This window comes from Hibiscus syriacus, unplaced genomic scaffold (assembly GCF_006381635.1).
Source record: "Hibiscus syriacus cultivar Baekdansim isolate YM2019G1 unplaced genomic scaffold, ASM638163v2 tig00113124_pilon, whole genome shotgun sequence".
Taxonomy (NCBI): domain Eukaryota; kingdom Viridiplantae; phylum Streptophyta; class Magnoliopsida; order Malvales; family Malvaceae; genus Hibiscus; species Hibiscus syriacus.
In genome coordinates, this window is record NW_024063444.1 from 1,843,153 (window position 1) to 1,915,241 (window position 72,089).

Consider the following 72,089-nt stretch of genomic DNA (forward strand, 5'->3'; position numbering starts at 1 on the left):
CCGCTAAGTGGTATGGAAGGTAGCCAATCCTCTGGAGTGACTTTTTCGAATCATAGCATACTGTCCAGGCGAGCAAATCAATAACCTAACAAAATTAATTACACAATAAGAACATATTCAATAGGTTTTAACATTTTGTACTTTCTACTTACTACACCACCAACCCATTTCGTAGGCTTCAACGTTGCAACGTCAGATATATTAGTGAATTGATTTCCCATTGAGATTACAAAATATCTGTAATATCTTGTCATGAAATATTTAAATATCACTCACAAAGCAATATATTTCACTTACCCCGATTCTAACCCACTATTTCATAAATAATCACAAATTGTAGCTTCGATGTTATCAATTCTGCTTGGAATATCCGCTTTTTCAACCTACAATTTTACATAAAAAATTTTGTCACAACAACATGATAAAGATCAAATTAAGTTTTCTTTTATTCAACTTACCTTCTGTTTCTTCTTCTGGGGTGCATGACATTCCGAATCCAAATCTGCATCTATAACACTCTCCGGTGTATATATCACATCGACACCCTTCCTCCTCATTTCCTCCATCTTTTCTTCTTCATCCCTCTTTTCTTCTTCCTCCCTCTTTTCTTCTTCATATTTTTCAGTTTATCGTATTTTTGCTCTACATAGCTCTTCATCTCTTTTATTTCACCCTTCAATTTTCCCCCTTCATCAAAGTATTCATCAACCACCCCCTTCACCCCCGTAAGTTCACTCCTCAATTCCACAATCTCTTTCACCACTCCATCAATTTTTTCACCCCTCACCATCTTAAGCTCACCCCTCAACACCTCAACTTCTTTCACCACTTCACCCTTAAACACCTCAACTTCTTTCACCACTCCATATATTTTTCCTTCAAATTCCCCCTTATGTCTCTCAAGTGTCTCTTCAACTCTCTCAAGTTTCTCTTCGACTCTTGATTGTCTTTGCATGATATCAAATTGGATTTTTTTGATATCAGCCAATTCAGACATCAAAATGTCAAATTTACTCTGTTTTCCCTCAATGTCATCCCCCAATACAACCATCTCTTCTTCCTTCTCCTCTGCCTCCACTACATCCTTGCCAATAACCTTCAAAATTAAATTACAATATTAAGACATTGATTATTGTTGACTTATGTTTCGATATAACAAATTTAAGGCAAAATGTTTTTGGACTTGAATTGAATTTATTCAAAGTTTTAAAAAGGTTTCAAAAATAATTCAAAGTCCATTAAATTCGGATTTGAGCAAAAATGATAAAGGGTGTCAAAGTGCATCCATGCACCCCTGCAGTGCATCCATGCACTCTATTTCGAATGCACTTAGTGCATCCTGATGTGTATCGATGCATCGATGCACCATGTTATGGGCAGTCTTTTTTAGTAGAAAAATCAACCCCAAACGGCTCCAAAATATCCCCAACGGCTATATACAACATCAAACACATTCCAAGCTATAAATACAAGCTAAGGACACTTGAAGAAGAAAGAGAACAACTATCCAAGCAATTAAACACAAGAGAAGAGTTTTTCATTCTTATTTCATCTTTCTCTTGTAAATATTTTGTTCTTGTGAGCTCAATCTTGTAAACACCTACCTTAGAGAGGTTTTCTTGTTTACTTATTTTATCCTTTTATAAAGGGGAAATGTTCTAGCTTATCCCGTGTAAAAGCTAGGGAAAGGTTCTAGTTTAGCCCAAAAAACTAGGGAGTTGTAAGGTTATCTTTTTGTCTTCAAAAGAAAAAACAAATTAGTGAATTTGTTGGAAAATCCTTGGTGAGGAACTAAGGTAGTGGACGTAGACTTTGGTTGAGAAAGTCGAACCACTATAAATTGCTGTGCAATTCTCTATCTTTCAATCTCCTTACTCCCTAAACATAAAATCGTTCCGATCCCTCTTTACAAACCGTTCCGGTTGTCGATTCGAGCTTCCGAAAATCCCAACAATTATATTCTTAATATTATTTAATTAAATTTATTACTCTTTCTTGCTTCCTTGGTCTATCCAATTTCAACTTCGCCATCACTCTAACCACCTCTTCCTTCCTCCATGCACGAATGCATGTCACTCCGGTTCTTTCATAAACCGGCACTGCCTCACAGCCCGACCAAAAATCGAACAGTGCAACATGCATTTATAATAAAATTTATAATTTTATATAATAACTATATTATCATTTTATATAAAAAAAACAAATATGTTCTTCAACTCATTTACCTCTAAGATTGCTATGCACCCTTTGAGGTATCTCTAGCTGTCATTTTTAGGTGATTATTGATTCAATCAATCTCGAATGGACATATTCAGCCCAATTGAATTCACCCTTCAAGCCTTCATCGCAAATGAGCTTCATATAGTCCTTGTTCGGTGACGTAACCCGTTGGACAAAGAAAGATCCCGACAAGGTACAATAGAACTCAGGCCTTCAGCTCATCCCCCTCGTAAGATCCACTTTTGATTTCCTCTTCAAGTTCATCATATGTCACCTTCTGCTTTAAACCATATTTGGAGGCAAGTGCTTTCCAGTCCTTACTCTTAGAGACTTCTACAACACTTTTGCATTCACTTCCTACCCCCAAGACGGCTGCAGCACATGGGATTCCGAGAGGAAATGAAAAATCACCATATTTAGCAATACATTGTTTGACATCAAATTGCACCATCGAGGATCAACAAAATTCCCTCCGAATAGGTTGATCCCTTACTCCTACCAACGATCCAAATCCCATTTCTCCCACCACATTCAACTGACCCTTCTCCTTAAGGTGTATAATTAATGAATTCCCCCTTTTAATAATACACATTGTCGACACTTCCTACATTTTTTAACAATATATAATGTTATAGTTCTTATATATTTTGTATCAATGTATTTACAAGTTTAATGAATACCTTCTTTTCATTTGTTTTCCTCCATTCTTTGCATTCTTCACTATCCATCTTTGACTGTGCGATGTAAGGTTCCTTCTCAACATCACTCATCGAATTCCATTTCTCCAACACATCATTTCTCACATAATATTAAGCATAAATGTTTTTTAATCAATACATTAACGCTAAATAATTCTCAATGTCAATTTCAATTTACATACCGAACCGATGTGTTCGCCATCTTTCTTCATCCTTTTGCATTCGGTCATACTGTCAACATTTAAAATTTGTCATCAATTTAAAGTTCTTAAATACTTTAATCCAATTATCATTTCAAAAAGACATACACCCTTTGGTTGCTTTCGAGTCTCGACCTCAATTTTAAAGTCATCTGCGCCACCAACAATATTTACACCCATTGACTCCATTTTTCATCCATATATTAGTTTACGCAAATTAAATCAAATACTTGTTACATACACTTTATTCAATATACAAATATAGATAACTACTCTTGTGGTAAAACAGTTTTCTTCAAAAGAATTTGAATGGCCACTACAAAATGTGTCAGCACATTTATACAACCTAAAATATCATTTTCTACCTATAATATTATATACAAGTATCCATATTTATTTTCTACCTATAATATTATATAATCAGTCTCAAATCCTTCTTGGCTTCAATTTGAAATCCCCAAACCAAACCCAAAAACCTTAATCCCTATTTCTTTCAAATGAATGAGAACACTCAATACTTCAAGTATCGACACATTTATACAACCTATAATATCATTTTCTACCTATAATATTTAATAAAAGTATCGATATTTATATTTTACATAGAATATCACTTTCTACCTGTAATCGGTCTCAAATGCTTCTTTACTTAGAAAACCCCAAACAACACATAAAAATCCTATTTTCGATTACTGTAATAATAAAAAACTAGGGTTTCGACAACGTACTTTTCGATTCGACTGCAGCAACAAATAAGCAAACTTCGTTTTAGAAACGCCTTCTGAAATACAACAATAATTACGCTTCGATTTCAAAAACTCGTCCGTTCTATTTATTTTTCAGAGGATACTTAACTATGCCCTTTATATTTTCACCGGATATGTAATTTCTATTTAATCGATACAACTACAAAAGTGTCGATACTTTTATATCATGTGTCGATACTTTCGATAGTATAATTTCCTATTTCTTTGAAAGTATCGATACTTTATTGCGCGTACCTATTAAAGTATCGACACTTTCAATATATCCGGTAGCACTTTATCAGTTTTGTCACTTAGAGACCAGTTTTATCATATTTTTACCTTTTATATCGTTATGGATCGATACATTTTTATAAAGTATCGACACTTTATAGGCGCTAAAACTGTTTCTCTTTTAAATTCACAAAGTGTCAATACTTATATTAAATTATCGACACTTTCAATATATCCGGTAGCGTTTTACCGATTTTGTCTTTTCGAGACCGATTTTATCATATTTTAACCTGTTATATCGTTGTGGATCGATACATATTTATAAAGAATCGACACTTTATAGGCGCTAAAACTGCTTCTCCTTTAAATTCACAATGTGTCGATACTTATATTAAAGTATCGACACTTTCAATATATTCGGTTTCTCTTTACTGGTTTTGTCTTCTCCTGATCGGTTTTGTCATATTTTTACCTGTTATATCGTTGTGGATCGATACATATTTATAAAGAATCGACACTTTATAGGCGCTAAAACTGCTTCTCCTTTAAATTTACTATGTGTCGATACTTATATTCAAGTATCGACACTTACAATATATCCGGTAGCGCTTTACCGGTTTTGTCTTTTCGTGACTGGTTTTGTCATATTTTTTCCTATTATATTGATGTGGATCGATACATTTCTATAAAGTATCGACATAAACCGACAAGCTAAGTTTGTCGGTTGTCAAATTTTTTAATATTTCTTCATGATTTAGACCTATTACATTATTATTACTCAACATTTCCGGTAACGCTAAACCGAATTTATTAAATATCTTTTAATGTATCCAGTAATATCGTATATTAATCATATATTAGCTTATCTTTCATGAGACATCCCTAATAAAAGGGGCATCGTTTCCAAAAGCACCTTTTTTTTTTCTTTTTTACAAAGAAGCATTGTCAATCAATTATTTTTTAACTGGGTAAATCGAAATTAAGAAGAAAAAAAACGATCGGTGATGATTTGACTAAGTGATTAGTAATGTTAATGATATAAATATGGAGATAATATTGTAAAAGGAATGCTCTAAAGTGAAAGAGGAAGTGTTGTTCTTTTTCCTGGGTGTCAATATACTTGTTTTCTATGTATGTTTGTGTTAGGATTATGAATGTTAGCGAATAGATTAAATTCATTGTTTTGTAGAAACTAAAAGTCAGATTCATGAATGAGTCAAAGTTTGTGTTTTGTAATTTGTGTTTATTATACTCTAACTATATTATTTGTATCGAATTATCTTTTAAAATAATTTTAAGATATTTTATCTTCTCAACTATAAATCGTTATTTTATTTATCTCATTACATCAACTCCGTTAAAAATAAATTTCACAAATTAATCAGAACACACCAAATCACCTTTTAATATATATTTTTTTTATCTGAATAAATAAATTTATATTAAATAAAATAAAACATATGGTATACCAAAACTACCCTTTTCCCCCTCCCCTCCCCTCCCCCACCTCCACCTCCACCGTAACCCCTCCCCCAAACACACCTTGTTTTCTCTATTTTCCTTCATCTCTCTCCAGCGCCAATCTAAATACACCAAAAATGATTTGACCACTACTACATCTAAATACACACGGCCGCTCAGCCTCAGGCGGTGGAGGTGAACCGGCCGGCCGTGAATGGGAGCTTAGACCCGGAAGCATGTTGGTTCAGAAGCGAAGCCCGGATTCCGATCGAATCTCAATCCCACCACCGACTATTAGAGTTAGAGTCAAATATGGTTCCATCTACCACGAAATCCACATCAATTCGCAAGCTACATACGGTAAAATATATATATTTTCCCCAAAAAAATCAGTTTAATTCCAGTGACTTAAATAAAATCAAATTGGGTTTTTCTTGCAAGGGAATTGAAGAAGATGTTGACCGGACCAACCGGATTACACCATCAAGATCAAAAGCTGTTATACAAAGACAGAGAGGGATTCCAAGGTGTTTCTGGATATGGCGGGTGTGAAGGACAAATCCAAGATTGTTCTAATCAAAGACCCGATTAGTCAAGAAAAACGATTATTGGAGATGAGGAAGAATGCTAAGATGGAGAAGGCTTCAAAATCCATCTCCGAAATCAGCTTGGAAATACGTTCAAATTCTCGTATGATCATGCAGTCTTTATTCTGGGTTTTGGTTAAGGTTTGAATTACAATTTTTGTCTCGTTATCTTAGGTTTCAGCGTTTGAATCAATCATTTCAAAGGGTGGGAGAGTAGGTGAGAAAGATGTGGTCAATTTGATTGAGCTTTTGATGAACCAGTTGCTCAAATTAGATGGGATTATGGTTGATGAACCAGTTGCTCAACTTCTTGATGGCCTTGCCATTGTTATCACCTTCAAAGTTTGTCGTGAGTTCGAATATCGTCTATTCACAGTCGTATTCGGAAATCGTCGGCCGGTGACCGGGTGTCAATGGCAAACAAGTCTTCTTCTTGCTCGATGGGGGGAGGGTGGACAGTGGATGAGAGGGGGGTATTTTTGACATTTTTTATAATTTTTTTAAAATTAATTTTATTTAATAAGATAAAGAAAATTAAAACTAAAATGTGATATAGTGAATTATGATTGATCTGTGAAATTTATTTTTAACAGAGATGATAGAATGGGACAAATGAAATAACGATTTATAAAAGAGGGTAAAACCAAACGTGGATAAGTTATTAGAGTTTTGTGAGTTTTTTTTTTCGATTAAATTAAAGTGATTATAAAATAATATTTATTTTAAATATTCTCAAAACAATAATTATATATCCCATGTTCATATACCCTCTAGGTGGTAGTGAAGCATTTTAGTCCACATCATCTCCCTAATCATCAGCTCTCCCATGTTCTCGTCTATCTCGAGACCTGAGCAGGTGGATTGCACCTCGGATTATATAGCCCTGACAGGTAAGGATGTAGGAGTGCTTCTGTGACAGTAATAAATATGGGTTTGCGACCAAGAATCTCTGCAAAGATGCATCCTACAGACCAAACATCAATGGATGTTCCGTAATTGTCACAACAGAGGAGCTCAGGTGCCCGGTACCAGCGGGGTGACAGCATACTGTCATGAATTGTTCTTTGCCTCTGTTGGTTCGAGCCAGCCCGAAATCACATATCTTTAAGTCACAGTTAGCATTGACAAGGAGGTTCCCAGGCTTCAAATCTCGGTGATGTTTGCTGAGTGGAGGTACTTTAACCCTCCTGGTAACTAAAAACATATTACTAAGGTTAGTCACAACCAGACTAATATCTAACAGAAGTTTAAAAAATGTTTACAACTTTATATGGAACTAAGTTTTCTTCGGTGTAGCAACGGAAGAGAGATTCACTATTACTCGAGATTCAACATGAAACAGTCTCAGAAAGTTTCGGTATCTCTAGGTGTGTTGCTGATAAGCAGGCATCGTATTTTCAGACTTTTCTTTTAAGATATACATATCCTATCCTGAAAACCAAATAGAATGAGTCTGCATCTGATCAAGCAGTTGAGTGAAGCAATTATGATGAGAAAACGGTGAGGGAGGACTAACCGTACTCTATTCTTTACCATTTTACAAGGAAACACTGACCGAGTGACCCGTTGTTTAGTGGACAAAATGGAAGAAAGGGAAGCTAAAAGGAAATGGATGCAGATGCAGAAAAATCAGAAAAGACCCTAAGTATATGAATCGATGAACATCACATAATATAGCCTATGAGATCCTGAACAACAATGAACTGAATAACTCTCCTTCATCGAATATGCATCTGTATTCCTTGAACTCCAGCTCGACTGCCATCATCTTGTGTCGACATGAATCTATTAACGAGTTTCCACTGGTAAAGTAAAAATTGTTGTAATAAGCCAAAGAACTAGTAGCCTTTTCTTTTTTCTACAACTAGTAGCAACCAGATGACGGAACAGAACTCATCAAAGCCTAAAGCTAAAATTGCACAGTAATGCAGTATAAATGAGCGGGCTATTAATGCTTCAAAAATGGGGAAATCATGGTAATTACTAACAAGCCTAATGAACCATTTCAAGCACTTAAAATCCATAATGCAAACTCCTATATAATAATCTAAATCCAGAATTACCGTTAAAGCTGATACAGTTTATAAGACCCAAATTACTGCATTTAACTTCAAAAAACTTACCTGAAAAATAAAATACTTGCAATGGTCATTAGAAAGAGGCTGAGGGGACTTGATAATCTGATGATCGATGTCCATAAGGTCATAGACCAAATAAACATCCTTGAAACTCGTTATCTAAGTGGGCATCATAACATCTTTCAAGGCTATCACGTTCTCATGTCGAATGTGTCCGAGGGGTTTCAACTCCCTCAAAGTTCTCAACGCATCAACACAATTCTCAAACACATTGTTGATCTTCTTTATAGCCACTTTCTCATTGGTTTCCCTGTTGATTGATGAGCAAACGACGCCGTACCCTCCCCTCCCTATAGGCTTGATTGGGACATACTTGGTGTCAATCTCAAAAAGGGTCTGCCACATTGAGTAGTAATGTTTCCCTTCTCGCTTCACTCCATTTGGTGCCTCCACAAGCGTCGCCATTTCCCTGAAATTCCCAGGAAAAAATTAACATTAAAATCCACTTTTTAACCCCAAAGAAAGAGAAAAGCATAAAGGGGTCTAGAATAATCTTACTTCCTGCTTTGATCTTTTTAAATCAGCTCAAAAAGGGTCTGCCACATTGAGTAGTAATGTTTCCCTTCTCGCTTCACTCCATTTGGTGCCTCCACAAGCGTCGCCATTTCCCTGAAATTCCCAGGAAAAAATTAACATTAAAATCCCCACTTTTTAACCCCAAAAGAAAGAAGAAAAGCATATAAAGGGGTCTAGAATAATCTTACTTCCTGCTTTGATCTTTTTAAATCAGCTTCTTCACTTTTTTTCCTTAGAAATTCAAATTATTACTCGGTAAAATTCCAAACTTTGGCCTTCGTTTCTTCCCCAAAACCCCACTTTTTGCCAACCCTTTTCCTCAAACTCTATTACCAGCTTCAAATTCACAACTTTGAGATCATTCCTCCATAAAAAGGAGAAAAAAAACTCCTTTCATTTGTCTTCCCAAGAAAGTTGCATAACTCTTATTTAAAGTAGGTCAATCAAAACTCGAATTAATTTAAAAAATTAAATTTTTTGATTTGATTTAACTCAAAAAAATTAGATTTGATTTGAGTTTTAATTGTAATTTTATAAATTAAATTCGAAAAAATTTTAAATTCAAATCGAGTTATGAAAGACAACTCAAATGACTCAAAATTTTTAGTAATTAGTAGATTTATTTTTAAGTTTGACTAGAGTTCTTGGAATTTATATGATATATGTATATTACATATGAAAAAAAATGAAAAAATATATTTGTATTTTATATATGGTTAAAGAAAGTCACTTAAATTGGAATTAAATATTATTATAATATTTATAATTAAATTTAAACAGAAACTCAAAAAATTAACTTGACTTAACTCAAATTTTATAAACTCGACTTGACTCAAAAAAAAATTTAAATTAAATTTTAATTATAAAATATGATTCATCAATTTGAATAACTTAAACTTTTTAACTGGACTCGATCGAATACTTATCTCTAATCCAAATTATCTGATCTGATCAGATTCTGGATTTACAGGTCAGGGACAACGACGTGATGCTCACATGGAATTTTCCCTTGAGGCATAAACGACAGATATGTACTGTTTTGGTTTGCGGGTTTTAGGAAAGATTTAAATATATAAAAATTGTTTAACGTATGTTGGTTTTTTTAGTTTATTACTTAATATTTTTTTTTATTTTAATTTAGTGTTTAATGTTTTATTTCGTAACTTAAAATGGATTACGTCGTGACGGATCATTAAATTTGAATGAACCAGAACCCCCTTCTCCTCCTCCCTCGATTTTCTGTGTGTATCCCCAAAAGCTCCTCGCCCTTCGATCAGGCATCTCTGACCATCATGGAGGTGCCCGTCGCTGCTAACGACCTCAACAACGACTGACGACCAAACCCGACACTCAAATCGCCTGAATTGCCTTTTGTGAACTAGGCATACCTCAACATTGCTCTCTACATTCTTTAGCAAATCTAGAATAAACTTGGCAGATTTTACTGGCCAGCGACATTGTCCGTTAGAATGTTTGTTATTTGCATGAGTAGATCGACCAACACCACGACAAAAACGTCGTGGAAAAAAGCTGAAAAAAATTATTTCTTTATTCCATCCCAATGTCGAACACAGCTAAAAGAATACAGAAATTGAAAATTTAGCTTAAATACATACAACTCAACTCCATCTGAATCAAAACTCTAAATCCAACATAAACAAAAGAGTGGCATTGTAAGAAACCAAAAAGAAAACAGAGAAACAAAATTCAATACCTTCGAAGCCAATTGAGAAAAACTTCCAACAAATCAATTTTGAAATTCAAAAGCGAATCAGAAGCAAGGATGCCAAGCTAAAAATTCAAAAAACTTTTTAGTCAATTATCAAAAAGATAAAAAGAGTCGATTGAGAAAAACTCCCAACAAATCCATTTTGAAATTCAAAAGCAAAAAGCAAGAGCTAAAAATTCAAAGAGCTTTTTAATTAATTATTAGAGAGATAAAAAGAGCCCCGATATCTCTCTCTCAATCAATGCCTTTTGAATGGGTTAACGGTTAAACTTAACGGTTTGTCACGACATGATCTATTTTGAGTTACGAAATGAAACGTTAGACACTAAATTAAAAAAAATATTAAATTTTGAACTAAAAAAACGAACATACATTAAACACATTTTATATATTTAAACTTTAGGAAATATCACCCTAACATTTCCTTTTTTTCTCTCTCCATTTTTTTAATAATTTGCCGTTTGATTTTGCTTAAACGTTGCCATGCGTACACTTGAAATTTCTTTGTTTTTCTCTCTACTTTCCACCATTTTGTTTTGAGGGAAGTGAACAGAAAAGAATTCTTTTTCTTCATGGTTAGATAATTTGGTAATACCAACAGTGGAAAAGTACTGATTCCCAAAGATTTGTGGGGTGTATAACCAATTAATTAACAAAATGACAGCAACTATATACTGCAAACACGTGTTCCAGTTTTATCTATTAATGACACTTTATTACCTCATCTCCCCAGTGGCTACAAAGGGTTGGCTTTGCATTGATAAAAGTGTGGAAAAGATGTCTTCTTCCTTTGAATACATTCTCGCCAATCTCCATTGCCTTTTGACTTTGCTTTTCCTTCGATCATCAAAGTGAATTCTTCAATCACACCTTCCATCTCCTTCACCTCCTTTTTTTTCCAAGTAAACACGGCGTTTAGACCGTCTTCATCTGCCTTCTCATTTGTAAAATTGATGTCAACATTTACGGTAGTTTATGCTGTGCGAGGTTAACTTAAAAGTTAATTTGTGACTTATTTTAATTTATAATATTATTTGTTTAAACTTAATAATTCTAGTTACAATAAGAATGTTATGTTGCAATCGGTTTTAATCTAAAAAAAAATACTTTTTTACTCTAAAAAATTATACAATTTATAATAATTTCGGTTAAAAAAAACGTATCGACGATATCTTTTGGTAACTAAAATAGTTTTTCAATTTACATTAATTTTGTACTTCAATAAAAGAATGGAATTTATATTAAGACTGACAAAAATTAAACTCCCCTGCATGTTTCTAGGGGAATTCATGTCCTTGCTTTGAAAGCCCTGGTTTCTAAACCAGGCAGATAAAAATAACAATAGAAGAAGGTCGGACTCATGCATGGACACAGGTATAATATGTATGTACATTGGTCCTTGCAGGCCAATTTCATGATCAAATTAAAACTTTTAGATGACCAGAGTGCATTGGGAGAGTGTGGGTGGCTTGGCCTTGTTAAGAAACAAATTGGTCCACCGCCTATTTCCTCGGCATTGGGCAGGCTACGGCGTCTCATCCGTCACCAAAACTGGAACACGGGCAAATGGAGGTGTCCAAAATGAGACAAGTTCATAAGCAAATGATAAAGGGGGGGGGGGATATTATGATCTTAATAGCTTACCAATAAAGTCCTCTTCTTCTTCTTCCTTTTTTCGATATATTCCACGAGCTCCTGCTGCTGAGCAACTGAGTCCTCTGGAGCCTGAAAGTGAAAGGAAATGACAATCACCTTTTAAGTCCATGAAACATTGAGGCACTAAAGATTGAGCTTTGTAGTTTCTTATCCCTCTTTTGTATATGACTCACACTCAGGTACGAGTGTTTGACATAAGTGATAAAATTTTCAAGATTTCCATGCATATATATATTTTTTTTACTAGTTAGATTTCCATGTATTTGAATGGTCCTTGAAGGACTAAATCCCAAACCCATGTCCAAATATGTGTTGAATTATAGTACTTCAAGAGAAAAGAAGAGTCGAAGCAATATAGATACGTGTCATTTTAGCCTGTGCTAATATGATAGTCAATTGTATGACTGGTAAATAATTTCATCAAAAAATAGCAACAGTTACCTTCTTGGTTTCCATAAGCTCTTGTTCCAAGTCATCAGCCCGGCTTAGTGCAGAAATCAACATTTCTTCCTTCTCTGGGGGCATTGTTGTAGATTGCATGTTGATAGCAGCTAGTCTTGCTTCCAACTCGGCCATGCGTTTCATGACCGCTTCCAACTCATTAGGACTGATGCTTGGTTGGGGTGCCTGGACTGGAATTTCCTTGATCTTAACCCCTGTGTTAGGAACCAGAAGTGGAGGCTTGTCGCTGGTCTTTATCGGCATGTTGCGTGTCACTTTCACCATGGTGGCGACTCCCATAACAAAGGTCATCACACCATTGAAAAGAGGAGAGCTAACCACGTCAAGGTTCTTGTGACTTTCTTGCTTGGTAAAAGAATCTGTAATTTCCACAACAAACCTTAGCACCTGCTATAGTTTAGAATCCTAATACGTTACCTTAGACACTTATGACACAAAGAAAATAACAAACGCGACATTGACGCACGATCAAGGAACATGCAGAGTAAATCACAATATTAGTAAGCCATGTACCTTTCGGTAGAGGAACAAAATTTTCATTTAGTTCTCTTTTCTGCAAAGCCAAATCTATAGGTTCTTTAACCACTGGAACAATTTCCATTGATGCCTTTGGGACCTGGGAATTTCAGAAGAAACTATGTTGATAGACATTGCATCCTATAAGGCTTCTATAGTTTTCACAACTTATATCACATTTTAGGTCCTGAAATCTCCTAATAATTAACAGTATTCAGAAAGAAGGCAGCTAAACTTACAATATCCAGTACAGGAGCGGATTCCGGATGCTCAACTTGATTCTTTGATTGTTTATCTGTAGCATCTGCAACTGGCTCAGCATCGGCGGGATCACTAGCCTGTGTCGCCTGTGAAACAAACTACTTCGTTGAAAAATGAAGTGCCAGAGTAACATAGGTCATCGATATAGAGGGAATAAGAGCGAGCTAGGTGCATGTTGATAGAGAAAGTAGAACCTCCATGATCACAATTTTATCCTCCGAAGTTGTTTTCTCGTCAGTGCTTTCAGCCTGCGATTGCTTTGAGCCTTTATGAGCACCACTTTGAACCATCTGCTAGACGAAAAAATTGTTTAGGAGTGCCTAGAATCCTGATTACAAACCATACTAGATAATCAATATGACTGCAACTGATAAAAAAGAAATAAAAACGACTGGCTCACCTTCATGATCTCTGGGTCCTTCCATGGACTCTTGTCGGAAAGCATGCAACCTCCTTGATCGGCAAAGTGCAAGTGCCTCCCAAAAATTCGGGCAATTCACTGATATAGAGCACCAACAAGAAAAAAATATATATGTAGATATATATATGAGAAGAAAAGAAGTAACACCAGTGATTTGTTTCAACATCATGAAAAATAAACAAAATTTAGATAATCTCACGGGAATATACCCTTCATCAATTATTTCAAGCAACTTGCTCTGAAATTTGTTGCCAATAACCTGGTATGTAATCGGTTTCACCAATTAGTTTCTTATCGGTTAAATTTTGCAAATTCAAGTGTGAGGAAGCCAATGTAATATGTATCCTTACATTGATCTTGGCTGTGGTCTTAGGATCAAGGAAAGACTTGACAGAGTTCCACAACATTCTAAATCCGGAACCTGCATTGATGATGAACATGCGGTTCAACTTCTGCAGAAAAGCAACAACATTGCACATCACCAATTCCATCATTTAATGTATAAAAGTCTCTACTAAATCGAAACCTTGGCTATTATGCATGAATAATGTTAAGGAAATCAGTACCTCTGGATAATTATCACCGTCAATCTTCTGAAGACTACCTACAAGGTCCCTTGCAGCTTTGGTGAAGCTCTTAAGACCCTGTGTCATTAACTCGAAACTAAGACAGAAGGCATTCTTACGCATGATTAAATTTTTCCTTCTGTCTTTGTGAAAATAACTGAGTTGGACGATTAGAGTTTGAAATGAGATTTCCTTTTCGTACAAAGAAGGTCAAAGAGGATGACTAGAAGAACCAGCAGGATTAAGTCCGGAATTGTTAAACCGAGTATTGAATTTGTTGTATCGTAGATATAGTGATTATTGAATCTCACTTACCACTCCATTCACATCCAAGATGGTTGTGCTTTGATCAATATGCTTCTTGGCTGCAATTGAGCAAGCTGGAAACTTCATTTGGAAGGTCTTTTCAAACTCCCTTACATGGTATTTGAGATAGTGGTCCATTGTCGTCACTTGCATGAGCTTGCCAACATCTACCATGCCTAGTCTTTCTATATAAACTGGTAGTCCATCCATATCGACCCCATGGTACCCTTGGGGATAATATTTCAACACTTCTGAATGCTCCTTGAAGTCGAAGTCCTAAAGGGAATGGGAGACTGGGAGTCATCTTCCTGAGCTTTTTTAGAAATGCCATATTTGACAGGAACGTTCATAGAAGAATCTTATGTTTTGTCAGAAGAATACCTCAATAATTGTGTTGGTACCAAATTCCTGCCTCCATTGGAGCATGTTAATCCACATTTCCTTTGATTTCTCGAGGTCAAATCATCTGGCCTTCAAGAACCTGCATTATAGAGAGGTCGGTATTGAAACTTAAATATAATATAGTTGGACATCTTATTATCTGAAATCTTGCGGATAAATGGCCACATAAATCAGACTGTGCATTGCTTCTCAAATCCTTCTTGAACTTACATTCTACAATTGGATTCACATGCAAACCCATTAATCATCCTGCTAACACCCGAATACACAATGAAACTTAAAGTCTTATAACATATGAGTGTATTTCTGTACAACAAAATAGATGAGCCTATGTTGTACAAACTTTGTACGAAAGGGTATGCTCGATTTTCAAATAAAAAAAATCATATATTTAGAAGATTATACCTTCGTATTCATTTCCCAATATGTCAGACATGAGTACTTCTAATGGAAATGAAGAGACCGGATAGATAGTAACCTGAGCATCGTATGATAATCGTCATGTCTTGCAGGTAGCTTGTCCTCCGATAAAAGTGCCTGGCGAAAGGCATCAACAGACTCCACCTCCTCCGGACTACGCTCATCATCAATTTCAATAGACATTGCTTTACTGCTCCTCCTACCTCTCTTTGACATCGAATTCCTGAGTTTATTGGATGCACTCCTTGTCGTCTTCTTTGCTGACCCGTCCGCATCTGATACAATGGACTAATTATTGACATTGAAATAAATATATACTAACAGAAACCAGTCCAAGCATTCTCATCTACTAGTATTAAGTTTTGGCTTCCGAGTGATCATCATTAACAAAACAACAACTAAATAATTTATCACCAGAATACCATTATTGTTACGCCACAACAAACGACCATAATCAACATTCAACAGCAGATAAGGGTACCAAATCAATACAGAAAAAGGAAAAAAGAAATGTACAATGAGATTAACAAGACAGATAAAAAGGGCTCTCATTTATGTCCTACTCCCATACGGCCATACCTATAAACATGTTAATAGACAATCTAAGCGTGCATGAAAATCAAACAAAGAGAAAAGGTTTAGAATAAGAAAACCTTGGGTCTCAGCCATGATTTGAAGCTAATAAGGAATTTTTGCAGACAGAGAAACAGTAAAGGGGAGAAGAATCAAGCAGTCGTCGACCTCCCCTGGACTCAAATCTCTGCAAATACGATATTAAATATCACTAACCAACAGCATTAAAACATGTAAGAAACTTAAAACCCAAATCTCTAGCTTTCGTGTTCGAATTGGTTTTTTTAACTTTTGAAACACATGCATAATCTTTTTTTTTTCATTACAGATTTGAAATCTGAGCTAAATGCAAGGCCTCTCCATTCAAAAAATGTTGGGAGTCGGGGAATTCATCTCGGACCAAACGGTCTTTTCGTCTTTTCGTGGGCAAATTCATACTACATTGCCTTTGAATTCGTTGGGTTGGAGATGTGCAAGGAGATTGCCTTGCTCCAGAAAAACACTCAACTTTCTTGTCCGAACTCGACCAGTACCTCGTTCCACTGCTGAAAAATAGGTACAATGACGGTTTGCGTCTTCTATTCTTGACTCTTGTTTTTCTAGCTAAATTTTATCATCAACCATTCTTGTTTTAATCAAATTGATGTGATCTTAGTGCAAATGATCATTAAGGTATTAAGTTTTTCATAGAATTTGTATAACAATTTATATGTTTTGAATTACTGATGTAATACAGTGTTACGTTAATAAATTATTTTAAAATATTTTGAAAATTTAATTTATGGGTGAACTACTGAGTTGGTCAATTTTCTTTCATATTTGTATACTTTTACTCACTAAATTTAAAAAATTTAATCTGACACCATTAGCCATCATGATAAATTTCATAATCTTTTGTAATCAAAAAAATTTAAGTTTTGATTACTTACATTATTGATAAACTTTGGTTACTTATGCTATCGATTATTTCCTTTTAATCACATAGTCATTAAATCTAATTAGTTTGATGATATGACACATTAATTAAAATTGATTAATTTTTAATTTTACCCCTAAACATTAGATAGAATACTAGTTAAACCTTAAACTTTAGATAAAATATCATTTTGATCATTAAATTTTGGATAAACTACAGAGTTTGCCACTTTTGTTTCTGTTTTATGGTCACTAGATTCAAAGAACTTAATTCGTAGTCACTTTCATTTCGTTTTAATTAAGATGTGGTCAATTTCATTTTAATTAAGATGTGGTCAATTTCGTTTTATTTTAATTAAGATTTGGTCACTTCCCTTAAACGGTCGTTGAAAGTTCAATGATTTCATGACGTGACATGTTAATAAAATACTTTAACTTTTGTTTTAACTCCTGAACTTTAGATAAAATTTAACGTAGACTTTTTTGTAAATCTAATATGGTTTAGGGACAAATTTTCAATTTACCATTTTTAATAGTTTAGTTGAAGAAATTTTTCCAAAGGATCATGATGCATCATCTCCAGTTCCAAATGGATTTGAAAAGTCCCCTGATGCAAAGGGGGATTCTGCGCCTTCAGAGGGATTCTGCGCCTTCAGAGGCCGAGTTACAATTTTACTTAACAGACGAAAAGGGAATAAAGGAATCCCCGATACTTATGTGTGAAGCGATACCAGTTGCGGGAGTGTCCCAGAGATTACATGTGGGCGCATCCTGGCAAGAAAAATACGTTAAAATGTCTTAAACACAGCTTTTTAGCACTTCACCGCAGATCATTAAGTCCTGCGCTTTTTTTTTTTTTTGAGAAAATCGCCTCAGTGACCAAAAATGCCTTATAATATACGATTTTAACCAATTTTTTTTGGATTTGCCAAAATGACCAACAAAATCGCAACGCGAAATAAAAATCGCAACGCGATCCCCAGAATCGCAAATCAGTTTCCAAAATCGCAACGCGATTCTTAAAAATCGCAATGCGATAGTACAAATTCGCATTGCGATTTTCCAAAATCGCAACGCGAATATGAAAATCGCAACGCGAACACATAAATCGCAACGCGTATCCGTAAATCGCAACGTGTATCCGTAAATCGCAACGCGTATGGGTAAATCGCAATGTGTATCCGTATATCGCAACGCGTATCCGTAAATCGCAACGATAATCCGTAAATCGCAACGAGAATCTGTAAATCGCAACGATAATCCGTAAATCGCAACGAGAATCTGTAAATCACAACACTGAAATTTTGGGTATATAACACTGAAATCATAAACTAAATCCCTAAATCGCAACTCATTCCATCTCCATCTATCACTCTCTCCGGCGACATCCGTTCCTATATCCAACGACATCCTTTCCAATCCGGCAACATGTTTTAGTTTCGCAGCTCGTCTGTTTAGTAAATTAATTTACAACCATGAAATCATCTAATGTTGATCATGTTTGGATAGATTTGTGTTTTGGAGGGTCATGGGATAATGTTCATGGTGTTTTACAATATGCCTTTACCCATGAATCTTCAACTAAAATTGTCTTTACAAAAGTTAACTTATGAAACTCTAATGCTACGTGTTTCAAATAAATTGAATTTAGAGCCCCTAAGTGGATTTAGGCTATCTTATCAGAGAAATGGTAAAGTTTATTTGTTAACCGACAATGAAGATGTTGAACGATTCATTGCTTACATTAGTGTTTCACAAGATGATGTTACATTGTATGTTGTTGAACCTAGAAGTAGTATTGTTGGGTCAGTAGCGGGTAGTAATCAACTAAGTTTTTCTCAAAACCCACAACCTTTCTCTAATCCAAATCCCAATCAACTTTCAGCAAAATTCCGGTTTTCGTATTGACCAGTTAGACGATGATGAGCCAACAGAAAAAATTGTGAGTACTAGTCAGTATTCGAAATTTGGTCTTGGTCAATATCCGGACTTTGATATTGGTCAATACACGGATTTTGATGATGTTTCAGAAGAAGAAACAGACCCTGCGTGTAATGATTTTGATATTGGTCAATACCCGAATTTTGATGATGAAACAGCCGTTGCCGAAGAATGTATTGTTGATGATAATGAGGAGGAAGTTACGACTGTGAATGAACATGTTGAACATCCATTCTGTAATTCATATAATCCTGAAGAAGAAAAAGAAGAAGAAAAAGTCCCCGAAGAAAAGAAAATGCCACGGGCGTATAACTGGAATATGCCAGAATTACTTCAGATACCGGAAGAAGAGTTGATAAAGAAAGCAGTTGATTGTTACACAAAAGTTATTCGTATCAAGAAAGATGATTGTTTTGATACAAAGGAAGACTTGAAGATAGCTTTGTATACGAAATGTGTGGAAGATGGCTATCAACTAAAAGTTAACAAATCAAGCAAAGATCGTTTCGAAACAAGGTGTATGATTGACAAAAACTGTACGTGGCGTATGATTGCAAAGAGAATAAAAGATTGCAAAATGTTTCAAGTTAGGACTTTTATTGATAAACATACATGTTCAAGAACCCAAGTTTTTCCTCACCATAGACAGGCAAACAAAAAGGTGTTGGGTGGTTTTCTGGCTGAGTTAATGTTTTTGAATGGCAGGGTATATCGGGGACATGAAATTATGACTGACATGAATGCTCGGTTCAAGATTAGTATATCATATTCTCAAGCTTGGAGAGCCAAATGTTATGCCTTGGAATTGTTGAGGGGGTCGCCAGAAGCATCGTTTGCCCAACTGCCGGCTTATTGTCACAATTTAAAGCTGAAAAATCCTGGGTCGGTAACTCATATCAAAACAGATAGAGATGGACGCTTTGAGTTGCTGTTTATCGCCATTGGTGCTACGGTTAGTAAATCAATATAATTTTGTTGACTCATTTTTGTTAGTTACATGCATTTCACATTTAAATGATTATATTTCTTGTGTATATTATTTTGTAGATTCGTTCGTTTATTACTTGCATGCGCCCAGTTATTATAGTTGACGGAGCACATTTGAAAGGTCGATACCTTGGAGTAACTTATTAGCAGTAGCCATGGATGCTAACAATGGGATATTGCCAATAGCTTACGGGGTTGGCAAATCTGAAACCTCTGATTCATGGACATGGTTTATGGGGCATCTTAGGGATTGCATAGGTCCTATTAGCAATCTGACAATCATATCCGATAGGGCAAACTCAATTGACAACGCTGTTAGAAGGTGTTTCCCAGATGCTTTTCATGGACTTTGTGGTGTTCATTTGTATAGAAATCTAAAATCAAGGTCTGCTGGTATAAAAAAGCACAAATGGACATACTGGAAGGCTGTAAAAGCTTATCGGGAAGTGGATTTCAATAAGCATAAATTGTTTAAGACGTGTTTTGCCTCAGTGTGCTCAAACAGTAGAAGATGTCGGGCTTGAAAGATGGTCAAGAGTACATCAACTTGGAGCAAGATATGGTTTCATGACGTCTAATAGTGCAGAATCAATCAACGCATTAAGTCGTCATTCCCGGAAATTACCCATTACTATGTTAATGGAGTTTTTTCGAGCCTCTATTCAACAGTGGTACTACAAAAAGAAACCATGCAGGTATTATTTCTTTGAATTCGTAACTTATCATATTTATATATTTTACTAAGTATTGTTTATTTAAATTTACAGGAACATTGGAACATCGTGTTACACCATGGACTGAAAAAAAGATAACGAAACGTGTTGTGAAGTCAACGTCATGGAGAGTTGAACCATGTTCAAACACTTTGTTTCAAGTACTGGATAATAACTTAAATGGGCTAGTCGATCTAAATGCAAAGACGTGTAGTTGTATGAAATGGCAAACATCTGGTTATCCGTGTGGCCATGTTATAAAAGTTGCTCTTCATTTAAACCAAGATGATTCAAGCGCATACGCTATGGATTGCTACACTACAGAAGTTTATCGACAGACTTATGCCGAGATTGTCTACCCTATTCCACATCCTTCTGAGTGGGACATACCAGATGACTTACAAACAGTTTTGCCACCAGCCATGGACAGAAGGCTACCTGGCCGACCAAAAAGTCACGATCGTATACCGTCTAAGGGTGAAGAGAAGAAGAGATCGACATGTAGTCGGTGCAAGGAAAGTGGTCATACAAGGTTGACATGTGGATCACCAGTGCCATCAAAATCATCTTTTCCTCTACCAAAATATGGATCCTCATCAAAATCCAAAGCTCATATGGTGTCAAGCAAAAGGCAATCATCTTTAAAATCCCAATCACAATTGGCTTCACCTTTTGGGACTGTTAACTAGGTGATTTTTAAATGCAAACGTTGTATTATGTGGATTTTATGTGTGAACTTTTAACATTTTCAGTTGAATTAATGACTCAGGCCAACCATTTTGACTTAACCAACTCTTGTTATTCAGTTGTTATCACTATTAGGCATGCATTTGACTATCGCAACACGGAAATTACAATCGCAACGAGAGAATCGCAATGCGAAATGAAAATCCCAACATGAAAATCGCAATGCGGAAATGAAAATCGCAACGAGAGAATCGCAATGCGAAATGAAAATCGCAACGAGAGAATCGCAATGCGAAATGAAATCGCAATGCGAAATGAAAATCGCAACGAGAGAATCGCAATGCGATTTTAATTTCGCATTGCGATTCTCTCGTTGCGATTTTCATTTCCGCATTGCGATTTTCATTTCGCATTGCGATTCTCTCGTTGCGATTTTCATTTCGCATTGCGATAGTCATTTTGCCTTCAACATAATGCAGATTGAAATCAACAAAATCAACCATTACATTTCAATCAATTAAACAAGCACAAATAAGAATTATGTTCGCATCAATTACACAATCAACTTTTAGAAATCATCTTTTAGAAATCAATTAAACAATCAAAAATAAGCAATAATTCTTATTTCCGATCATCTACTATTGAATCAACTTTTACAAATCAATTAAACAATCAAAAAAACAATCAATTAAACTATTGAATCAACTTTTGCAGCCATACATCATTTTCACGCAGTTCACTTCTGAGATTAACCTGCAGAAACCAAACATTTGCTCAAACAACACTTTCTACACATCTAAAACCTACAAACAGCAAATTATTGAATTCTAGGTACTTAACCAAACATTTTCAAACCAAAAGTATATAAACTTACCAATTGTTTATGGACATTTTTATAACGCGGATGCAGGTAGGCAGCGTCTCGTATATATCGATTTAGCCATATAATGCCGAAACCACAAGCCTACTGCAGCTCTATCTCTATCGGTGGGAGGTAGATACTTGATGCTTCCCGTCGTCAAACGCTCCAACGCCAAGCATACGAGAGGACCACAATCTCCTCTGGCTCCGCTCGTTTGTTGTGGCGCGGTCTCGTCTCTAATAACTGTAATATTGAGCTTCTTTGGCTTCTTGTTTCCAGAACGAGTCCAATAATTGATCGCATCCAAGAATTTAGCCAAATGAGAGCTCCATCCCTTAATAACATCTCTTAAATCAGCCAATGATATGTAATTTATCATGCTGTCATACACTATTGTCTTAAGGGATGGGAGCTGAAGCTCGACGAGAATCCAATGTTTACGTTCCAAAACAGGGATAAACACCTGCAATCATAAGTAATAATTCATTCATTTGCGCACTTATTTCATAAAACCTTTAAACTCAATCTAAAATACTAATCTTATCGACCTCCCACCATGCAGGATAAAGTTTAGCTTGTCCATTGCCAAATCAAATGATTCATCTCGTGCATTCTTCAAGTGAACGGCGTTAAAAGACGTCGGCATAATTGTATATCGTATATTTTATTTTTCTTAAGTTTTCTTATTATTAGAAGACGTGTCACCCACGCATCGATATGCTGTTTTACAAAAAAAGACATATATTAGTGACTTACATAAATTTAAAAAAAATTAATCAAATTGAAATATAAGAAAAATATAAGACTTACCCCCCATCGAATAGCCATTATCTTCGACCCCTAATAATACGCCCCACCAAGACCGATCAAGCAACAAATAGATATCATCGGTGAGCTTGCATATGTCAGTGAAACACCCCTGGCTCCGCTCATGTAGATAAAAATCAACAGCGGTCTTAGCCCAAAGGGTGTTATCCAGAATTGTGTCCGGTAGTTGTTCCCTCTCCTCTTCAGATACCGGTATGGTACTGGCCGGTAACTCATACGAGAGCCAACTTGAATCCATCATGTCCGGCACGTCAGAGGGTTTCTCAAGAAGCCTACATATGACGCCATGTGAATCGGGCTCTTGAATGGTGGGAGGGACCTCTTCAATGATGACAGTGGCCTCTTGAACGGTGGGAGGGGACTCTCGAGGAATGATAGGGGGGCCTCTTCAACGATAGGAGTGGACTCTTGAGGGATGACAGGCGAGTCGGGCTTCTTCTTGCGGTGTCTTCGCACTATTGGGGTGTACGGAGACTTAATAGCACGTGCACGCTGTCTGATGCGTGAACTCCGTCGTGCAAGCATAACCCGACGTAAAGCATCCACTCTATCGGGCCGCTAAATAATTAAATACAAAAATCAGTAAATAAACATACATGATATTTAAACAGTGAAAACAAAGACAAATATGTTTCAAACTTGCATTGTATTCACCCAAGTCATTATTCTATCATAGTTCACAAATGCATCAGATAACAAAGAAAATATGTTTCAAACTAATACCCTGAAGTTAGTATTTGTCTTTGTTTTGTCTATTGGTTGAAGTAATGCAATCCATTCAAGTTTCAATTTGCAGAAGAAGATATAGTTTACTTTCGCAACACGAAACTTAAAATCGCAACGCGAAATGATAATCGCAACGAGAAACCAAAATCGCAACGTGAAACCAAAATCGCAACGCGAAATGAAAATCGCAACGACAGAATCGCAATGCGAAATGAAAATCGCAACGAAAGAATCGCAACGCGAAATGAAAATCGCAATGCGATTTTGGTTTCGCGTTGCGATCTTGTCGTTGCGATTTGGTTTCGCGTTGCGATTCTGTCGTTGCGATTTTCATTTCGCGTTGCGATTTTGGTTTCGCGTTGCGATTTTAAGTTTCGTGTTGCGAAAGTAAACTATTTCTTCTTCTGCAAATTGAAACTTGAATGGATTGCATTACTTCAACCAAAAGACAAAACAAAGACAAATACTATTTCACAGTGTTAAAGAATACACAGTTTAGCAGAATTGGCAGTAACCGAACAAATTTACTTTCAACCAAAAGACAAAACAAAGACAAATACTATTTCACAGTGTTAAAGAATACACAGTTTAGCAGAATTGGCAGCAACCGAACAAATTTACTTTCAACCAAAAGACAAACAAAGACAAATACTATTTCACAGTGTTAAAGAATACACAGTTTAGCAGAATTGGCAGCAACCGAACAAATTTACTTTCAACCAAAAGACAAAACAAAGACAAATACTATTTCACAGTGTTAAAGAATACACAGTTTAGCAGAATTGGCAGCAACCGAACAAATTTACTTTCAACCAAAAGACAAAACAAAGACAAATACTATTTCACAGTGTTAAGAATACACAGTTTAGCAGAATTGGCAGCAACCGAACAAATTTACTTTCAACCAAAAGACAAACAAAGACAAATACTATTTCACAGTGTTAAAGAATACACAGTTTAGCAGAATTGGCAGCAACCGAACAAATTTACTTTCAACCAAAAGACAAAACAAAGACAAATACTATTTCACAGTGTTAAAGAATACACAGTTTAGCAGAATTGGCAGCAACCGAACAAATTTACTTTCAACCAAAAGACAAAACAAAGACAAATACTATTTCACAGTGTTAAAGAATACACAGTTTAGCAGAATTGGCAGCAACCGAATAAATTTACTAAGCAATCTAAGTGAAATGGCTAATCTAAGTGAAATTACGAGTAAATTTATCATTAAGTTAAATATGGAAAATCTTAAACTTACCTCGTTGCGTAGAGTATGAACCTCATTCTGCAACGATACTATCATCTCACGTAGAGCGGCAACCTCACCACGTAAAGTTGACACCTCCACACGCCATGCACCATCGTTATCGCGTAGAGTACCGATCTCCTCACGCAAGGCATTGACCTCATCACGTAACTCCCTTGACTCATCCCGTGGAGGTGGAGGTGGAGAACAGGGAGATAGGAGTCGTGGCATCTTTTCCGGTCGCCTATCATGAGGTGATGGTGGAGAAGAGGCTCGATGATGTGACGGATAGGTGATGGCTCTCGTTCTAGAGGTGTATAGTCGGGTCGATCGGGTGATGGCTCTAGGTGAGGTGATGGCTCTCGAATTGGAGGAAGTGGATGCTGCTCATCATCCGTGCCATCAAAAAACTCTGACTAGCTTGCCACCAATCAGTGGCAAGCTCTTCCTCCGTGGGTGTCAGTCTTTGTAATGGAATGTTGGCCTCCTAAAATATAAAAACTCAAACAAAGTTAAACGTCTACTATTAATAACTTGTTTATATATTATATGAAAGTATTTGTGTTAACTTACATTATTTATTGTCGCATATGGTATTAAGTCTTCCCAATCCAACAGAGTTTTCCTCTTCCAGGAAATAGCCCTGGGAATATCATTTGACATTTTTATTGCATATGTACGCATGCTGGGGAAAGCCTCGAATATCCAAATCTACAAACAATATAATAACAAAATTAGTAATTGTTAAATAATTAATTATAATTTTAGAAACATTATATAGAAATTCTTACCTTAAAGGCCCAAACAAAGCCTGACAAAGTGTATTTCGACCCATCGCCACGCAAACTTTTGCGGTCATCAAAGGCAGTAGACAACTTAGTCCAGGTAGCTTTCCATATATACGAACCCCACGGAAACAGATTCCATGCATTCAGGTCCTCTACCAATATTATTAGCACCCGAGGAATAGGTTGTCTGGCCTCTCTGCCTAAAAAGCCGGCATACACAAGTAGTAGAAGGCATACTCGGACAACATCGACGTCATCCATCCGAGTGAAACCATCTTTCTTATTAAACAATTTCTTCAGGTCGTCGACGTGTAGGTTCGGCTTCTCCATTGACTCATTCGGAAAAACCCGGGATAACCATGATGGGCGGGCGATATGACGAGTGTATCGGCCTACATCATCGTGTCCGAATCGTAGACCAGTGATTAAGCAGAACTCCTTCCGCCCAAAACAAGTATACGCTGGTGGAAAATGAAACCATATCTCTTCCTTACCACGTTGTATACTGTCGGGTAGATTTGATGTCATGGTCTGAAGCCACAAATGGGTCAAATTAGCATCTCCACCCGGATGCTGTACTCTCAGCCATGGCCCGAAGCAGGTTTCCTCAAACAATTGTCTTTGTGCAGGTGAAAGCTTCGAAGCAATTGTAGTGGCTAGGCTAACTTTATTCCTTAATGTCAATGCAGCCGAAAAAAATTTCTACAAAAACAATAAACATACCAAGTTAGATATACCAAAAACTACACTGTGAAGATATACCAAAAACAATAAACATAAAAAGTAGTAGTTTATTCTTGAAACTAAAATTTGCAACACTGTTTTGTCTTTTGGTTGAAATGAAAATCGCAACGAGAGAATGACTGTCGCAACGAGAGAAATGAAAATCGCAACGCGAAATGAAAATCGCAATGCGATTTTGGTTTCGCGTTGCGATTCTCTCGTTGCGATTTTCATTTCGCGTTGCGATTCTCTCGTTGCGATTTTCATTTCTCTCGTTGCGACAGTCATTCTCTCGTTGCGATTTTCATTTATCTCGTTGCGACTCTTCTGCAAATTGAAACTTGAATGGATTGCATTACTTCAACCAAAAGACAGAACAAAGACAAAGACAAATACTAACTTGAAAATCGCAACGAGAGAATAGCAACGCGAAATGAAAATCGCAACGACAGAATCGTAACGCTAAATGAAATCTAAGTGAAATGGTTAATCTATTATTGAAATGACCAGTAAACTTATCATCAGTTTCAATATGAAAAACCTACAATAATGCAAAAATTTCAAAATAAAAATAATTAAAAAAACTAACCCTCGGAGGTTGATTTTCCATTTCTGAATATTGTGAGGGATTTCTGACCGTGAATGGTTGTGAGGGATTTCGCCGGAGATGGGGACGGAAATCTTCGGAGATGGGGACGGATTTCTTCGCCGTAGAGAGTGAGAGATGGAGATGGGACTGAGTTGTGATTTTAGGTTTTAGGTTATGAGTTGCGATTACGGGATTTTGTCTTAATATTCGTTTTTGTAATTTGAAAATAAAATACGCGTAGCGATTATAATGGCGCTTTAAATATCGCGTTGCGATTTACGGATACGCGTTGCGATTTTATGTATTATCGTTGCGATTTACGGATACGCGTTGCGATATACGGATACGCATTGCGATTTACCCATACGCATTGCGATTTACGGATATACGTTGCGATTTACGGATACGCGTTGCGATTTATGTGTTCGCGTTGCGATTTTCATATTCGCGTTGCGATTTTGGAAAATCGCAATGCGAATTTGTACTATCGCATTGCGATTTTCAAGAATCGCGTTGCGATTTTGGAAACTGATTTGCGATTCTGGGGATCGCGTTGCGATTTTTATTTCGCGTTGCGATTTTGTTGGTCATTTTGGCAAATCCAAAAAAAGTTGGTTAAAATCGTATATTATAAGGCATTTTTGGTCACTGAGGCGATTTTCTCTTCTTTTTTTTTTTAAGAAACCTCAGGAATTTGTTTCTCAGTATAAATGTCTTCAAGCATTCTTAATGGAGGAGCCGCTTTGGACCAAGTTGAACCATATTTTTCAGATCACTTTGATGCTTGCAATGTTTCCTTGACTTTGTTTCACCTTGTGATAGAAAACCATGTTTGCAGATGTTACTGGAAGATGATAAGACCATTGATATGACTCTAAGTCACTGCATTTCTTTACAGATTAAAAGAAAAAAGGATACTTCAAATTTATGATGAATGGTGATTGATTTATTAAAAAAAATTCATCAAATTGTATATATTTTTTAAAATTCTTCCATATATATATTTTAAAAATTATGTAAAGTATATATTTTTAAAATTTCATCAAATATATATATATATATATATATATATATATTATAAAATTTCACTAAACATAATTATTTTTAAAGATTTCACTAAAACACCAACCCTTGTTGGTATTTTTTAAAAATAAAGATAATGAGAAAATATCAAACAGTGACAGGCCACGTGGTGACATGACCCTGCATGGGTTTCAAAATTATTGCTTCCTGTAAACTTAAGTCACACTATGCGGTTCACGTCTTAATGTTTAGGATACTGTACATGTGGTTTTGTTCTTATCAGGATCGAATGCATATCGATCACAAAAGGAAATGGCATGTCTAGCATCCACTTTACAACGATGATTTCTAGTTTCAGCAGAAGGAATTAAGCAGTTAAAAAGGGTTTCTTGATGCAGTAGCTCCAGTAGAAGAAGATCAGGTTATTGGTAGTGTAACAATGGAGATTCCTATTGGGAAATACTAATACTATGACCATGTGACTTTCAAGCAGTGTTTTGAAAATTGGATCGGATCGGCTGGTTCAATCGGGAATCGTTATCTAGTCTGGTTCAATCGGGAATCGTTGTATAGTCCGATTCAATCTACACCGGTTGAACCGTTACTAATTAACCGGTCGGAACCGCTGAACCGTTCAAATCGAACCGGCTGAAAACCGAAAAAAACCATCAATTTTATTTTATTTTTTTTAAATTAAACCAAACGACGTCGTTTGTTAAACAAGCCAAGTCGAACTCGAGTATTGCTGAGCTCGACTCGAACTTGAAAACTTTAAAAGTAAGTTCAACTCGACTCAAACTCACGAGCTAAAAATTATCAAGTTTAACTCGAACTCGAAATATAATATTAAAACTTAAACTCGAAAAGACTTGAACTCAAAAAAAAATTAGAAGCTCAATTGAAGACTAAAATTCGAGCTTACTTGAAGTGAAAGAATAGTTCACTCAATGCTCACCAAAAGGCTCTATGATTTTGAATGTCAAATTATCTCTATTATTTATAGAAGTTAGTTAGGATGTTCTTCTATGTTTCTTAGCCATGTGAGATTGTTTTGTTCTCATATTTTTACTCTTTAGACTTTTGGGATGCTCTTCTATGTTTCTTAGCCATGTGAGATTGTTTTTTTTTAAAAAAAATTAAACCAAACAATATCATTTTGTTATGATTTTTTTAGCCCCAAATTTATTTTTTAATTATAGTTATATAATTATATTTAATATTTAATATGTTTTACCTTAAATATTATGTTGGAGTTAATTTGAATCATTTTTGTTTCACTTGATTTTATAGTTTTTAACTTAAATATGTTATGACTTGCTTTGAATATGACTTGTTATATAAAAAAAATATTTTTATTAAATATTTTTGGTATTTTTATTTAATTTTTTAAATAATTATGACGTCGTCCGGTTCTTCCGACCGATCGAACCGATTTAACCGGTTGAACCAATGAACTGATAGCATGACTGATTCGCTAACCGGTCCGATTCTAAAAACCATGCTTTCAAGGGAAGGAAAATAAAGAATCTACGCGAAGGTTGACCTGGAAGAACCCTAAAATGCTTACCTGTAGCCGTAGTCATAGGTATATCTGGGGAAAAAAAGGTTTTGCGAGTATTTGTTTCTCTTTTGAACTTCTGAAACCCACTTGGGCAGGCCTCTTCTGCTTGTTGATAAAGGATCAAGTTTTTGAGGTGTTTCTAAATTATAAAATTCCCAGCTATCTTGTGCTTGTTTTAGTCAAAACCAGGCTAAAATTCCTCATAAAATATGAGATGAGAATGAGAATTTTGAGCTAATTTCCAAGTTAAATCCACAAAATCTCATGATCCATGATAGATAAAGTTAAGTTTGTTTTTAGTTTTCCACAAATACAAAAAAAATTAAAAATGATAAATTACAAACTTATCCTTAAACTGCTTTAGATTTATAAAAAAAGTCTTTTAATAAATTTTATCTAAAGTTCAAGGGTTAAAACAAAAATTAAATCATTTTATTAATGTGTCATGTCATCAAATTACTAAACCTTTAACGACCTGTTAGGGTAAATAACTACATCTTAATTAAAACGAAACGAAAGTTATTACGAATTAAGTTTATTTTGAATCAAGTGACTATATATTTATAAAGTTGAAATAAAAGTGACCAACTGTATAGTTAACTCTTAAATTTTAGATAAAATATCAGTTTCAATTATAATAAATCTATTAAAACTCTTGACAAGCCCACATATCAAGAAAGTCAAAAGTATGATTATTCATGCCCCGAAACATGAAAAAAGAAAAGAAGAAGAAGAAGGTTGAGTTGCATCTGCAACACAGTTTTGCAAAGACCATAAATTTTGGCAATGCGTGGACAAAGGCAATTTTCCCGATATATCACTCTTGAACAATATATTTCTCGATCAGGCACCGTTCAGATTATATTTCTCGATCTAACACCCTTTGTAGAAAGGCGCGCTCCTTGCAACGTGTTTTACGTTGATTTGGTGTCACGTGGGGTAGCGCGCCTTATGCTGACATAGTATACACGCGTGTAAAGGAGGTATAACACAGTGCAGGGGCCGCGCCTTACCTCAAAATCTGCCACGCGTCACAAAGGCGCGCCCCTTGTGGCGCGCCTTAGCTATAATTACCCACCTACCCCGACGTTTCACACCCCAATCCCTCCTTATAAATACCCCCATCCTCAATCACTTTCATCACATCAAATTCTCTCAACTTCTCTCAACTTCGCTTGGATGAAAATCATATATATCGACACTTTGCTGATATGGTAACATTTTAACGTTTTAATTTAATTAAAATTATTAGTAATAATTTATTGATTTATTTAATGCATGATTATTAGATTAAGAATTAATTTTTGTAATTATTTAATTTTAGGAGAAGGATCATGTATTAGATCTTTTTATTAGGAACCTTAAGTTAGTGATACATAGCCGTGTCTTGCCGTATTTAGTAGAGGCTGAATTCGGTTACATAGGTAGATATCAGTGTCACTATAAGATAGAACCATACCTTATTTCTGCCTTAGTAGAGCGATAGAGGCCGGAGACCCATACATTTCATCTTTCGTGCGGAGAGTGCACGATTAAACTTGAGGATGTTTCTATGCACCTGGGGCTTCCGGTGGATGGAGATGTGATATCGGGGATCACGCAGGGTTCCTGGACTGATTTGTGTCGGGATAATCTAGGACGTGTCCCGAAAAGTTTTAACAGTGGTCGGATACTGTTAAATTGGTTAGATGCCAATTTTCGGGAGTTGAGTGAGGACGCGTCAGATGATGAAGTTAAAATATATGAATGTGCACGCATACTACAACTAATAGGAGGGTTGTTGATGCCAGACAAATCGCGCAACCATGTTCACTGTATGTGGTTGCAACATCTTGTCGACTTTCGTCTGGCCGGATCACTCAATTGGGGCTCGGCAGTTTTGGCTTTCCTGTACAGGGTGATGTGTCGAGCCACTGACTACATGAGTAATGCTATCGGTGGATGCCTCCTGCTGCTGCAGTCTTGGGCATGGTATCGATTGCCCTTTTTATGTCCTGTTATGAAGAATCCATTTGTATTTCTGCTACTCTTGAGGTAATTATAAAACTGATTTCGTATATTAATCATTTTATACAGTGTATAATAATTTTTTTTCGTTGAATAGGTGGTCTACTGACAGGAAAAATCATCAGGAGCTACCTGATAATTTAGAAAAAATTAGGGTGTTAATCGATCAGAATGCTGACACACATGTATGAATTTTAATGTTCAAAAATCGATTTTAGATTATAGTTATATAATTAGATTATTATTTTGATAAAAATTATATATATTTGATTTAATTTGAATGTGTGTCATATTCTAATGATGATGTGAGGACGGTGATCCCACCTGAGTTGAGGGGCCCATCAGATGTTTGGATGGTGACCCCGCTTTCACCTGGTTTTATGACCCCGCCCCCGCCACCTTCATAGAGTTTTATGACCCCTCATGGAGGCTATTATGGGTCTATGTTTGCAGATCTGACTTGGGGTTCATATACTGGATATTTGGCGGGTTCAACCTCATCACTCATGGCCGCAACATAGACACCTCCTGTACAGTTTTCACACTCAGCGATGTCTGGGTTTTATGAGTTTTCTCAGTTTTCGCAGGCCGGTGGGATAGTCAGTCATACACCTCCAGGGTCCTTATTCTATGGAGGTGCTTCATCGTCATCAGCTCCTCATCAACAAAATTTAGTTGCTCAGGACAACGACGACGACAAGGACGAGGACGAGGATGATGATGATGATGGTGATGATGATGACATCGAGGAGTCACAACCAGTGATACGAATAAATCCTCCTCGAGACCGACAGCCACCGCCCTACGGAACATATTCGCGTCGCAGGCATCAATAGATTTTTTTTTATTATATTTGTATTTAGTACTTTTTATTGTAATTGTTTATTGGACTTTTTTATTGTAATTTTATTATTATTTATCATTTAATACTTACTTTAATTCGTTAATATGGTTTGATTTATTTTAATTTATTTTGTTAAATTTGTTGGACTTTTTGTTAATTTATTTTGCCTAATTTTATTTATTACCATTTAATATTAGTTATTGTAATTTGGTTATCATTTATCATTTAATACTTATTGTATCATTAATATAAGTTATTCGTTAATATAACATCACGTCCAATCTCGTATAATTGTATCGTTTTTTTAATCTTCATTAGCGGTTATCAAATAACATTAACTTGAAGTAAATGTAAATTAAAGTACAATTAGTATAATATTTTTTCAAATAATCATAATAAACAACAAGTATAATAAAAAAATTTATCACAAAATTACCTTATAACGAAAAATCGCACGAACTTCTGAATTAAATATGAGAAGATTATCGGATTGTTGTATTGATTTTTTTCTAATCGAGAGGATATGTAAGGAGTTACCGGGGGGAAAGGGTATTTATAGCCGGGAAAAGCTACAAGACGCAGTACCTACACCGCGCCTTACATAATTATATCAGATAAAGCTAAGACGCGACCTCTGTTCTGCGTCTAATATAATTGTTGTAAAGGTAAGACGTGACCTCTGCCCTACGCTATACTCTTAGGTGGTCTAAGGCGCGTTTCAGGGGTCGCGCTTTACACACGTATATACCATGTCAGTATAAGACGAGCTTCAGGGGGCGCCTTACCTCACGTGACATCAAATCAACATAAAGTACGCTGCAGGGGGCGCTCCTTTCTGCAAAAGGTGTTAGATCAAAAAATATAATCTGAACAATATCTAATCGAAAAATATATTATTAAACGGTGACATATCAGAAAAATCGCCGTGGACAATGGCTAGTTCCGTGAAGGAAGCAAAAAAAGAAGGAAATAAGTTTGTGCTTGGACATGACTGCGTCCTAACTCATTAATGTATTGCATATGGAGGATATTAATTAAAAAAGAAAAGGAAGCACAGCTAAAGTGAGAATGACATGGGAAATCATCCTAATGGTTCAATTGTGCTCCTCTGTGTGCGGTGCATATGCCCCCTACTGGTTTTAATGGACCGTCCTGACCCACTCCTTTGAATCTTTGGCAACACCATCAGTTTAACACTCCATAATTCCTATATTTTTATTCCTTTTATTTGATAATGAATTTTAATACGGTCGTTCATTTGTCTGATTCGCATGTTCAACCAAGCTTATGGGTTGCTGGGTGATTGGCTGCCATTTGCACGACTCTTGCCTACGCCTGACCCAAGTTTAACGCACGCTGTGATTTGATGAACTCTGTAATTGGACACTCAAAAGACAAAGACATGACAAGACAACACAGAACCAAAGACATGTGTCGTCGTCAAGGCTTCAAATGGTGCACAAACTCATCCCAACCGATTGCTTCCAAGTAAAATTAAACACAGCTCAGTATGCCGGACATTAAACCCGTATTTCAATAAAGAAAAGGCACCCGATTAGGGATGGACACAGAGCAAATAAGGACAGAGGTCTCTTAAAAAGTTTTAAATTACTATATACTTTTGATTTTTTTTATTTAACGTTATATTTTTTATTTGTAATTTATTTTTATTTTTTTAAAATTTTATAAATTCGATTCTTCTTATAATTTTATATGCTCACCTTCTTAATATAAAATTGTTTACCTTCTTAATATAAAATTATTCACCTATCCATAGGCCTAATTTTTTTTCTTTCAAAAATTCATTTAATATTTTTCATTATTTTTTCTTTTTTTACTATCTTAATCTTTACTACGTCAATTTAATTATATATTATTCTTTTAAATGTTATGAAATGATTATAAGGTAGTATTTGTTTAATATAACATACACTCTATAGACACCATTATCTAAACTCGACACCTATAAAGAGAAAAAAATACTATTTTTTATATAAAAAAAATTAATTATTTATTTAGAAATTTGATTGTAGCTTATATAAAGCACATCTAATTGCAATAACTAATTGAACTTGGTGGGTAAGACTCATTATTGTCTCTAGAGGTCACGAATTTAAGTATTGACATGATTAATAACGTTCATTGTTAATTAATTAAGAGAATATTTAAACATATATTATCTTATATTTACCATAAATTTATCCTAAAAACCATCTAATCATTTTTTTTCACCCTATAATTTCAGCCAAAGAATTAGACCCTAGGAATTCATGGGGCATGGAAAGTTGAGTATAACTTTGTTGGTTTGTTCATGACCGTGCAAATTAAAGCTTTAATTTGTACATGAAAGGACTTTGAATGGATGTCCCATCATAAACCAATAGAAGCACTTACAGAATCTGAGATAAGGTTTGCTTTCTCAGCAGCCATAGGGTATATTAGACATATGCGAGGTTCCAATTATTTTAAAAATTACTATATTTTATTGTATATTTATTGTTTCTTAAGGTAAATGGTCTTAAATTTATTTTGTATTTAATGTACTTTTTAAATTGAAAAGTAAATTATTATAGTGTTTTGGTTAATAGAAATTGCTGTTGACTATTTGTTATTAATATAATAATTTACATTGTTGATATGATAAATTACTATATTGATGTGATAATTTGTACGTAAATAATAATATAACAAAACAGACTTAATTGATGTGGTAGTTTACTCAATAAATGGATACTCACCCACCATCTCACGAGGGAAAAAAGGGCAAGCTTTTACCATTAAAATTTGGCTTTAAAAAGGGACTAAATCAAGAACCTTCACCGGTAAGAGATCTAACTTTTCCAGCATGGATATAGAGAAAGTGTTTCATATGAATGGAGGAGCAGGCAAAACTAGCTATGCCCAGAACTCTTCTCTCCAGGTTTGGCCTCCCCTTCCATTTTCCTCACTATTTTCTTTCGTGTTGAAAGGATTTAAATAGCAGTCTGTCATCGTAATAATAATATTGGTCACTATACAACGACAACGATACCATCTAAATTGTAATACTCATAATAAATATAATAATATTCGTAATAATTACAAGCAACTGCAACTGAAATTTAAATCCGTGTGTCTTGACTGGTTTTGCTTTATTTTCTGTACCAGAAAAAAGCTTCGAATATGGTGAAACACATAACCGTGGAAGCGATTCAACAGCTTTACAACGAAGTGACTCCAAAGAGTCTGGGAATAGCAGATTTGGGCTGCTCCTCAGGATCCAACTCTTTGTCACTCATCAAAGACGTCGTTGAAGCTGTGGAAGGAGGTGATAGCCACAAAATGTTTCACCCCTTGCCGGAGTTTCGAGTTTTCCTTAATGATCTTCCGACCAATGACTTCAATTCGGTGTTTAAGTCACTGCCTGATTTCTATAGGGACCTTAAGAAAGACAGAAATGAAAGGTGTCCGGATATTTTCATAGCAGGTTATCCTGGTTCGTTTTATGGAAGACTGTTCCCCAATAATTGCTTGCACTTCATCTACTCTTCTTACAGCTTGCACTGGCTCTCCAAGGTCTGGTTCATTTTAGCATAATATCAAAACTCACCTTAATGTTAATGTTTAGTCCATTTTTTTTATAAGTGTTTTGATATGTGTCAGATTTATTCCATTTTAGCTCATTTAGACGAAAATTATATGTATCACGTTATCACTTATTTACGCTAACGATAAGTGTTAATAGTTAATCAATTAAGGATTTTCATCCAATCATATGGGATATTTTATTCTAAAATAAAACATTAGGAGAAAAAGTACTTAAAACATAACAAATCTATTTTATCAAATATTAAAGATAATTTTTTTTACATTATACTTTCTTTTATAGAATTATATGAAAGTAACATGATATGAAATTTAAATATTATCAATATTAGCCCTGATTGATGTGACTTAAATTGCATTTTTCCTAGTAATCATTTATTTGCATGTTATGCAGGTACCTCCAGGTCTTTACGATGAGCATGGCAAGTCTATCAACAAAGGAAACGTTTATATATCAGACTCGAGCCCGGCAAGTGTGTCCCGAGCATATTGGAATCAATTCCAGGATGATTTCTCATTGTTCCTGAAATCACGATCGGAAGAGCTTGTCACGAACGGGAGAATGGTGCTCATTACATTGGGAAGAATAGACCACGAGCATGTCGATCGAGGCAACTCTTTCTTTTGGGAAATTCTCTCAAGATGTCTGGCCATATCAGTTTCACAGGTCCCGGATTTCCAACATCTCGATCATGTTAATCTCGTTTTGATTATATTTCCGCTAACAAATTCTTAATGAATATGTATATTCCTTGTTGACTTGTTCTGTTTTTTTTTTGGTAGGGAGAAATTGAGAAGGAGAAGGTCGATTGTTACGATGTACACTTTTATGCAGCGTCGAGAAATGAAATAGAAGACGAAGTGAGAAGAGAGGGTTCGTTCGAATTGGAAAGAGTCGAGATGTTCGAGATCGAGAAACAAGTCAAAGGTGGAGAGAGCAACGGCACTGCGGTGGCGATGACCGTGAGGGCAATCCAAGAATCCATGTTGTACAACCATTTTGGAGATGGGATAAACTTGGATACCTTGTTTAACAATTATGCGAAAATAGTGGACCAAGAAATGGCCAAACAAGAAATTAACCCTGTCACTTTTCTTCTAGTTCTTAAGAAATTATAAAATATTATTGAAGAACCAGCACTTTTGTTGTACTTCTTAAGTTGAAATGCAGGCTAGGGCCCTTGCAATAATATCATTGCTGAAAGAGTGAGCTTTGGCCAATATAAGTGATTGGTTTAATACATGTTTGGGGGATTGTCTCAGGAAATGCATGTTAATATACGGTTAATATACGGCATTACCGGATATATTAAAATATATTTAACAAATTCGGTTTAACGCTACCGGAAATGTTGACTAATAATAATGTAGTAGGTCTAAGTCATGAAGAAATATTAAAAAATTGTGCAACCGGCAAACTTAACTTGTCGGTTCGTGTCGATCCAAATTAAAAATGTGTCTATCCAAAACGATATAACAGGTAAAACTATGACAAAACCGGTATTGAAATGATAAAACCGGTAAAGCGCTACCGGATACATTTAAAGTGTCGGTACTTTAATATAAGGATCGACACTTCGTGAATTTAAAAGAGAAGCAGTTTTAAATCCTATAAAGTGTCGATACTTTTAAAAAATGTATCGATCCAAAACGATATACTAGGTAAAAATATGATAAAACCGGTATCAAAATGATAAAACCGGTAAAACGTTACCGGATATATTGAAAGTGTCGATACTTTATATAAGGATCGACACTTTGTGATTTTAAAAGAGAAGCAGTTTTAGCGTCTATAATGTGTCGATACTTTAAAAAAATATATCGATCCACAACGATATAACAGGTAAAAATATGATAAAACCGGTAAAACGATACCGGATATATTGAAAGTGTCGATACTTTCGTAAGTACGTGTAATAAATTATCGACACTTTCAAAGAAATAGGTAATTATCCTTTCGAAAGTATCGACACCTGACATAAAAGTATCGACACTTTTGTATTTGTATCGATTAAATATAAATAACATATCCGATGAAAATATAAAGGTCATATCTAAATATCCTCTGAAAATCGATAGAACGGACGAGTTTTTGAAATCGAAGCGTAATTGTTGCTGCATTTCAGAAGGCGTTTCTAAAGCGATGTTTGTTTGTTTGTTGATGCAGTCGAATCAAAAAGTATGTTGTCGAAACCCTAGTTTTTTATTATTACAGTAATCGCGAATAGGGTTTTTATGTGTTGTTTGGGGTTTTGGAGTAAAGAAGCATTTAGGACCGATTGCAGGTAGAAAGTGATATTGAAGGTAAAATATAAATGTCGATACTTTTATTAAATATTATAGGTAGAAAATGATATTATAGGTTGTATAAATGTGCCGACACATTTTGTAGTGGATATTCAAATTCTTTTGAAGAAAATCGTTTTACCACAAGAGTAGTTATCTATATTTGTATATTGAATAAAGTGTATGTAACAAAATAATTTGATTTGCGTAAACTGATATATGAAGAAAAAATGGAGTCAATGGGTTGGAAAATTGTTGGTGGCGTAGATGACTTTGAAATTGAGGCCGAGACTCGAAAGCAACCAAAGGGTGGATATATGTACTTCTAGTAAGTATTAATGTCTTTTTGTTATTATTGTTGAAATGGTAATTGGATTAAAGTATCGATAAACTTTAAATTGATTACAAATTTTAAATGTTGACAGTATGGCCGAATGCAAAAGGATGAAGGAATATGGCACACAGAGCGGTTCGGTATGTAAAATGAAATTGACATTGAGTAGTATTTAGTGTTAATGTATTGATTAAGAAACGTTTATGTTTAATATTATGTGACAAAAGATGTGAGGTCCAAATGGAATTCAATGAGTGATGCTGAAAAGGAACCTTACATCACACAGTCAAGGAATGATAATAAAGAATACAAAGAACGGAGGAAAGCACATGAAAATAAGGTATTCATTAAACTTGTAAATACGTTGATACAAAATATATAAGAACTATAACATTATATATTGTTAAAAAATATAGGAAGTGTCGACAAGATGCAACATTAAAAGGGTGAATTCATTAATTAAACACCTTAAGGAGAATGGTCAGTTGAATGTGCTGGGAGAAATAGGTTTTGGATCGTTGGTAGGAGTAAGGGATCGACCTATTCGGAGGGAATTGTGTCGATCATTGATGGCGCAATTTGATGTCAGACAATGTATTGCTAAGTATGGTGATTTTTAATTTCCTCTCGGGATCCCATGTGCTGCAGCCGTATTGGGGGTAGAAAATGAAGGCAAAAGTGTTGTAGAAGTCTGTAAGAGTAAGGTCTGGAAAGCACTTGCCTCCAAATATGGTTTGAAACAGAAGGTGACATATGCTGAAATTGAAGAGGAAATAAAAAGTGGATCTTACGTTGGGGATGAGCTGAAGGCCAGAGTTCTATTATACCTTATCGGTATCTTTCTTTGTCCAACGGGTCATACGTCAACGAACAAGGAACATATGAAGCTCATTTGTGATGAAGGCTTGAAGGGTGAATTCAATTGGGCTGAATATATCCATTCGAGATTGATTGAATCAATAATCACCTTTAAAACGGGCAGCCAAAGATACCTCAAAGGGTGTATAGCAATCTTAGAGGTAAATGAGTTGAAGAACTTTTTTTTTGTATTTTTATATAAAAATATAAATTTTATTATAAATGCAGGTTGCACTGTTCGATTTTTGGTCGGGTTGTGAGGCAGTGCCGGCTTATGAAAGAACCGGAGTGGCACGCATCTGTGCATGGGGGAATGAAGAGGTGGTTAGAGTGATGGTGAAGTTGAAGTTGGATAGAGCGAAGAAGCAAGAAAGGGTAATAAATGTAATTAAATAATATTAAGAATATAATCAATGTCTTAATATTGTAATTTAATTTTGAAGGTTATTGGGAAGGATGTAGAGGAGGTAGTGGAGGCAGAGGAGAAGAAATGAGAGATGGTTGTATTGGGGGATGACGGTGAGTGGGACGACGGTGAGGGAAAACATAGTAACTTCGACATTTTGATGTGTGAATTGGCGGATATCAAAAAATTCCAATTTGATATCATGCAAAGACAATCAAGAGTCGAAGAGAAACTTGATAGAGTCGAAGAGAAACTTGAGAGAGACGAAGATACACTTGAGAGGCATAAGGGGGTAGTGGAAGGAAAAATAGATGGAGTGGTGAAAGAAGTAGAGGTGTTGAGGGGTGAAGTGGTGAAAGAAGTTGGGGTGTTAAGGGGTGATATTAAGATGGTGACGGGTGAAAAATTTGAGGGAGTGGTGAAGGAGGTTGTGGAATTGAGGAGTGAACTTACGGGGATGAAGGGGGTGGTTAATAAATACTTGGATGAAGGAGATCAATTGAAGGGTGAAATAAAAGAGGTGAAGAGCTATGTAGAAAAAAAATACGATGAACTGAAAAAATATGAAGAAGAAAAGAGGGAGGAGGAAGAAGAAGAGATGGAAGAAATGAGGAGGAAGGAAGTCGATGTCATTTATACACCGGAGAGTGTTATAGCAGCAGATTTGGATTCGGAATGTCCTGCACCCCGGAAGAAGAAGCAGAAGGCAAGTTGAATAAAAGAAAACTTAATTTGATTTTTATTATGTTGTTGTGACAAAAATTTGTATGCAAAATTGTAGGTTGAAAAAGCGGATATTCCAAGCGAAATTGATGACATCGAAGCTGTAATTTGTGATTATTTATGGAATAGTGAGTTAGAATCGGAGTAAGTGAAATATATTGCTTTGTGAGTTATATTTAAATATTTCATGACAACATATTAATCCTAATGATTCATACAGATATTCTGTAATCTCAATGGGAAATCAATTCGCTAGTGTATACGACGTTGCAACGTTGAAGCCTACGGAATGGGTTGGCGGTGTGGTAAGTAGAAAGTAGAAAATGTTAAAACTTATTGAATATGTTCTGATTGTGTTATTAATTTTGTTAGGTTATTGATTTGCTCGCCTGGACAGTATGCTACGATTCTCAGAAGTCACTCCGGAGGATTGACTACCTTCCATACCACTTAGCGGTGAGTTAAATTAATAAATGGAGATAAGTAGTGTTATAGACGGTAAATTAATAATGTTTGTTGCGTAATTGCAGCAGCAGGCGTTGGATGCCAACAACAAAGAAAGTGTTGAGAGTATTGCTACCTTCTGGGGTCCCATATTGAATAATTATGTGAAATTCACCGACTGTGAGAAGGTAAGACACCATATCAATTGCAAATGATGTTTTCGGATATAGAATGTTGAATTTTGTCAAATTGGGTGTGAAATTTGTTGCAGATCATGATCACAATAAACTACCATAATTCACATTGGTATCTGTTGGTGTTGGATATGGTAGATCTTGTTGCAACAATATATGATAGTATGTTTACAACTGAAGCAGCTAAACAGAGAGTGAAGGATGCTAAGAGATTGGTATGTATGTATGTATGAAAGGACATTATGTAAATTATAATGCATAATTTTTTTGGATCATAACTTCTTCTATTTTAATGCAGATTAAAATATTAGATTTTTATAATAAGAAACACATTTGGGTTGAATCCTGTGGATCTCTAGGAAAGTATCCCTTGAAAAATTTCAAATTTGTGGAGCATAAGAAGAATAAGCAATTGAATGGGTATGAGATGTTATCACAAATAGAAAGCTTAATTTATGCAGTATTCATCATAATTGACATGTGTGGTTTTCAAATTTTGTAACAGACATGATTGCGGCATGTATGTGATGATATGGATGGAATCGATCGGTTCTACAGGGGCAACTGGTGATTTTGTAAGTGGAAAGAAAAATTTGTTTGTGGTAAAATTGTTAAAAGTCGTAGATTGAATGTTGTAGTTTACAATACTTAACGTTCTGACAATTTGAATATAGGTTGTTGGAGAGTGGGATCGATCGCGAATATTAAACGATCTCGTAAGCCACAATCAAAATCAACGAAGACAGGAGATAACAAAAGCTGCCATGATACATAAGAATAACAAAAGGATGCAATGATGTAAATGTAGGGTTAATTTTGTATAAGATTTATAATTTTGTATACGATTTATAATTTTGTATGTGAATATAATTATGAATGAGATGAGAAAAGTTAGCAGTATGTTGTTGTACATATTTCTTATACACATTAAGGGTCATGTTGATACTTACGATATATAGAGATTATTGTCTGTATTATACCAAATGTCATTATAATTGTCATCATGTGCGAGAATGAATGGTCATTCCATATATATTGAGGGTATGTACAATAACTACAAAATTCACTTTAAAGTAAAAGGCAAATTTACAATATGGCAAACAGGGTGCAACAATAAAGTGTCGATCCATATATAAAAAGTGTCGATCCCATAAACATCGAAACCCATAAGTATAATGTAATAGGTAATTTTTCAATCTAACCGGTACAAGTATACCGGTTTTATGAGAGATTAGGTCTAAATAATGTGTCGACACTTTTGTAGTTTGTGTCGATATTTTTGATCCAGAATGAATGGCAAACAGGGTGCAACCATAAAGTGTCGATCCATATATAAAAAGTGTCGATCCCATAAACATCGAAACCCATAAGTATAATGTAATAGGTAATTTTTCAATCTAATCAGTACAAGTATACCAGTTTTATGAGAGAATATGTATAAATAATGTATCAACACTTTTGTAGTTTGTGTCGATATTTTTGGTCCAGAATGAATGGAAAACAGGGTACAACAATAAAGTGTCGATCCATATATAAAAAGTGTCGATCCCATAAACATCGAAACCCATAAGTATAATGTAATAGGTAATTTTTCAATCTAACCGTTACAAGTATACCAGTTTTATGAGAGAATAGGTCTAAATAATGTGTCGCCACTTTTGTAGTTTGTGTCGATATTTTTGGTCCATAATGAATGGCAAACAGGGTGCAACCATAAAGTGTCGATCCATATATAAAAAGTGTCGATCCCATAAACATCGAAACCCAAAAGTATAATGTAATGGGTAATTTTTCAATCTAATCGATATAAGTATACCGGTTTTATGAGAGAATAGGTCTAAATAATGTATCGACACTTTTGTAGTTTGTGTCGATATTTTTTGTCCATAATGAATGGCAAACATGGTGCAACAATAAAGTGTCGATCCATATATAAAAAGTGTCGATCCGATAAACATAGAAACCCATAAGTATAATGTAATAGGTAATTTTTCAATCTAACCGGTACAAGTATACCGGTTTTATGAGAGAATAGGTCTAAATAATGTATCGACACTTTTGTAGTTTGTTTCGATATTTTTGGTCCAGAATGAATGACAAACAAGGTGCAACAATAAAGTGTCGATCCATATATAAAAAGTGTCGATCCCATAAACATCGAAACCCATAAGTATAATGTAATAGGTAATTTTTCAATCTAATCGGTACAAGTATACCGGTTTTATGAGAGAATAGGTCTAAATAATGTATCGACACTTTTGTAGTTTGTGTCGATATTTTTGATCCAGAATGAATGGCAAACAGGGTGCAACAATAAAGTGTCGATCCATATATAAAAAGTGTCGATCCCATAAACATCGAAACCCATAAGTATAATGTAATAGGTAATTTTTCAATCTAATCGGTACAAGTATACCAGTTTTATGAGAGAATATGTATAAATAATGTATCAACACTTTTGTAGTTTGTGTCGATATTTTTAGTCCAGAATGAATGGAAAACAGGGTACAACAATAAAGTGTCGATCCATATATAAAAAGTGTCGATCCCATAAACATCGAAACCCATAAGTATAATGTAATAGGTAATTTTTCAATCTAACCGGTTTAAGTATACCAGTTTTATGAGAGAATATGTCTAAATAATGTGTCGCCACTTTTGTAGTTTGTGTCGATATTTTTGGTCCATAATGAATGGCAAACAGGGTACAACCATAAAGTGTCGATCCATATATAAAAAGTGTCGATCCCATAAACTTCGAAACCCAAAAGTATAATGTAATAGGTAATTTTTCAATCTAATCGATATAAGTATACCGGTTTTATGAGAGAATAGGTCTAAATAATGTATCGACACTTTTGTAGTTTGTTTCGATATTTTTGGTCCAGAATGAATGGCAAACAAGGTGCAACAATAAAGTGTCGATCCATATATAAAAAGTGTCGATCCCATAAACATCGAAACCCATAAGTATAATGTAATAGGTAATTTTTCAATCTAATCGGTACAAGTATACCGGTTTTATGAGAGAATAGGTCTAAATAATGTATCGACACTTTTGTAGTTTGTGTCGATAATTTTGGTCCAGAATGAATGGCAAACAGGGTGCAACAATAAAGTGTCGATCCATATATAAAAAGTGTCGATCCGATAAACATCGAAACCCATAAGTATAATGTAATAGGTAATTTTTCAATCTAACCGGTACAAGTATACCGGTTTTATGAGAGAATAGGTTTAAATAATGTATCGACACTTTTGTAGTTTGTGTCGATATTTTTGGTCCAGAATGAATGGCAAACAGGGTGCAACAATAAAGTGTCGATCCATATATAAAAAGTGTCGATCCCATAAACATCGAAACTCATAAGTATAATGTAATAGGTAATTTTTCAATCTAACCGGTACAAGTATACCGGTTTTATGAGAGAATAGGTCTAAATAATATGTCGACACTTTTGTAGTTTGTGTCGATATTTTTGGTCCAGAATGAATGGCAAACAGGGTGCAACAATAAAGTGTCGATCCATATATAAAAAGTGTCGATCCCATAAACATCGAAACCCATAAGTATAATGTAATAGGTAATTTTATAGGTAATTTTTCAATCTAACCGGTACAAGTATACCGGTTTTATGAGAGAATAGGTCTAAATAATGTGTCGACATTGTTTAATGTTTTGTCGATACTAATTTAAATATCAAGTGTTTTTCCACCGTTCATTATATATAGTACTCTAAATCGAAAAACCCTAAACATAAAGGCAAGTAGGCAGAAGATAACTCTTCCTCTCCGAAGAATACTAGCGTTATCATAACAGTGACGATAAGATATTCAGGTAAATTTATCGATATTTTATGGGTTTGATTGATTTCTATATTGTAGTTTTTTTCCTGAATGTGTTTGTGTTCCATTGTAATAGCATCCAACCAAAATGGCTCCAAAACGTCAGCGTCAGAAGCGCGGTCTTTCTCAAAGCTCTTCTCAACCCAGTTCTTCTCAACCACAACCTCCTTCTGAAACAAACGATTCTTCTGAGGAAATCAGGTCCTTCGAAACTCTGAACTTTAGATCCAATATGGAGAAACAAATATGGCAGACGAGTTTTAAAGTAAGGAAGATTCATCCCGAACGTGTCATTGAGCTGGGTTTCTTGTTTGATGATAAATATGCATTTAGTTTTAAATCCACATTTACATCTTGGGGTTGGCTTGAATTTCTTGGTGTAGAACCAAGATATTATCCCAACCTAGTTAGAGTCTTCTACAACAATGCTTCCTTACAACACGAGCCTAATAAGACTAATATAATAGGAATTAATACACATGTCATGGGGAAGGATATATATATATATCTCCGGAAACTATTGCGGAGGGTTTAGGTGTAGCGAATAAAGGGGATTCAGATGAAAATGGTGTAGATTGGTCTACAATTAAACGGGTTGCTAGAAATAGCCCAATTCACCTCGATGTAGAGTCGAGAGTGTTTCACAAAATGCTCACATGGTATATCCGGCCTAGTGGGGGAAAACATTCAACGCTTCGAGACAGCGATTATTGGTGGATAGCAAAGTATAAATCCAAATCCAAAACAGCTCCAAACATTGGTCTTCAGAACATGTTGTAGATGTTGTAGATGTTGTCCTCAGAACAGGATTATTTGAATTTATGCAATTTTGTGTCGAAAATTTTGTTGTTGCCCTTTGGTCTTCAAAGATGAGGTTAGAACATGTTTGGAGCAATTGAATTACTGTAGTCAAAATCGTTAATATACATTTGAATGTTAACATTCAAACTTGATTACAATCTCAGGCATAACGTCGACCGTGTACTTGAGAAACTACCTTTATTTTCTGAGCATTTTCTATTCGTGTGGGTAAGATGAATGTCATTACAGTTTGCTGACTTTTCGTTGTCTATGATTCCTACATATTTATGTTCGACTGTTTGTGAACAGGATCAAGCAAAATGCAAAACATACGATACTGTTACCTACTGTAAAGATCTCAATGATGTTTGGGACGCGTGTCCAGATTTTAACGAGATAAGTACACTTTTGGTCGATGATTTAGCGAAAAAAATGATTTATAATCCGGTAAGTTGCATTTATGCAATATATTTTTCCAGTTGAACAGGTGTTCAGACATTGATTATTTTAACAACTTATGTGTTTATATAGAAATACAATTACATATGTCCACATACCTTTGACGCTGCTTCCCATTCGAACGACAATGCTCTAGGTATGACACAAATTTATTCATGCTTATGCGAATTTAGTTTATTGTTAGTAAAATTGCACCTCATTAGTTTGATAATTGAAATTATTTATGTATGTCCTCAGAAAAAGGCGGAAACATACGAGAGTATTTGGAAAATTTGTTGAAGGCCTCTAATGTTCCGGACTTCGTTAGAAATAACCCTTTTTCATCGGATTAATTTCGTTTGTCGGTACATTATTTGAACATTCTTGTGTATGTATATTTTGGTGTGATTATATTGTGTGTATATTTTTATTAATTATTCCATATTTGCTTCTCTGTATAAATATACATTTGAGGATTGTTGAAATATCAATACTAGTTATTAATGTATTTTACATCTGCTTGCAAATGTATCGAAACACATTACTATATCATTATTTTCCATGATATCCACAACAAAGTTTTCACACTTTTTAATATTGTGTCGGTACTTTATGTCCAGAATGGAAGAAAAATGTGTCGATACCTTTTCAAAAAGTGTCGATTTAAAAAACATCGGAACCCATAATTATAATGTAATAGATAATTTTGTAATATAATCGGTATAAATATACTGGTTTTATGAGCGAATAGGTCTACAACCTATATCGACACTTTTTAATATTATGTTGGTACTTTACGTCCAGAATGGAAGAAAAATGTGTCGATACCTTGTCAAAAAGTGTCGACATTTACACATCGGAACCCATAATTATAATTTAATAGATAATTTTGTAATATAACCGATATAAATATACCGATTTTATGAGCGAATAGGTCTACAACCTATATCGACACTTTTTAATATTGTGTCGGTACTTTATGTCCAGAATGGAAGAAAAATGTGTCGATACCTTGTCAAAAAGTGTCGAAATTTACACATCGGAACCCAGAATTATAATGTAATAGATAATTTTGTAATATAACCGGTATAAATATACCGGTTTTATGAGCGAATAGGTCTACAACCTATATCGACACTTTTTAATATTGTGTCGGTACTTTATGTCCAGAATGGAAGAAAAATATGTCGATACCTTGTCAAAAAGTGTCGACATTTACACATCGGAACCCAGAATTATAATGTAATAGATAATTTTGTAATATAACCGGTATAAATAACCGGTTTTATGAGCGAATAGGTCTACAACCTATGTCGATACTTTTTAATATTGTGTCGGTACTTTATGTCCATAATGGAAGAAAAATGTGTCGATACCTTGTCAAAAAGTGTCGACATTTACACATTGGAACCCAGAATTATAATGTAATAGATAATTTTGTAATATAACCGGTATAAATATACCAGTTTTATGAGCGAATAGGTCTACAACCTATATCGACACTTTTTAATTTTGTGTCGGTACTTTATGTCCAGAATTATAATGTACTAGATAATTTTGTAATATAACCGATATAAGTATACCGGTTTTATGAGCGAATAGATCTACAACCTATATCGACACTTTTTAATATTGTGTCGGTACTTTATGTCCAGAATGGAAGAAAAATGTATCGATACCTTGTCAAAAAGTATCGACATTTACACATCGGAACCCATAATTATAATGTAATAGATAATTTTGTAATATAACCGGTATAAATATACCAGTTTTATGAGCGAATAGGTCTACAACCTATATCGACACTTTTTAATATTGTGTCGCTAATTTTAAGTAACGCGGTTTTTCTTCCTTCATTCAAAATATTTATATGTACATGTTTCTTATACACAATAGGAGTCATGTTGATACTTACGATATATGGAGATCGTTGTCATTCCATTCCGTCTTCGAAAAAATCAGTTGATGTAGGCTGTGTGCTTGTACTCAAACTGAGCTTGACTTGAGGACATGTTAGTTTGTTATGTCCCTCACCATTGCAGTACCCACATCGCCTAATTTTCTTCTCGACCTTGTTCTTCGGTACTTCTTTTCGCTTGCATTGTTTTCGTTGAGGGTCACGAACGTTGTTTACTACAATGCTCTAGTTGACTGAATCATTCAAACCAAACGAGTTTTCTAATTCTTCTATTAGTTTTTTCATCTCATCTCTTGCGGTTTTGAAAGACTCGTCTGTCTTTAATGCAATGTAGCATAACCTACTTGACGTTGAACGTAGAGCAGCGAACCTTGCCATTTGCATCACTTCTGGAGACACATTCAAATCAACATAACTGGGTGCAGAAGCCTTCGCATCATTAGTCCACCTACTTTGAATCAAAGTCCCGGGCAAATATGTGTAGTCCAAGTGCTTCAAAATGTGAAGTTGATGGCAATACGGAAGTCCAACGGTCTCGAATTTTTTGCAGGAGCAAATTAGAGTTTTCGTACGAGAATCAAAACTAATTTCAAATTTCCTATTTTTTTCTTCGTACTTTGACAAAATATAATGTTGACATTCATCTGATAAGGACTTAATCTCTGCCTCAATCCGGTACAATGTCTCCCGTATAAGTTCATCTTGGATCACACGAAAAGATTCGCGGGTAAAAATCGCAGCGGCATGGCTTTCAAGGTCGACCAGTTTTGTGATTTGGATGGGCTTCGTATGGGAACTTAAGTAATCCACTTTCAAATCGTTCATACGCATTCTACTAATTCCATCTTCAATTGCACAAACAACATCTAAATATGTCTTCTTGTGTTTCAATGCAATAGCTAGTGAAGCATTCATAGACTCGCACATTTGTATTGAGCGAATATTGGCAAAGAAATGACCGGTTAGATATGCTTGTGCCCATAAGTGCCGTGTATTTCCCTTCTCAATCACCCATGGATGCTTTTGGACGTTGAATTCTGAAACAACCGAACGCCATTGAATATCAAATTCCTTGGTTGTCCACCAGGAAGCCATGCATTTTGAGAATGCTGCTGTAAACTTTGGGTCACCAATGTTAGCTTGTGCATTGCGAGAAAGATGCCAAGAACATAATCTGTGCTTAGCATAAGGGATAACAGATTTGATAGCCCTCTGCATTGCCCTATCCTCATCGGTGACAACTGAAATAGGTGATTTATTCATCATGTCTTCTAAAAAATTCTGTAGCACCCACTCAAAAGATTGAGACGTCTCGTCAGCGATTATGGCAGTGGCAAACACAATTGTGTTATGGTGATGATTGACACCAACAATAGGCATAATTGGTCGACCATACAAATTATCTTTGTACGTTGTGTCGAACGCAATTACATCACCAAAGCATGTGTAATCCGATCTCGATGTAGAATCCGACCAAATAAGATTATACAATGCCCCCGATTCATCTACCAAGTATGTCATAAAAAACCCGGGATCATCATGTTTCTTATAATCAAAGTAGGTAATAAGCGCATTCACATCCCCATCAACGATTTCCTTTGCTTTACCTCTTTGAAGTGCATTGTAGAGGTCTTTATGTGTAAATCCAACATTATGATAGCCCCCTGCCTGCTGCGTTAAATAGTTCATTACTTGTGACGTGCCAACACCGACCTCTTTCAATATTATTGCCTCATCGATATCAGCCTTACTTACAGCTCTATTAGAACGCATAAATGGTGTCATAGCAGGTGTGCACAATGCATGATTATGTTTCTGATCAGACTTACTTATAACCCACTGATCGTTTGTAATTGTTGTTGTAACTACGACTCTAGCCTTACATCATGTTCTTGTGACTGACGTATGAGCACATTGACGATCAACAGTATTGACTTTTGATACTCGAAACCCTTCTTTGGAACAACAAAATTCTTGTGTCTTCACATTCTCTTCCACGTCAAGCCATGTTGTTCCCTTACGTGCACTAAACCCATGTTCCTGTGCGAATCCCTTGTAAAAGTACCAAGCTTGATCACGTGAACAGAAGAGCTGACCAACCAATATGTCAGATTCATCAACATTATGTACTTCATGACATTCCTCGGTTGGCTTAACATTGTCTACATCAGTATTATCCATGGCAAAAATTTTGTTGTGCAAGTTCAGTAATCCAGGAGTTGATGGAGATGTAAGCAAAGGTTCATTTTGAACATGTTTCAGTCGTGCTACTTTCAATAGGATGTGGTATTGGTAGTGGTAGTTAAAGGGTGGGTACAATATTAAATTCGCAGTACATATTTAGGTATGTACAATAACTATAAGTATCGACCCAAAAAACATCAAAACCAATAATTATAATGTAATAGGTAGTGTTTATATTGTAAAGTATCTATCATTTTTATAAAAGTGTCCATACTTTTTTCACTGTGGAAAACATTAATTTAAGGTTATCTTTTGAGTGAGTTTTAAGATATTAATTTAGTAATTATAGGCGTCTAATGATTTATTTTTTACGTTACGATATATATTATTATTAAATTAAAAACAATAAACATATATATTAAATATTTATTATTATCTTTGGTTAATATTGTTAAATTTAAATTCTAAATAATATTTTATAAAATATCAAAACAATCAAATAATTTTTTATGTAAATGAAATTATTAAATTAATATTGTAGGTGGAAAACATGAAACACTATTAAAAAAAATTAAAACATAAATTACATAACTTTAAAAAAAGTATCGATCCTTTTTATAAAAAGTATGGACACTTTCAATATAATAGGTAAAAATATGATGTAATAGGTAGCGCTTATATAATGTAATAGGTAGCGTTTATATAATGTAATAGGTAGTGCTTATATTGTAAAGTATCTATCATTTTTATAAAAGTGTCCATACGTTTTTCACTGTGGAAAACATTAATTTAAGGTTATCTTTTGAGTGAGTTTTAAGATATTAATTTAGTAATTATAGGCGTCTAATGATTTATTTTTTACGTTACGATATATATTATTATTAAATTAAAAACAATAAACATATATATTACATATTTATTATTATCTTTGGTTAATATTGTTAAATTTAAATTCTAAATATTATTTTATAAAATATCAAAAGAATCAAATAATTTTTTGTGCAAATGAAATTATTAAATTAATATTGTAGGTGGAAAACATGAAACACTATTAAAAAAATTGAAACATAAATTACATAACTTTAAAAAAAGTATCGATCCTTTTTATAAAAAGTATGGACACTTTCAATATAATAGGTAAAAATATGATGTAATAGGTAGCACTTATATAATGTAATAGGTAGCGTTTATATAATGTAATAGGTAGTGCTTATATTGTAAAGTATCTATCCTTTTTATAAAAGTGTCCATACTTTTTTCAATGTGGAAAACGTTAATTTAAGGTTATCTTTTGAGTGAGTTTTAAGATATTAATTTAGTAATTATAGGCGTCTAATGATTTATTTTTTACGTTACGATATATATTATTATTAAATTAAAAACAATAAACATATATATTATTATCTTTGGTTAATATTGTTAAATTTAAATTCTAAATATTATTTTGTAAAATATCAAAACAATCAAATAATTTTTTGTGCAAATGAAATTATTAAATTAATATTGTAGGTGGAAAACATGAAACATTATTAAAAAAAATTGAAACATAAATTACATAACTTTAAAAAAAGTATCGATCCTTTTTATAAAAAATATAGACACTTTCAATATAATAGGTAAAAATATGATGTAATAGGTAGTACTTATATAATGTAATAGGTAGCGTTTATATAATGTAATAAGTAGTGCTTATATTGTAAAGTATCTATCCTTTTTATAAAAGTGTCCATACTTTTTTCACTGTGGAAAACATTAATTTAAGGTTATCTTTTGAGTGAGTTTTAAGATATTAATTTAGTAATTATAGGCGTCTAATGATTTATTTTTTACGTTACGATATATATTATTATTAAATTAAAAACAATAAACATATATATTATTATCTTTGGTTAATATTGTTAAATTTAAATTCTAAATATTATTTTATAAAATATCAAAACAATTAAATAATTTTTTGTGCAAATGAAATTATTAAATTAATATTGTAGGTAGAAAACATGAAACACTATTAAAAAAAATTGAAACATAAATTACATAACTTTAAAAAAAGTATCGATCATTTTTATAAAAAGTATGGACACTTTCAATATAATAGGTAAAAATATGATGTAATAAGTAGCACTTATATAATGTAATAGGTAGCGTTTATATAATGTAATAGGTAGTGCTTTTATTGAAAAGTATCTATCCTTTTTATAAAAGTGTCCATACTTTTTTCACTGTAGAAAACGTTAATTTAAGGTTATCTTTTGAGTGAGTTTTAAGATATTAATTTAGTAATTATAGGTGTCTAATGATTTATTTTTTACGTTACGGTATATATTATTATTAAATTAAAAGCAATAAACATATATATTACATATTTATTATTATCTTTGGTTAATATTGTTAAATTTAAATTCTAAATATTATTTTATAAAATATCAAAAGAATCAAATAATTTTTTGTGCAAATGAAATTATTAAATTAATATTGTAGGTGGAAAACATGAAACACTATTAAAAAAATTGAAACATAAATTACATAACTTTAAAAAAAGTATCGATCCTTTTTATAAAAAGTATGGACACTTTCAATATAATAGGTAAAAATATGATGTAATAGGTAGCACTTATATAATGTAATAGGTAGCGTTTATATAATGTAATAGGTAGTGCTTATATTGTAAAGTATCTATCCTTTTTATAAAAATGTCCATACTTTTTTCACTGTGAAAAACGTTAATTTAAGGTTATCTTTTGAGTGAGTTTTAAGATATTAATTTAGTAATTATAGGCGTCTAATGATTTATTTTTTACGTTACGATATATATTATTATTAAATTAAAAACAATAAACATATATATTATTATCTTTGGTTAATATTGTTAAATTTAAATTCTAAATATTATTTTATAAAATATCAAAACAATCAAATAATTTTTTTTGTGCAAATGAAATTATTAAATTAATATTGTAGGTGGAAAACATGAAACATTATTAAAAAAAATTGAAACATAAATTACATAACTTTAAAAAAAGTATCGATCCTTTTTATAAAAAATATAGACACTTTCAATATAATAGGTAAAAATATGATGTAATAGGTAGTACTTATATAATGTAATAGGTAGCGTTTATATAATGTAATAAGTAGTGCTTATATTGTAAAGTATCTATCCTTTTTATAAAAGTGTCCATACTTTTTTCACTGTGAAAAACATTAATTTAAGGTTATCTTTTGAGTGAGTTTTAAGATATTAATTTAGTAATTATAGGCGTCTAATGATTTATTTTTTACGTTACGATATATATTATTATTAAATTAAAAACAATAAACATATATATTATTATCTTTGGTTAATATTGTTAAATTTAAATTCTAAATATTATTTTATAAAATATCAAAACAATTAAATAATTTTTTGTGCAAATGAAATTATTAAATTAATATTGTAGGTGGAAAACATGAAACACTATTAAAAAAAATTGAAACATAAATTACATAACTTTAAAAAAAGTATCGATCCTTTTTATAAAAAGTATGGACACTTTCAATATAATAGGTAAAAATATGATGTAATAGGTAGCACTTATATAATGTAATAGGTAGCGTTTATATAATGTAATAGGTAGTGCTTATATTGAAAAGTATCTATCCTTTTTATAAAAGTGTCCATACTTTTTTCACTGTAGAAAACGTTAATTTAAGGTTATCTTTTGAGTGAGTTTTAAGATATTAATTTAGTAATTATAGGTGTCTAATGATTTATTTTTTACGTTACGTTATATATTATTATTAAATTAAAAGCAATAAACATATATATTACATATTTATTATTATCTTTGGTTAATATTGTTAAATTTAAATTCTAAATATTATTTTATAAAATATCAAAACAATCAAATAATTTTTTGTGCAAATGAAATTATTAAATTAATATTGTAGGTGGAAAACATGAAACACTATTAAAAAATTGAAACATAAATTACATAACTTTAAAAAAAGTATCGATAATTTTTATAAAAAAGTATGGACACTTTCAACATATTATAATGTAATAGGTAAATTTGCAATATTATCGGTATAAATATACCGGTTTACTTATAAAATAGGTCAATATAAGCGTTACCTATTACATTATATAAGCGCTACCTAATATGTTATTGTACTTTATAATATTACCGGTTAAATAATATAACATAACCGGTCTAAATTTTAACCGGTCACTTGTTTAGCCGGTCACGCCGTATATTAACCGTTTTTTAGACGCCGCACCGCAGAACTACCCCATGTTTGGTCTCTTTACTATAACTAAATTTCCAGTTTGGTACCTGTACAAATTCTTCTATCAGTTTGACCTTGTCTTATCATTCCGTTATCACATTATCCATTTGCTTTTTTTTTTTGTTAAAAATTATCATGTGATTATCATTGCCCTTGTGCTTTGCTCCACGACCCACTCTTTCACTCATGTTTGAAACCCTTATCCTTCAAGTATCCCAAATTTAGATTGAAATTTTTTAGGTGCACCCATACGTTTGATTACTCTCAGACTGTATCCCTCGATAAGCTGTAAAGCTTCTAAGTTCTTTAGGTTCTCAGTAACAAACCGGTGAGATTTGCTGGTAATCAGATACTCGGGGATATCATTCTTGCCGTTGACAACAAACCGGTAAGATTTCTCCCTTCTGGTTATCATTCGAATTTTACTTCCAAGCATTTTCTCAACATGCTTTAACCATGACCAACCAAAGGGAAGATAAAATATAAAGATTGTCTATAAAAATTGCATAAAAGATGAAATCTGAAACCGAAGTGTCATTTCTTGAACCCAACTTTTATTCAAAACTGATTCAAACATTTTTCATAAAACTACTCAAATAAATTATATAATAACCTGAACAAAATGTGGGACGTGTTATTTGTTGTTTTTTTTGGAAAAGTCTCACATTGGTTGTGTATAAGGAGGAGGGGAAATTCTTTTGTTATAAGTAGAGCCCTCCTCCTCCTTAGTTGATCATCCCACAAATATAAGCATTCTTCACTATTAAAGGTTATTTGTACTCTTTCTCTCTTAGTAATATTTCTTCTATTAGTGAAATATTTTGGTGTTCTCTTTTATGTCTATTTAATAGCTATTGTCGGGTATAGTTGTTGTTAATTATTTTCCTATTAAAATTTCTTGTCTTGGTAGTTATGTCTAAGGAAAGTGGGTTTTAAGAGGGACCATTGTGACCCCTCCTCTTTCCTGTGAATCTACCTTGGGGTGATTTTTAGTACAATCGTTTTCACACTAGTCACCTAGATAATAGTTTAAAGGTGAATCTGTTATTGGTGGAAATTAATCTGAATTTCACAACAATTGGTATCAGAGCTATTGGTTTATTTTATTATGCTATGTGGTTGCGGCTTAGGCTGATCTTCCACATCAGAAAAAAATTTCCTTGGGATAATTGACATTCCGCATTGGCAGCTATTAAATAGAATTTGTAGCAGAAATGGCAGACGCTTCTTCATCTTCAATTTTGGCAAGAAATGTTATGACAAATGTTAGATTTGTAGTGGAGATTTTTTATGGCACCGGTCATTTCGTCATGTGGCAAAGTGAGGTTCTAGATGCCCTATTTCAGCAGGGACTAGACATTGCTATTGAAGGAGAGAAACCAGATGATGTTGAGGAGAAAGAATGGAAGAGGATCAATAGAATGCCATATGGTATTATTCGATCGTGTCTTTTTAGAGAGCAGAAGTATGTATTTTCTAAGGAAACTTCTGCAAGTAAATTGTGGAAGGCACTCGAGGAGAAATTTTTGAAGAAAAGCGGTCAGAACAAACTCTACATGAAAAAGAGATTGTTCTGCTTCAACTATGTACCAGGTACCACTATGAATGATCACATTAGTAGCTTTAATCAGCTGCTGACTGATCTGATGAATATGGACGTGACTTTTGAAGACGAAGATTTGGCTCTAATGTTGATGGGATCACTTCCTGATGAGTTTGAGTATCTTGAAACTACTCTACTTCATGGGAAGGTTGATGTGTCTCTCAGTGAAGTAACTGCTGCCTTGTATAGTTATGAATTGAGAAAAAAAGACAAACAAGAAAACATAAGTGTCGAAGCAGAAGATCTTGTTGTTAGAGGCCGTTCGAAGAGTCAGAATAAAGGAAGAAGAGGGAGATCGAAGTCAAAGTTCAGATTGAGCAAAGATGAATGTGCCTTTTGTCGAGAAAAAGGGCACTGGAAGAAAGAATGTCCCAGGCTAAAGAATAAAGACAAACTTAAAAGGGCGAAGGATGTCTCAAAATCAAATGTGGTCGAGTATGATAATGCAGATTCAGATTTCGCATTCGCTGCTACGCCATCAACCAGCTGTTCCAGTTCATGGCTGTTAGATTCAGCTTATAGCCACCATATGACCCCCAATAGAGAATGGTTCTTTGATTTTAAAGAACTAAAAGGTGGAATTATCTACACAGCAAATAATTCTCCTCTTGACACACTTGGGATTGGTTCAATTCGCTTGAGGAATCAGGATGGATCAATCAGAACCTTAACAGGTGTCCATTATGTACCAGATTTAATGAGAAATCTCATCTCTGTGGGAACCTTAGAGTCAAAAGGTTTAGAAGTGAGGGCAAAATATGAGATTATGAGGATTATCTCTGGTGCACTGGTGATAATGAAGGGAATCCGGAAAAGAAACAATGTGTATTACTTTCTGGGTAGTATAATTGTTGGGACAGCAGCAGTGGCAGCTTCTACTGATGAACAGGAGTCAGAAGTAACCAGGTTATGGCATATGCACTTGGGGCATGCTGGTGAAAAATCCTTGAAATTGCAGATAGATCAAGGATTATTGAAGGGTGCCCGGGCTTGAAAATTAGCTTTTTGTGAGCATTGCATCAAAGGAAAGAAAACGAGGGTGAAATTTAGAACAACAATCCATGATACTAAAGGTATTTTGGATTATGTTCATTCAGATGTATGGGGGTCTTCCAAGACAACTTCATTGGGAGGAACACACTATTATGTCACCTTTGTTGATGATTTTTCCCGGAGAGTTTGGGTGTATACAATGAAGACAAAAGATGAGGTACTAGGATTTTTCCTTAAATGGAAAAAGATGGTGGAGACTCAAACAGGCATAAAAATCAAACGTCTCCGTACAGACAATGGTGGAGAGTACAAAAATGATCCATTTCTAAAAGTTGTGAAGAGGAAGGTATTGTCAGGCACTTCACTGTCAGAGGTACACCACAACAGAATGGGGTGGCAGAGCGTATGAACCGAACATTAGTGGAGAAGGTTCGGTGTATGTTGTCTAATGCTGGGTTAGGCAAAGAATTTTGGGCTGAGGATTTGGTCTATGCTTGTCACCTTGTCAACCGCTTACCATCGACTGCTATTGGTGGTAAAACACCATTAGAGAAATGGTTTGGAGAACCTGCTACAGATTATGATTCCTTACATGTGTTTGGTTTCACTATATACTACCATGTTAAGGGGTCAAAGCTGGATCCAAGAGCAAAGAAGGTGATCTTTATGGGGATCACCTCTGGTGTGAAAGGTTATCGTCTTTGGTGTCCAGAAATAAAGAAAATAATCTTCAACAGGGATATTACCTTTGATGAATCTACCATGTTGAGAAATGTGACTTCAGAAAAATTGGAACAGACAGATGGAACTCCCAAACAGGTGGAGTATGAAGGAAGCAGAATTGTCCCAGCCAGTAAAGAAACTGATGTTGACTCTCCTATGGTAGAAGAAGAGTCAGATAAAGAAGAGGTTCAAACCCAAGAACCTCCACAGCAACATGAATCAATTGCACTCAGAAAGGGAAAGAGGACCATTAGACAACCTGACTGTTATGCTGATATGGTCTCTTTTGCATCACCAATTGCAATTGATGACGTTCCTGCCACTTTTAATGAAGCAGTCCAAAGTTCAGAACATAAAAAGTGGAGGATCGCCATGAATGAAGAAATGCAATCCCTTCAAAAGAATCAGACGTGGAAACTAGCTAGTCTTCCGAAGGGAAAGAAGGTAATTGGGTGCAAGTGGGTATATGCAAAGAAACATGGATTTCTTGACAAGAATAACATCCGCTACAAAGCAAGATTGGTGGCTAAAGGCTACGCTCAAACGGAGGGAGTTGATTATAATGAAGTATTTTCTCCAGTTGTAAAACATTCCTCGATCAGAATTTTGTTGGCTTTGGTAGTACAGTTGGATTTGGAACTAGTTCAGATGGATGTAAAAACTACATTTTTACATAGAGACTTGGATGAGGATATCTACATGACTCAGCCAGATTGATTCAAAGTTGCTGAAAAAGAAGAGATGGTGTGCAAATTAGAAAAATCGCTATACAGATTGAAGCAATCTCCAAGGCAGTGGTACAAGCGATTTGACAAGTTTATGATAGGGCAGAAGTACACAAGAAGCAAATATGATCATTGTGTGTATTTACGCAAGCTACAAGACAGATCCTATATATATATTCTTCTTTATGTTGATGATATGCTGATAGCTTCCAGGAGTCAGACAGAAATTGCGAAACTAAAGACTCAATTGAACAGGGAGTTTGAGATGAAGGATCTTGGTGAAGCGAAGAAGATTCTATGCATGGAGATATCAAGGGATATGAAATTGGGGAGGCTTTGTTTGTCTCAGAAAGAATATCTGAAGAAGGTACTAAAACGTTTTGGCATGAATGAGAAGTCAAAACCAGTTAGTACACCTCTTGCTCCTCATTTCAAGCTCGATGCATCCATGTCACCTAAGGATGATGCAGAACGGGAATACATGTCAAAGGTTCCGTATGCAAGTGTTGTTGGTAGCTTGATGTATGCAATGACATGTACGAGACCTGATATTTCACAGGCAGTTGGGGTTGTGAGCCGGTATATGCATGATCCTGGAAAGGAGTATTAACAAGCTTTGAAATGGATTCTGCGGTATATTCTGAACACCGTAGATGTTGGTTTGGTCTTTCAGCAAGACAAACAAGATGGTCAGTGTGTAGTTGGGTATTGTGATTCAGACAAACAAGATGGATTCTGCGGTATACTCTGACTATTGGTTATGTGTTTACATTTGCAAAGGCACCAATCAGTTGGAAGTCCACCTTACAGTCAACAGTGGCTTTGTCTACTACAGAGGAGAGTATATGGCAGCTACAGGCTGTGAAGGAGGCAATTTGGCTTCAAGGGTTGCTTGGTGAATTGAGAATAGAACAACAACACATCAAAGTGCACTATGATAGTCAGAGTGCTATTCATTTAGCAAAGAACCAGGTTTACCATGCAAGGACGAAGCACATCGATGTTTGATATCACTTTGTACGAGAAATTCTAGAAGAAGGTTGAGTCATAATCCAGAAGATTCGGACCACTGAGAATCCTGCTGATATGTTGACAAAAGTGGTAACTGCGGTCAGGTTTAAACATTGTTTATACTTGGTCAATATTGTTACAAATTGAAAGATGAATTTGCATACACTACTGAAGATTGGATTTTTGAGAGATGTGTGTGGAATTTGCCAAGGTGGAGATTTGTTGGTTTTTTGGCAAAGTCCCACATTGGTTGTGTATAAGGAGGAGGGGAAATTCTTTTGTTATAAGTAGAGCCCTCCTCCTCCTTAGTTGATCATCCCACAAATATAAGCCTTCTTCACTATTAAAGGTTATTTGTACTCTTTCTCTCTTTGTAATATTTCTTCTATTAGTGAAATATTTTGGTGTTCTCTTTTATGTCTATTTAATAGCTATTGTCGGGTATAGTTGTTGTTAATTATTGTCCTATTAAAATTACTTGTCTTGGTAGTTCTGTCTAAAGAAAGTGGGTTTTAAGAGGGACCATTGTGACCCCTCCTCTTTCTTGAGAATATACCTTGGGGTGATTTTTAGTATAATCGTTTTCACACTAGTCACCTAGATAATAGTTTAAAGGTGAATATTTTATTGGTGGAAATTAACCCGAATTTCACAACATTATTGTGCTCGAATTTGCCCTCCATAGCCATAGTATTTCAGAAGCCCTTCATATTGCCGCCAATTCTTCTGTAACCATGAACATTTCACAATATATAATTTAAGAGAAGCTTTGTGATTTAAGTTCTCACCTCAAGGAAGACTTTCTTCGGTAAGTAATTTTCTATGCCAATCCGAGCAGCTGTCGTGAGTATTTTTAGAGCTTTCCCTCCCTTCAATTGTAGGGGACACAAGGTATCAAATGCAAGGCTTAGAATATATGCGTGCACATGCCAGTGTACATTATTTAGATTTCATAATTCAAATTAATTAATTTGAAAATATCAAACACTGATCAAATTTGACTCTATTTAGTCAAACATACTCAACAGGCACAAAGGACCACTGATGCATCAAGCAAACTGCAAAAAGTCTAAAACACAAAAGATAATACTTACTTTTCCAATGAGGATGATTTTCTGGGAGTCTTTCTCAACAACAATTTCTACTTGTATGAAATCTTTTGCATTTGGCCTTGTTTTGTAGTTCACCATATTTACCTGGAAATTTTTGAAGATTAAATCTGATTTGGTGGGGTTTGCTTGATGATTATATCTTGCTGGCAATCTTAATAACTATAGTCCATACCTGGCATGCATAAGGAACCTCGTTCCGATACTGCATGAATATCTTTTCTCTGATAATTTCAACTACAAAGAACCTTTCTGGGTGTTCACTTACAATGTCCCGGAAAAATATAAACAATAAGCACTGTTCACATGAAAGAAGCAGTTCATTTTTCAAGTCCCACCAAAAGTTGATCAGAAATTTCCTCTTGGAGGAAAATTGAGTAACACTTAACATGAAGCCAAATAAAATCCTAGATTATTGACAAAAGTGAAACTTTAAAATCATAAAATGTCCCCAATATTATACAAGTTACAAGCTCAAGAAATGAAAGCGCGCTTTCTAACTACGCTCGTGATATGTTTTCCTATTCAACTAGTCCAGAACATCAACAATCCTTTTATAGCTTAATAGGGTATCAAGGAAACAGCAGAACTGAACCTAGCAGCACTTGACTCTCGGTATATTTACAGTCAAGTAAGTTCAATGTTAACCTAAACAAAGTAATCTAAGTCAATTGATGTTGATTGCTTTGAATTTGTACATACCTTTGGATAGTAAGGAATACAAAGTCGATTGACAACATCGTGCGAAGATTCAAATGGGGTTCGAATACCGCTTATCCTCATTTTTCTTTTGTAAAATAGAGCAGGCTTTGCCAACCTATCTCTCATGGTGGGTTAGGCAATCGGAAAATACAAATTCAAAATTTTGTTTTGTTATTCAAGATCTGCAATGCAATCGTTCAAACTTCAGGAGCTCTATAGATCCAGCTTCTCCGAGAAAAATATAGAATTCTTCTTATTTACCCTATTCAATTCATCGTCCAAATTGCTCCCCTTTGAGCGCTTGATTGCAAACGCATGGCCCTCACCGCAAACACTAGTTGGTCTATTGGTAATGGAGGTTCTATTAATTTCTGGCATAATCTTTGGATTCCAAACCTTGGTATTATGTCCAACTATGTTTCAACCATAGCAACAATTGATGATGAGTTATGGGTCTGTGATATGGTTTGTCAAAATGCTAACTGGAATAAGCATCTTCTGCAAAACATGATTCACCCGTTAGCCCTGAAGTATTCAACCCCGTTCTATGAATAATGGTTTGGATCGATTATTTTTGAAATAAGATCCAAAGTATTGTTTTTCCTTCTGTAGTGCTTATGTCACTCTTGACAGGATGAATTGGACGGATAAAAATCCTCAGTGGTGTTTAATTTAGTGAATTAGTGTGTCGGAATGTATCCCAAAAAATCTTACTTGCAATTCAGGATAAGTTCTTCACAAATCAAATCCGATGTGCTAGACATATTGGTTCTGACTCTTCTTGTACTACTTGTAATCATGCGACTGAATCGCTTTTTCATAGCTTTAGGGATTGCCTCTCCGTTCGGGTTAATTTGAGGCTTGGAACGCTTTGGTGACAAGGTATGGCCTATAGTCTTTTTTTCGATCTTCCTCTTAAAGCTTGACTACTTTATAATCTGCATATTGATACTGCTTGTTGGATCATAAACTTGATCCATTATGGGAGCCTAAACCCAAACCCAAACTAAATTGATGTCATTGCTTACATCATTTAAGTAAAGATGTCATTGCTTACATCATTTAAGTAATGATGGCATTGCTTACATCAATTTAGTTAAGTGAGAGTTAGGTATTTGTTGAATTTGTAATGGTTTAAATTAGTTTATTTGTGTGGTATATGATTATTCTTGAGTAGTATAAATACCCCTCCCCATTTTAGTTTTAAGCATCAAGAAAAATTAAGAGCTTTTAAGTGAGTGAAGAAGGAAAGTCTTATAAGAGTGAGTTGTAGTTCTTGTTTTTGAGTGAGAGTGCTCTTGTAATATTTGTTTGAGTTTCAATAAAAGTTGTTTGTGTGAGTGTTTTATTTCCAACAAAGTGGTATCAGAGCGAGTTGGAAAGATCGAAGATCTCGATGAGAGGAATAAGACGCCGCCAGAATTTTCTCAATCTGAGTTTTGACGCACCACCACGTACCGCCGGAAGACTGTTGCTAGAAAATCGAGTTGACTCACCGAGTTGAGATGAGTCAGTCGAGTTGGAGCCCTTGACCGAGTTGTCCAAGTCTCTCCCAAGGTTTTTTCGGCGTTTCGGATTCATCCGTGCAATCGGATTTTACAAAATCTCATTATATTGATAGATATGGCAAATGGTATGGCACCATTCTAAGTTCCGACACTCAACAACAACAACTACGACAATTGGAGTATCAAAATGAAGGCACTTCTTGGATCACAAGATGTGTGAGATATCATAGAGAAAAGTTATAACGAGATTGTGGATGATATTGTTTTTGCTACTCTTACACCAGATCAAAAGACAACTTTGAAGGATTCAAGAAAGAGAGACAAGAAGGCTCTCTACCTCATCTATCAAGCATTAGATGATGATGGTTTTGAAAAGATTTCAAGTGCAAGCTCTAGCAAGAAAGCATGGGAGAAGCTGTAAACCTCTTATAAAGGATCTGAGCAAGTGAAAAAGGTTCGTCTCCAAACATTAAGAGGTGAATTCGAATCCTTACACATGAAAGCATCTGAGTCTATTTCAGATTATTTCTCAAGAGTAGTAGCTGTTTCTAATCAATTAAAAAGAAATAGTGAAAAGTTAGAAGATGTGATGATAATAGAGAAGATACTCCATTCGTTGGATCCCAAATTTGAGCATATCGTCGTGACGATTGAAGAGACTAAAGACTTGGAAGAAATGAGAATCGAGCAACTCCAATGATCATTGCAAGCATACGAAGAGAAGCATAAGAAGAAGCATGAGTTTACTGAGCAACTCCTCAAGCTGTAACTCAAGGATATGCATGAGATCCAACACAATGATAGAAACCAACGTGGCCAAGGAAGAGGTAGAGGTCATGGACGAGGTAGAAGTTGAGGTCGTGGACGAGGCTGGAATTACAACAACAACAACAATTCCAACAACAACTATGAGAAAGGAGAAAGTTCAACACGAGGCCGTGAAAGAATCAATCCAAACTCAAGGCATGACAAATCTCAAGTTCGATCTTATAATTGTCAGAAGTTTGGCCATTATGCTTCAGAATGTAGAGCTCCCAACAACAAAATTGAGGAGAAGGCCAATTACGTGGAGGAAAAGACAGATGGCAAAGAAACTCTTCTTCTAGCATGAAAGGAAACTGATGGTGGCCAAGCAAATTCCTGGTATCTTGACAGTGGTGCAAGCAATCACATGTGTGGAAGGAAAGACATGTTCGTGGAGCTAGACGAGTCAGTAAGAGGAAATGTTTCATTTGGAGATGATTCCACAATAGCAGTGAAAGGGAGAGGTAACATTCTTATCCGTTTGAAAGATGGGAGACATCAATTTATTTCAAATGTCTACTATGTGCCCAATATGAAAAGTAACATCTTAAGTTTAGGGCAACTGGTAGAGAAAGGTTATGATATTCATATGAATAATTATAATATTTCTATAAAAGATGATAAGAATAACTTAATTGCTAAAGTGCCGATGTCAAAGAATAGAATATTCTTGATCAACATACAAAATGATGTTGCAAAGTGCCTGAAATCTTGCTACAAAGATGCATCATGGCTTTGGCATCTTCTATTTGGGCATCTCAATTTTGGAGGTCTAGAGCTGTTATCTAAGAAGGAGATGGTGAAATGACTACCTCGCATCAACCATCCTGACCAGCTCTGTGAAGGGTGTCTAGTCGGGAAACAATTCAGGAAAAGCTTTCCAAAGGAGTTAGAGACAAGAGCCAAGAAGCCACTTGAGCTCATCCATACCGATGTGTGTGGACCGATCAAGCCAAGCTCTCTCGGTAACAGTAACTATTTTCTTCTCTTCATTGATGATTTTTCAAGAAAAACCTGGGTATATTTCTTGAAACAGAAGTCAGATCTTTTTAAACTCTTCAAGAAGTTCAAAGCAGCAGTGGAGAGAGAAAGTGGTAGAAAGATCAAAGCCATGAGATCCGATCGAGGTGGAGAATTTACTTCCAGGGAGTTTCAAGAGTTCTGTGAAGCAAATGGAATTCGTCGACCAATGACAGTTCCTAGATCCCCCAGCAAAATGGTGTGGCAGAAAGAAAGAACAGAACAATCCTTGACATGGCACGAAGCATGCTCAAAAGCAAGAAACTACCCAAGGAATTTTGGGCGAAGGCAGTAGCGTGTGCAGTCTACTTGACAAACCGATCTCCAAAAAGAAGTGTATCGGGAAAGACACCGCAAGAAGCATGGATTGGAAGAAAGCCTGGAATTTCCCACTTGAGAACTTTTGGAAGTATAGCCCATGTTCACGTACCAGACGAGAGAAGAACGAAGCTTGATGATAAAAGCGAGAGTTTTATCTTCATCGGCTATGATGCAAATTCGAAGGGCTACAAGTTGTACAATCCAAATAATAAGAAGTTTGTGATTAGTCGAGATGTGGTCTTTAACGAAGAAGGAGAATGGGATTTTAACTCTTATACAGATGACTTCAATTTCTTTCCTCAGTTTGAAGAAGATGAGCAGACAATGAGGGAACAACTAGATGAATCTCAACAAGAGCTTGCAACTCCACCCACTTCACCAACATCAACCACTCAAGGAGACTCATCACCTTCGTCATCGTCAAGTGGGAGTCAAAGTGAAAGAGTTGTACAACGTACAAGAAGCCTTATAGATCTCTATGAGGTAACTGAACGACAAGATAATCTTACATTATTTTGTCTGTTTGCCGATTGTGAGCCAGTGAGCTTTCAAGAAGCGGTACAAGAAAAGAAATGGAGAGATGTGATGGATGAAGAAATCAAGGCCATCGAGAAGAATGACACATGTGAACTTACCTCACTTCCCAAGGGACATAAGGCGATAGGTGTCAAATGGGTGTACAAAACAAAGCAAAACGCCAAAGGAGAGATTGAAAGGCACAAGGTGAGACTAGTTGCTAAAGGCTATAGTCAAAAGGATGGAATTGACTATGATGAGGTATTTGCTCCTGTTGCTCGATTGGAGACTATCATACTAATCATTTCTTTGGCAGCTCAAAACAAGTGGAAGATACAACAGATGGATGTAAAGTCCACCTTCCTAAATGGAGTTCTTGAAGAGAAAGTTTACATTCAGCAACCATCAGGCTATGAAGTCAAAGGGCATGAAGACAAGGTGTTGAAGTTGAAGAAGGCTCTTTACAGGCTAAAATAAGCACCAAGGGCATGGAATAGCCGAATCGACAAGTACTTCCAAGAGAATGGCTTCAACAAATGCCCCTACGAGCATGATCTATATATCAAGATCAAAGATGAAGATATTTTGATCGTGTGTCTCTATGTGGATGATTTGATCTTCACTGGAAGCAACCCAAGCATGTTTAATGAATTCAAGGATGTGATGATGAAAGAATTCGAGATGACAGACATGGGGCTCATGGCATACTACATTGGCATTGAAGTTAAGCAACAAAAGGATGAAATTTTCATTTCACAGGAAAGCTATACAAAGGAGATACTAAAGAAGTTCAAGATGGAGAACTGTAAGCCAATAAGCACACCGGCAGAATACGGGATCAAGATGACCAAACATGAAGAAGGCGAAAGTGTAGATCCAACATTCTTCAAAAGTTTGGTAGGAAGTCTACGCTATCTAACTTGCACGAGACCCGATATTCTTCACGCAGTTGGATTGGTTAGTCGCTACATGGAATCTCCAACAACCACCCATTTTAAAGCCACAAAGAGAATTCTTCGCTATCTGAAAGGTACAATTGACTTTGGCTTGTTCTATTCAGTTTTTAATTATTACAAGCTTGTTGGATATAGCGACAGTGATTGGGGTAGAGACATAGATAATCGAATGAGCACTAATGGATTCGTATTTTTCATGGGAGATATTGCGTTCACATGGATGTCAAAGAAACAACCGATTGTCACATTGTCCACTTGTGAAGCGGAATATGTTGCTGCTACCTCATGTGTTTGTCATGCAATTTGGCTTAGAAATCTATTGAAAGAGATAGGTTTGATACAAGAAGAGCCTACCAAGGTTTGTGTCGACAACAAATCAGCCATTGCCTTATCAAAGAATCCAGTATTCCATGATCGAAACAAGCACATCGACATTCGCTACCACTATATAAGGGAGTGTGTTGCAAGAAACGATGTGGAAGTTGAATACGTGAAGTCACAAGATCAAGTTGCCGATATTTTTACCAAGTCACTGAAAAGTGAAAACTTCATAAGATTAAGGAACCTACTAGGGGTCACGAGATCAAGTTTAAGGGGGGGTGTTGGATCATAAACTTGATCCATTATGGGAGCCTAAACCCAAACCCAAACTAAATTGATGTCATTGCTTACATCATTTAAGTAAAGATGTCATTGCTTACATCATTTAAGTAATGATGTCATTGCTTACATCAATTTAGTTAGGTGAGAGTTAGGTATTTGTTGAATTTGTAATGGTTTAAATTAGTTTATTCATGTGGTGTAGGATTATTCTTGAATAGTATAAATATCCCTCCCCATTTTAGTTTTAAGCATCAAGAAAAATTAAGAGCTTCTAAGTGAGTGAAGAAGGAAAGTCTTATAAGAGTGAGTTGTAGTTCTTGTTTTTGAGTGAGAGTGCTCTTGTAATATTTGTTTGAGTTTCAATAAAAGTTATTTGTGTGAGTGTTTTATTTCCAACACTGCTTGCAGTGAAACACATGGATTGTGGAATATTTATTCTCCTTTATAAAATGGCAATTGTGGAAAAGCCGTAATAATCGAATTTTTCAAGGCATTCCTCTTGATTCTCCAACGTGTTTCTACGTTGGTTTTTCTTGGAGCAAGCTTTATTTCGATTCTGTTAAGTAGTTGACTACTATTATTGCTCCACAACCGATCCAAATACATTGGTCACCTCTTGATAATAGATGGGTTTGCATCAATTCAGATGTTGCCCTTTCACAAACAACTCATTAACATTCAACTGGGGACTCTTTCGCACTTCAACTGACGATTGTTTGTTTGATACTTCTGTTCTAGAAGATGAACTTTGGGTTATGCTTAAGGTCTTAAAATAGAGTGGCAATAATGTTTTGAACGTGTTATTATTCAGGCTAACAGCTCTAAGGCTCTTCGTCTACTTTCCTCTCCGTCTATAGACAACCCCTTTGCACTTGTGAGAGCAGTCGCAAATCTGTATAACAGAGCATGGTTTTTAGATTTCAGGAATATCTATTGAGAAACAAATGTTGCGACTGACTTCATCACTAAGATGGACACTCCACTAGATGGTTCTCTTATTATTTTTTGACTCATTTCCGCCTCAATTACTAGATATTCCTCATAAAGATATCTATGCTCCCCATTATATTCACATCAGGAATTGATTTAATGGTTTTGTCCTCATTTTTATTCAAAAAAAGAAACGGCTCTTGAGGATGAGACAAGTAATAGTGAAAGAACATATTGTGGGGGAGAAGTTTAAGTGTTTTAGGAGTAAATTAATAGAAAACGGGTTTTGTCCTCATTTTTATTCAAAAAAAGAAACGGGCCATGAAATTAGCTTGAAAACATGGCCAATCTTGTAGAATTGGCGAATTGCAGCATTGGAGATCTCATCCTTAAGATATTGTGGGGGAGAAGTTTAAGTGCATTGGAGACTTCATCACCGGATTTATCGATTTGGTTCTCAAATGAATTAATTATCAGGAAAAATTTCATCGGAGATTGAAAATTTTCACAAACTCTGGCGGTTTGAACTTTTCAACAATGAATTGACCGGAAAAGTTCCTGTTGGAATGAGAAATTTGTCAAACCTAGAATATTCCGATGCTACTGACAGTGACGACGGAAAGAACGATTGCTGGTAGTGGGGTTTAACTATAGGAGAATGGGTAGTCCGTGACGGTGATAGCAACCGATAAGGAGTTTTGTTTTGAGATTAAAAACTTTGAGGTTTTTTTAAAGATTTTAGAAAAAATTTAACGTTTTTTAAAATATAATAATATTTCTAAATCTATTTAAAAAATAAAATTTTAAAATTATCTAAATGTGTTGGGTGTTATTTAATAAATTCTTGACTTAATATCAAAATAAGTGTCCAAATTATACATCTTTTTTCGAATAGGTACCTAAACTATTTTTTAACTCATCCCGGTGTCTAATATTATAAACGCTGCCACTTTAGGTGTTCGGATCGTCAACGGTGTTAATTTCTCCCGCTAAGTGACACATGTCTCAATCTGATACTTTTAAAAAATTTATTTAAAATTAAAAAATTAAAATTGTATATTTTTAAAAAGAAAATACAAAAAAATTGAAATAAACTTAAAACTTTGAAAACCTTCATTTAAACTCTTAAACCCACGTTGGTTGTCGTCCTTTTCCCTCAACGAAGCTCCACTCAACTCCCCTCCCCTGACGATCAAAACCCCTATGAAATCGTGATCGATCAATGATGATTCGACATTTTATACTGTGAACCTTATGATGAAAATCGTGATCCCATGCAATTATGACAACCAATAGGTGGTAACTACGACGACATATGAGTAGGAGGATGGCAGGGACTACATCGACGATGGTGATCGTGATAAAAAAGGGCGGCGACAGAGGGTTAAGGTTAGGATTTGGAGATTTTAAGGATTTTTGGGTTGTTTTATAATTTAAGAGAAATTAGGATTATATATATAATAATATTTTCAATATTTTTTGAGGAAAATTAACGCCATTGACTATCCGAACACCTAAAGTGATAACGTTTGTAACATTAGACGCCTAGATGAGTCAAAAATAGTTTAAACACCTATTTAAAAAATATATAGTTTGGACACTTATTTTGGTATTGAGCTAAATTCTTTTAATTTTCGTTACGGACTAGACACTTAAAATGATCACTTATTTTATAGTTTGATCACTTATTTTAAAACATAAATAGGAAAATATACAGTTTGATCACTTATTTTTATATCAAGTTGATCATTTATTGCTATTTGGTATTTGTTTGGTTTGATTTTCGGTGGTGATGATTTTGGGATGGGTTCAAGATAGTGATCATAAGTTGTATTCGGCCACTGAAGGAATGTAGAAGTCTATGTTAGGTTTTGCGAGCTTTGAAACAATTGAATGATTGTTACTTTTGTTCTTGGTAAAATTTGTTGATTTACCCTATTCTTTGACTTTTGCAACTTATGAAGGAGAAAGGGATGAAAGATGAAGATGCCGGTGATGTTCTAATTGATCAGGCGATGTTGGTATTGGTTTAATTGATTAAATTAATTAAATTTTAATTTATTTATTTTATTCTTTAAAATAAATTAAATAATAAATTAATAAAAACAACAACAAAAAAAGCTCTAAGTTTTTAGTCTCCAAAAAATAGTTTACATGTAAAAAATTTCTATATCGAAAAGTCTGTATGGAACTAAGCGATTAGCATCTGAAGAATTCTTACATGATTGGGAACATAAAAGATTGAATTCGGGACATGTAAGTAATCAGTTTCTGTCATGGCGTGTATAATTAATGGTAGTTTCCGGGAGGCTTTGACTTTTTTAACTAATGTTCCCCTTTTCTGGGTTTGCAGGGTCCTGGATTTGACCAAAGAGTAGGGGCCACCAGTGACCCAAAACCTGGAGCATATCCTTCCTATCCCATTCTAATTCCTGTTGTCACTTCAAATTGGCCAGGGCCGTTTCCATTCCCTCCTCAAGCTGCAACAACAACCTTTCTCGGAAAAGGGTAAGTTTCGATTAAGTTGACCCCTTATATACATGCTTTTCATATATCTCAGACAAATTAATAATTTTTTTCGATAAATTTTACTTTTCAATTCTTTAATCTTGTTGGATATTGTAACTGATTTTTAGCGTCTGGAACTGCTCCTGGGATAGATTATTGTTTGCTTCTTGAGTTCTATTTTCAGTTCTCTTGCTTCTTACTGATTGTAGGCTGAAATGTAGTTTGCTACAGAGATGATCATTTAGTTGACAATGTACTATGATCTTCTGCGTTTAGAATCCAATCAGGTTTATGTTCAGTTTTTTGCATTAAGATGCTGAGTAATATGCCTAGCAAATATGATATTTTTCATGAGATTCATAGGATTGCTTTCTAAATCTACGAATTTTAACATCCTCCATTTATCAGAGCAAAGCAATGGCGTAGTGGAGATTGGATATGTGCAAAATGCAACAATCACAATTACGCCTCTCGAGCTCAATGCAATAGGTCAGTTGATAAACTGGTGGCTTTTACCTTTTATTTGCTGGATTATGCAAGCATTGTGATACACAGAAACATGATGCGGTTGATGTGCTTTATACCCTTCAATAATTTGATCATTTGATATCTGAGGCGACTTACAATTAGAATGGAAAACTGCTTATTTGGGGTTGCCTGCACTGGATAATGGCGATTTACTATGTTCTATCGGTGGTTTCTCGTACATTAGTTACTTGAATCGTTGCATGAAAAATATATGATAATTGTATAGTTTTGGTTTTCATTAGTTATGATGGTGAGAATGGTAGAGAGCTTTATATAACTTCTGTATAATACTAAATTGTATAATTTGACCGGTATTTCTTGTATAAATGGTTGAAAACCTTGTACATCTAATTCGTTGGACCGAGATCTAACTTCCATGGCCGCGATTACGAATGATTTCGAGTTTAATTCTTTTTTTCACATGCTGGTTGTTATGATATACTCCTTTCCATCCCGATCATGTTACTATTTTTTTCTGCAAGTAGAGAATACTGTATGTTATCCTTATGTTATGAAGAAGGGATCGGTGGAAGGTGGGAATGTCCGGTGAGGATCATGCTCTCGAATCTTGGATCCCATGAAGGGATTTATCGTTATTAAAATGAGTTAATTATTAAGAGATGTTATAGTGGGAACATTGAGTAGATTTTAGTATTGCTTTTGGATAAGCTTTGAGTTTTATTATCCAAGGGAG

General features: G+C 34.8%; 3 protein-coding genes, 1 long non-coding RNA gene and 3 pseudogenes across 4 annotated transcripts; 3 read left to right on the forward strand and 4 right to left on the reverse strand.

Moving 5' to 3' along the window:
• Positions 1-5,711: 5,711 nt before the first annotated feature.
• On the forward strand, positions 5,712-6,626 carry LOC120185739 (annotated as a pseudogene).
• Positions 6,627-6,979: 353 nt separating this feature from the next.
• LOC120185740 lies at positions 6,980-8,715 on the reverse strand (annotated as a pseudogene).
• A 3,443-nt stretch (positions 8,716-12,158) lies between these two features.
• Positions 12,159-15,167, reverse strand: LOC120185605 (annotated as a pseudogene).
• Positions 15,168-15,264: 97 nt separating this feature from the next.
• LOC120185606 (phosphatidylinositol/phosphatidylcholine transfer protein SFH3-like) lies at positions 15,265-16,274 on the reverse strand. Its single transcript, XM_039189781.1, has 3 exons — positions 16,190-16,274; positions 15,595-15,811; positions 15,265-15,365 (listed from the first exon to the last, which is right to left on the reverse strand). Exons 1-3 carry the CDS (start codon positions 16,203-16,205, stop codon positions 15,323-15,325), a joined length of 276 nt encoding a protein of 91 aa, XP_039045712.1. The 5' UTR covers positions 16,206-16,274; the 3' UTR covers positions 15,265-15,322.
• A 19,088-nt stretch (positions 16,275-35,362) lies between these two features.
• On the forward strand, positions 35,363-37,341 carry LOC120185793 (salicylate carboxymethyltransferase-like). The gene is made up of 4 exons (XM_039189905.1): positions 35,363-35,472; positions 35,700-36,107; positions 36,532-36,804; positions 36,921-37,341. Exons 1-4 carry the CDS (start codon positions 35,398-35,400, stop codon positions 37,254-37,256), a joined length of 1,092 nt encoding a protein of 363 aa, XP_039045836.1. The 5' UTR covers positions 35,363-35,397; the 3' UTR covers positions 37,257-37,341.
• Positions 37,342-60,745: 23,404 nt separating this feature from the next.
• On the reverse strand, positions 60,746-61,233 carry LOC120185792. Its single transcript, XR_005522152.1, has 3 exons — positions 61,175-61,233; positions 60,985-61,086; positions 60,746-60,759 (listed from the first exon to the last, which is right to left on the reverse strand). It is a non-coding gene; the product is annotated as an uncharacterized LOC120185792 (long non-coding RNA).
• Positions 61,234-70,317: 9,084 nt separating this feature from the next.
• LOC120185742 lies at positions 70,318-71,474 on the forward strand. The gene is made up of 4 exons (XM_039189880.1): positions 70,318-70,376; positions 70,540-70,615; positions 70,713-70,867; positions 71,276-71,474. Exons 1-4 carry the CDS (start codon positions 70,318-70,320, stop codon positions 71,472-71,474), a joined length of 489 nt encoding a protein of 162 aa, XP_039045811.1.
• Positions 71,475-72,089: the final 615 nt, after the last annotated feature.

Bases quoted from the DNA above. Each gene is read 5' to 3' on its own strand.
- LOC120185606 (XM_039189781.1), bottom strand. The intron at 15,366-15,594 runs GTTACTATCTAT...GGGTGTTAGCAG, and splicing joins GATTATCATACGATGCTCAG to GATGATTAATGGGTTTGCAT.
- LOC120185742 (XM_039189880.1), top strand. From the start codon at position 70,318: ATGAAGGAGAAAGGGATGAAAGATGAAGATGCCGGTGATGTTCTAATT. The intron at 70,377-70,539 runs GTTGGTATTGGT...TATATCGAAAAG, and splicing joins GTTCTAATTGATCAGGCGAT to TCTGTATGGAACTAAGCGAT. The intron at 70,868-71,275 runs GTAAGTTTCGAT...TCCATTTATCAG, and splicing joins ACAACCTTTCTCGGAAAAGG to AGCAAAGCAATGGCGTAGTG.
- LOC120185793 (XM_039189905.1), top strand. From the start codon at position 35,398: ATGGATATAGAGAAAGTGTTTCATATGAATGGAGGAGCAGGCAAAACT. The intron at 35,473-35,699 runs GTTTGGCCTCCC...TTTCTGTACCAG, and splicing joins CCCAGAACTCTTCTCTCCAG to AAAAAAGCTTCGAATATGGT. The intron at 36,805-36,920 runs GTCCCGGATTTC...TTTTTTTGGTAG, and splicing joins TGGCCATATCAGTTTCACAG to GGAGAAATTGAGAAGGAGAA.